Source organism: Lemur catta, chromosome 26 (genome assembly GCF_020740605.2).
Source record: "Lemur catta isolate mLemCat1 chromosome 26, mLemCat1.pri, whole genome shotgun sequence".
Taxonomy (NCBI): domain Eukaryota; kingdom Metazoa; phylum Chordata; class Mammalia; order Primates; family Lemuridae; genus Lemur; species Lemur catta.
In genome coordinates, this window is record NC_059153.1 from 8,637,959 (window position 1) to 8,709,444 (window position 71,486).

General features: G+C 47.2%; 1 protein-coding gene, 2 long non-coding RNA genes and 1 other non-coding gene across 4 annotated transcripts; all 4 read right to left on the reverse strand.

Annotated features, from left to right (window-relative positions):
* Positions 1-1,978: 1,978 nt before the first annotated feature.
* Positions 1,979-3,006, reverse strand: LOC123627705. Its single transcript, XR_006731443.1, has 3 exons — positions 2,674-3,006; positions 2,377-2,417; positions 1,979-2,181 (listed from the first exon to the last, which is right to left on the reverse strand). It is a non-coding gene; the product is annotated as an uncharacterized LOC123627705 (long non-coding RNA).
* On the reverse strand, positions 2,490-2,620 carry LOC123627798. The gene has a single exon (XR_006731504.1). It is a non-coding gene; the product is annotated as a small nucleolar RNA SNORA24 (small nucleolar RNA).
* Positions 3,007-21,326: 18,320 nt separating the features above from the next.
* LOC123627646 (bifunctional heparan sulfate N-deacetylase/N-sulfotransferase 3-like) lies at positions 21,327-34,982 on the reverse strand. Its single transcript, XM_045537320.1, has 6 exons — positions 34,977-34,982; positions 32,006-32,176; positions 29,898-30,007; positions 24,026-24,128; positions 22,274-22,384; positions 21,327-21,338 (listed from the first exon to the last, which is right to left on the reverse strand). Exons 1-6 carry the CDS (start codon positions 34,980-34,982, stop codon positions 21,327-21,329), a joined length of 513 nt encoding a protein of 170 aa, XP_045393276.1.
* Positions 34,983-35,189: 207 nt separating this feature from the next.
* LOC123627709 lies at positions 35,190-45,101 on the reverse strand. The gene is made up of 3 exons (XR_006731460.1): positions 45,019-45,101; positions 38,431-38,510; positions 35,190-35,212 (listed from the first exon to the last, which is right to left on the reverse strand). It is a non-coding gene; the product is annotated as an uncharacterized LOC123627709 (long non-coding RNA).
* Between the last annotated feature and the right edge of the window lie 26,385 nt (positions 45,102-71,486).

Here is a 71,486-nt window from a genome sequence, read left to right on the forward strand (position 1 = left end):
AGATTCTTCTTTATTGATTTTGCAATTAAGGCTGTTTTTACATTTACCTGGACTGAGAACGCCATATAATTCAATCAATATGGTGTATGAATTTATAGTAAGTGCCCACATTTGACATAAAAAAATACCCTTCACTACATTCAAAAGAGTGGCGTTATTTCCTTTTTATGCCGAGGTCTTTTCAAAAGACTTATAAGAAATCTTCACATATCATTATCTCTGTAGCCTTTGTCAGATAATGAAATCAAGGGCCAAAAAGGTTAAAAATTTCCAGAATAACAGGATCATTAAGCCACAAGGACATTTGTCACAGTACATTCCCAAATGAAGTGATCCAATTGATATTTGCAAACAAGTATCCTTGTTAAGTACCAAGCACTACAGAGACCATTAACTAGCCTGGACAACATAGCAAGTCCCACCCGCTCCCCCAAATTAAGTTCTAAGTACTGTATATAAGCTACTAGCAAAATCTGGAAGGATTTCTGGCAACCTGAAAACTGCTAGTTGGATATACAACCTAATTTAGTCAACATGTTAACATATCTAATCACTTTTAACCACTTTAGATTTAACTTAGTGGAGAATAAGAAATGTTAACTCTTCCTTAGCACCATGCTCCAGGGACTGTGATGGAAGAGCGCCACCTGCTGAAACTTTCCTGTAATTGACTCCTACCTGTAGGTTTTCCAAAAATAACCCGATACAATTAATCACGAAACACTAGTAACTAAAAACTCATTAGTATAAAGGCTTTCCTGGCCTATGTGTTTGGGAAAGTTTTAAAGTAACTGTTTCAATCCACTTAACGCATACACCAGTCATAGCACATGCCAGGCACCACATTAGGCGGCCATACACCTCACCGATAGTTTATAAAAGGCCAGTAAGATTTTATAGTAGCAGCAGCCCTAGTGTTCAAATAGGGAAACAGGCTTAGATCAAGGTGAGGCAGCTGGAGAAGGGTTGATTCCAAATTCCAGAAGAGTCCTAACGCTGGTAACAGATTATTTTTTCCTCACGGCTCTCCCACATAGTGGGAGGGGATGGCTGCTTACTGTTTTCCTCTGCAGGCCATTCTGGGTAGCAATGCAACATCTTTGCTCAAAGATAAAAGGCACGCTGGGGGTACCTTAACACTTCCAGACACGAGAATTATTGCTAATGTCACAAATCCTTCCCCAAACCCCAAATAGTATAAAAACTGGCGAAGAGGTCAGCACGACATTTAGGATGGTTATAAATAATCCTCTTAAATAGCTGCTGTAAGGACCTTTACCATTTTCCCTTCTGCATCAAATCATGCCTTTTTGTAAATCTCGATTTGTAAAAACTGGTGCAAAACTAAAGGTGCTTATAGTTCTGCTTTGCAGATTTGTGTCAGGCAGAACAGCGTTAAAATTTTTCTAAAAAGCTCATGATTTTTTGCTAAAACTTTTTAAGCAGCATTAACATTTAGGCGATAGAGCTACATATGGTGAGCACTTTCACAAGGGCTTGGGCAGAATGTGCAATATTGGTGTGAAAATTTATCTTTACTGAAACTTCCTCACAGGCTGCCCTTGTAATTTAGTCACAGTGCTGGTGCTAGCCAACCTTTAGGATTAAGAGGACTGAGGACCGGCAAACCTGAGGCAGTAAACGGGCAGCCTGCAGTTTGCTCGATCCCGAAATAGAATATACGGTTCATCTAACATGCTTTTATTATAGCCAATTTTCTTGTGTGACTTTTAAAAAATAAAATGTTCAGTGCACATCTGTGTAAATAAAGCGTGTAACTTTCCACCTTGTATAGTTGCCTTTATCTTTTGTGTGGTCTGGTGTCTGCTCCCTCCCTTGGGCTTAACCTGGTGATTATAAAAATGAGAAGTTTTCCCCAAATGCTGCCATAACCGAAGAACAGTACCAGGAGGTATTAATATTTTGTTCGCTATTTTTAACTACCTTTCCGCCTATTGATCAGTCAAGGAACACCGAATTTCCACATGAATTAAGCATTTTATTTCATTATCAAGGAATCCCCTCTAAAAAACTCAGGCCTTTATTTAAAGTTGGTGCCCTGGTAGTTTCCAGAACATCACCAGAAACAGCTGTTCCTCCAAGTACGACTGAGAAATTTTGGTATAATCCACGGCAGGACACGCGATAAGGCTTCACTCACCGTCACTACGGACTTGGCATCTGCAAGACAAAAAAAAAAAAAAAAAAAAACGGGCATTACAAACCTCGGGCCTGTACTCACCTCGCTGCTCTGTGATTTCAACAACAAAGTCGGTTGGTTTTCAAATGACAAAACGCGCCGACGTCAGCTTTCCAGTGTCTTAGCGCTAAGGGGTTTCAAGTTAACTCGGAATATGAAAAAGCAAATAAACGTACCTTGTCATCTTCCCATCACCCATCAGAACGAGCTCCGCTTCCTAGAAACGTTCAAACCACAGTTCAGAAAAGTCTGCCCAGTAACCGGCACCCCCCGGAGTTTCAACAGCCAAGAATGTCACTTGTGCAAGTCAGAATCTGATACCAATTAAATGGTGACAGCTTTGCCAATAAACAAGAATATGCTCTTCCATGGCTAGGAATGGAGACTGCCACAGTTGACAGGTCCCAAAGACACATGGAGATTCAGAGCCCGAAACTCAACAGCCAAGCGCAGCCCCGAAAGACGTCACTCACCTTCGGGGTCCAACCGGCGGTTCTTGGGGTGCGGACGCTAATTGACGGTGACACTCAAGACGGCCACACGACACCGACGGCGGAACTAACGACCTTCGCCGCGGGCAGCAGCTGCACGGAACCGTCCCCCGGGCCACGGCCCAGGCGCGCCGGGGTTTAGGGCCCGGGGCCGCACGCGGCCGTCCGGTGACCTAAGGGGCCCCTCAGGCCGGCCACGCTTGCCAGCCGGAAGGTTTTCAAAGCTGACCCTGCCCTACCGACCCAACAAGCTTCTCGAGTCCCCTGCATCTTCGGAAAGCCAGTCCGTTCCGGCCCAATTATCATTTTGGCGCGCAGCCTACATCCAACACAGCGCAGCGCTCCCCGGACGGAAAACGCCCAGTCTCTCTGCGCACGCCCCTTTATAGCAGTGATGACGCTCTTCCGGGGGAAGCGCCGCGAGGGGCGGGGCTTGCGTACACCACCCTTCGTCCCGCCCTCCGCGCAGCGCCGCGGCCCCGCCCTCCAGGTGGCCACGCCTCCCTGGGCCCCGCCCCCTTCTCTCCGTCCCGTCGTGCAGGTCCGGGCGGGTTCCGGGGGGGGGGGCTTCCCCGGGCGGGTCCGGGCGGCCGCGTGCGCACCTCCGCCGGAACGTTCCTGCGGACCCGGCTCGCCTGACACCCGGGAGCGTCCGCTCGCCGAACCAGCGTTGTTTCCGGTTTAACCCTGGACGGTTGTTTTAGTTTAGAAGTTCTCGTTGTTCCCGAGACACAGGGTTGCCGGTTCTCTGCCGCTTAACCTCTTGGTAGATTCATTTCTTATCAAAGTAGCTGAGGTTTTTGGTCTGCTTGCTAGCGAACTTTCCGTGACCTTCGTCTTCCGCCGGGCTTGCTGTCCCGGGGGCGCCGGTGCCGGCGGTCTTTCAGGCTCGGGTTCCGGCTGACCTCAGGGGCGTTTGCCCCGAATGCCGCAGCCTCCCCGGCTCGCGAGCGCGATATTGGAAAAAGGAACGGGCGTGGGGCCTGGCGGGCCTGCGGGAGCCCGGGCGTGTGTCCGTGCAGGTCCCCCGTGGCCGGGCCGCAGCCTCTGCCCGCGTCGGCCGCCGTGGGCTCCTGACGGCCGGACACCTGGGCCTCACGCACCTGCTGCGGTTAACGGATAGTAGAGCTACTGCCCTTGTAGACTTTCCAGCTTTTAGGAAGAGTTTTAGTCTTAGATGCGCGCTTGTTAAACAACACCAAATTCGTTTTCTGTTCTTTTTATTTTCTTCCGGTAAGAAACACACCTTTTACTTCGGCACCTTGCGGCCATTGCCGGCAGGGACACAGTGGAGATCCGCAGAAACTTCATGTGGTCGTTGCATACTTTTTGGGGGAGAGAATTTAATTAGAGTAAAAATTGCTATTATGGTTAGGATTGGGATGCACAGGCTTATGGGAGATACAGTTTCTTAAGAGGACTGGAGCCGTTTCTAAGGCTCACCGTATTTCACCCCATTGTACTACTTCTCACTTCTTCACTTATTTCATCTCGCTGATGAACTGAAAGAACTACTCAATCACAAGGCTTAACTACCAAAGCACAGTAGGGAGTTTTGCCAGATTATCTTTTATTTAGAATCTCTAAATGGTCATGTGTATTATTAGTTTGCTAGGGCTCTCATAACAAAATAACCACGGACTGGGTGGCTGAAACAGCAGAAACTTGCTTTGTTACAGTTCTGTAGGCTGGAAGTCTGAGATCAAGGTGTCATAGGTTGTCCTCAGGCCCCCTCCCTTGCATGCGTGTGGCTTTTCCTGTATCTTAGCGTCAGCTTCCTTTTGTACCTGTCTGTCTCAGCTGCCTCTTCTTAAAAGGGCACTGATCATATTGGATTAGGGCCCACCCTTATGACCTCATTTAACCCCAATTGCCTCTTTATTTTTTATTTTATTTATTTATTTTGAGACAGAGTCTCACTCTGTTGCCTGGGCTAGAGTGAGTGCCGTGGCCTCAGCCTAGCTCACAGCAACCTCAAACTCCTGGGCTCAAGCGATCCTCCTGCCTCAGCCTCCTGAGTAGCTGGGACTACAGGCATGTGCCACCATGCCCGGCTAATTTTTTCTATATATTTTTAGTTGTTCAGATAATTTCTTTCTATTTTTTAGTAGAGACGGGAGTCTCGCTCTTGCTCAGGCTGGTCTCGAACTCCTGACCTCCAGTGATCCTCCCACCTCAGCTTCCCAGAGTGCCCTAATTGCCTCTTTAAAGTCTCCTTCTCCAAATAATTGTAGGTACTGGGTGTTAGGACTTCAGCAGGAGCACAATTCAGCCCGTAACAGCATCTGTTTATGCTGAGCTGTATAGTCTTACTAAGGATTTGAAATAAATATTTCCACTGGCTCAGGGAGTTAGAACAGTGAACACTGTGAGTGAGAGTATCTGTGGGCACCCACACCTGTGCTTTTGACTAGAACTTTGTGCTTTGTCTGAAACTGGGCTTAAAAAATATGCCCTTTTCTACTCCATATTTTGTTTATGCTTTTTTTCTCCATCTTGAATGCCTTCTCACCCATTCTGAGCTGTCAAAATTCTATTCTGCTTTCAAAGCTTTGCTCGACTATCACTTGTTCTGTGAGAGTTTTCATTACTTCAACCGAATTTGATTTTTTCCTTTTTAATGTTTAGTACTTAACTCACATTTTTCATGTGGTATCTCTTTATTATAAACTCCTTGTGGTGAAGGACTATGTCTAACTCTTCTTTGAAGTGCCTAGCAGAATGACTTGCATTAAATGAGCACTCAATTGCATTTTTCAGTGCTTTGAGGTACTCAGTATATATTTCTGAAATTGAAAAGGTTTTATATTTATTTTAAAAAAGGATTTTTCTCCAAGAGGTGGAATTGAATCCCCCTTCCTGATCTCAGCACTAACCTTTTTGTGGCCTATGCATAGTAATTTGCGTTCAAAGGGTAGAGTAAGGAAAGGGGGAGGAAGCTTAACTTTGCAGTTGTGAAAAGTGGCAAACACTACCTGGTCCAGGTGGTCAATATTAACATCAGTGATAAGTCATGTTGATGGTGTGTACTCTGATACAATGTGATACGGGCACTTACACCCTCCTCTGTGTTATTCTTCCTCACAGCCCATACCCCTGCCGAACCACGAGAAAAAAAGACAAAATCAAATTGATAAGACATTCTACAAATTACCTGATCAGTATTCAAAACCATCTTGGTTACAGCAATATGGAGGCCGTTGGAGACCTTGTTAAGAACAGTTTCAGAGACAATGGCAGGAGAATTGGAGATGGTGGATTTGCAGCAATTCTTCTGAGGAGTTTCACTGTACAGGGGAAGAGACATGGGGCAGTATCTGGAAAGGGTTGGGGATAAAAGGTGGATTATTTTTTTAAGCACGGGAGAACTTAAAGCGTGTGTATTCTGATAGGAAAAATCCAGTAGAAATGGGGAAATTGATGATACAGCAGAGATTTGGCAAACTGCTTGGGGGATGAGAGGGCAGCGAGAGCAGAGTGGGGGTTAGTCTGAGACAGTATCAATAGTTCAGGCGGCTGATCTGTAGAACAGGAGTATATGGGTACAGGTGCTTATGGGTGAAGGAGTGTGGTGTGAACTTGGAATATTCTCTTCTGATTTTTTTTAGGGTAATAGAAAGCAAGGCCGTCAACAGAGTGAGAATGGGGGAGAGTGTTAGGAATTTGAGGAGAGAGGAAAAAAGATATAATTAGGAGTAAGCGTCAATGGGTTTGGAAAAGTAGTAGGGTTCCTGGGTCAGAGTAGTAGCTTGCGTGAATTCTTGTACTGGATTGAAGTTCAAATCTTCAGCACGGCTGTGTATTTTGTCCACGTTGAGCTCAGCTGCATGGGTGTGGAGCTGGCAGAGAGTTGGAGTGAACTCCATTGGGGTTTGCCGAGAGGGAAGCAAAATGAGGGAAGGGAAAAGGAATGCACGCCGGGCGTTGGTTCTGTTGATTTGTCATGGAATTGAAGCTGGACAAGGAGCGATCACAGTACCTGAGAAGAACGAGGGACATCGAAAATGTGGTAAGTAGGATCAATGCATTTTGAGGTGATGGTGGGTCAGCGGAGTTTTGGGACTGAGGTTCCAGAGTAAGTGTTTGACATCATAACACATGGCTAATGTATATGTTTATTGAGAAGTTTAGCAAGCAACATGCTGACACTTCTGTGGTTTAGCCTGAAAAGCTTTGGCTTTGCCCGGGTGCTCTGTGATCTCAAAGTGGCCTGACTTGGTCGTAGAAACTCACCTGTCAGTGAGATTCTGCACTTATGTTTCATTAAATACTTAACATGCAAGAGTTTGACTTTTTCTTTTTATCTTTCTCGGAAGGCTTGTGCTCCTTGGTTTAATCATTTACTAATGAGACTTTTTTTTTTTTTTTTTGGTTTACATGCCTTTATGCAAAGGAACATTATTGTTCATTTAACATTTAATGTGGCATATTACTGTTCTGGAGTGTTTGTGAACTAATATTTGTAAAATATATAATGTTTTGCTACTGTATATATTAAAATAATTTGAAAATTTAATGATCGCTTACTAAAATTCTCGTTTTTCTTTTCTTTACTTTTTTGTCCCCATAACATAGACTGTAGGTGTTTCATAATGGCAAACATTTACTCTGGTACCTGAGCTCCAAAATTCCTTTGATACACTAGCCACAAGGATTATAAATGTCTGTATTAGTGGGAAAATAAGCTTATGTTTATGTAAAACCTGATGGAACAAAACAAAATTTCATGAAGCATCAGTTTTTATGAGGCCACTAGATGGCTCTGTATCCTGTTATTTAAGTATGTGTTTAAATCCCTGGAAGGTTTTGAATTAAATAGGTTCGTTTATTATTGTGTCTGAATGTATTAATGTATATGTGGATAATAACATGAAAATGTAAGCATATCTAATGGTTCCACCAGTTTACCCTCTGGAGTCCAGTTTTGTGTGATAAATATCTATCGTGAATATTGAAAACCTTAGGTTATGCTAGCATGGAACAACTATCTCCAGATGCATATTCTAAGAATACAATTGAAATACACCAGAACTTTTTATATGTGAATTGGATGTATAGGTTTTTAACATATTAAATCAAGTAGAGATTTAATTCATTTCCTGTTGTCTGAAGTATTTAGGTTAATGCATTGTAAATGTGGAGTATATCAGAATAGACAGTGATTCTTTTGGAGAAATGAGATAATTCTGCCCAGTCTACTGGAGGGCAAGGATGTAGTCATATTTATCTTATTTATAGTAGTACTTTGTATATGGTACATGCTTGATTAAAAGTTTGTTGAATGAGAAAGCTGGGATGATAAAAGTGAAAAAGAATTCTGAGAAATTATACATAATGTATACAATAAAAATGAAAAAATGAATGAAGGGCAGTATATTAAAGCAAAAATGACAAATGTTTTTTGACCTTGGACTCATCTTACCTCTGTCTTTACCAAAAGTTTTAAATTGAGTCACCCTCCCCCCCCAATGTGGGACTATATTTCAAATTTTATAATGGAAATCATTTCACAGAGAAAATTTTATGGAAACCTTTGGAACTTACCCCTATTAGCCAGTATTTATAACTGAAATAGATCTTCACTTTCTGGAGTCTCAGTGTTAGAGGTTTATATGCTTTACGATACGGTAAGGACTGTGTTGATTAATTTCTATTTGATACCTCAAAGAATTGACAGGACTAATATTAACATATGCTTTCTTTTTAATCTTTATAAATTTTATTTTTAAGTGTTATGGGTACCTAATAATATATATTTATAGGGTACAGGTGATGTTTTGATATGGGCATACAGGGTGAATTAATCAGATCAGGGTGAGGGGGTGTTTATCACCTCAGGCATTTATCATTTCTTTGTGTTGGGAACATTCTAGTTGCACTCCTTTGGTTAAAGTATACCCAAACTTACTGTGATTATAGTCACTTTGTTGTGCTGTCACATATTATTCATTGTGTCTAACGAACTATAATTGTGCACCCATTAACCAAACCCACTTTATCCCTCCTCCCTGCTACCCCTCCCAGGCTCTGGTAACCATCCTTCTACTCTGTCTCCGTGAGATCAATTGTCTTTAATATTTTGCTCCCTCATATGAGTGAGAACGTGTGAAATTTGTCTTTCTGTGCTTGGCTTAGTTCACTTCACATAAATGTTCTCCAGTTCCCTCCATGTTGTTGCAAATGGCAGGGTTTCACTGTTTTTTTGTGGCTCTATATTAATAATATTCGATTGTTTATAAGTACCACAATGTCTTTATCCATTCATCTGTTGATGGGTGCTTATGTTGTTTCCAAATCTTGGCTATTGTGAATAGTGCTGCAATAAACATGGAGCGCAGATATCTTTTTGATATACAGAATTCTCCATCATTTGGATATATACCCAGCAGTGGGATTGCTGGCTCATATGGTAGTTCTATTTTCAGTTTTTTGAGGAACCTCCATACTGTTCTCCGCAGTGGTTGCACTAATTCGCATTTCCACCAACAGTGTACCAGGTTCCCCATCTCCACATCCTCACCAGCATTCATTATTGCCTGTCTTTTTGATAAAAGCCGTTTTACCTGGGGTGAGATGATACCTCATTGTAGTTTGGATTTGCATTTCTCTGCTAACATGCTCAGACATGTTGAGCATGTTTTCATGGACCTGTTTGCCATTTGTCTTCTTTTGAGAGATGTCTGTTCAGATCTTTTGCCCATTTTTTAATCAGATAATTTGATTTTTTTCCTATTAAGTTGTTAGAGCTGCTTATATATTCTAGCTGTTGATCCCTTGTCAGATGGGTAGTTTGCAAATATGTTCTCCCGTTCTGTGGGTTGTCTCTTCGCTTTGTTGATTGTTTCCTTTGCCGAAGCTTTTGAGCTTAATGTGATCCCATTTGTCCAGTTTCACTTTGGTTGCCTGTGCTTTAGGGGTAGAAGTCCTTGCCCAGACCAATGTCTTAAAGCATTTGCCCAATGTTTTCTTTAAGTAGTTTCATACTTTTATGTGTTCGATTTCAGTCTTTAATCCATTTTGATTTGATTTTTGTATATGGCGAGAGAGAAGGGTCTAGATTCATTCTTCAGCCCTCCCAGCACCATTTATTAAACAGACTGTCTTTTCTGCACTGTATGTTCTTGGCAACTTTGTAAAAAGATAAATGCACTATAGATGTGTGGATTTTATTTCTGGGTTCTCTATTCTGTTCCATTGGTTTATGTGTCTGTTTTTATGCCATAACAATGCTGTTTTGGTTACCACAGCTCTGCAGTACAATTTGAAATTAGGTAACATGATTCCTCCAGTTCTCTTTGCTAAGGATAGCTCTGGCCATTTTGGGTCTTTTGTGTTTCCATATCAATTTTAGGATTATTTTTTCTATTCCTGTGAAGAATGTCATTGGTATTTTGATGGAGATTGCACTGAGTCTGTAGGTAGCTTTGGGTAGTATGGACATTTTAACAACATTGATTCTTTCAGTCCATGAGCATGTACTATCTTTCCATTTTTTTTTGTTTCCTCTTCAATTACTTTCATAAACGTTTTATAGTTTTTCTTATAGAGATTTTACTTCTTTGGTTAAATTTATTCCTAGGTATTTTATTTTATTTGTAGCTATTGTAAATGGGATTCCTTCCTTGTTTTCTGTTTCAGATTATTTGCTGTTGGCATACAGAAATACCAGTGATTTCTGATTTCTATATATCGATTTTGTGTCCTGCAACTGTATGGAAATTGTTTATCTGTTCTAAAAGTTGGTTTTTTTCTTTTTTTTTTTTTTTTGCAGTCTTTAGTTTTCTGTAAATATAAGATCATTATCATCTGCAAACAATTTGACTTTTCCTTTCCAATTTGGATGCTTTTATTTATTTCTCTTGTCTGATTGCTCTAGCTAGAACTTCCAGTACTATGTTGAATAACAGTGGTGACAGTAGGCGTCCTTGTCCTGTTTGAGATCTTAGAGAAAAGGCTTTCAGTTTTTCCCCATTCAGTATGATACTAGCTGTGGGTCTGTCATATATGGCTTTTATCATGTTGAGGTAAGTTTGTTCTATACATAGTTTTTTGAGAGTTTTTATTATGAAGGGATGTTGAGTTTTACCAAATGCTTTTTCAGTATCAATTGAAATGATCATATGGTTTTTGTCCTTCATTCTGTTGATATGATGTGTCACATTGATTGATTTGTGTATGTTGAACCACCCTTGCATCCCTGGAATGAATCCCAGTTGATTGTGATTAATAATCTTTTTAATATGTTGTTGAATTCAGTTTGCTAGTATTTTGTTGAGAATTTTTGGATGTATGGTCATCAGAGATACTGGCCTATAATTTTTTGCTGTTCTGTCTTTGTCTGGTTTTGGTATCAAGGTAATACAGGCCTTTCAGAATGAGTTTGGAAGTATTTCCTCCTTGATGTTTTGGACTAGTTCAAGTAGAGTTGTTATTAGTTCTTTGAATCCTTGGTAGAATTCAGCAGTGAAGCCATCAGATCATGGGGTTTTCTTTGATGGGAGACTTTATTACTGCTTCTATCTCATTACTTGTTATTTGTTTATTCTGATTTTGGATTTCTTCCTGGTTCCATCTTGGTAGGTTGTATGTATCTAGGTATTTGTCCATTTCTTCTAGGTTTTCCAATATGTTGGCGTATATAATAGTTACCATAGTAGTCTCTAATGATCCTTTAGATTTCAGCAGTATTTGTTGTGATTTCTCTTTTTTCATTTTTGATTTTACTTGTCTTCTCTTTTTTTTTCTTAGTCTGGCTAAAGGTTTGTCAATTTTGTTAATCTTTTAAAAAAAACCAATTTTTCATTTTGTTGATCTTTTGTATTATTTTCTTGGTTTCAACTGAATTTATTTCTGCTCTGATCTTTATTATTTCCTTTTCTTATACTAATTTTGGATGTGATTTTCTCTTGTTTTTCTAGTTCTTCAAAATGCATTGTTAGGTTGTTTATTTGAAGCTTTTCTAGTTTTTTGATGTAAGCATTTATTGCTAAAAACCTGCTTCTTACTACTGCTTTTGCTGTATTTCATAGGTTTTTGATATGTTGTGTTTTCATTTTCATTTGTTTTGAGAAATTTTTTAATTTCCCTTTTAATCTCTTCATTGACCCACCGGTCATTAAGGAGCATATTGTTTAATTTCCATGTGTTTGTATAGTTTCCAGTGTTGTTGTTATTGATTTCTAGTTTTATTCCATTGTGGTCAGAGAAAATACTAGGTATGATTTAAGTTGTCTTGACTTGTTTGGTGGCCTAACATACGGTCTATCCTTGAGAATGATCCATGAGCCGAGGAGGAGAACATGTATTCTGGAGCTGTTGGATGAAACATTCCATAAATATCTATTAGGTCCATTTGGTCTATAGTGCAGGTTAAGTCCAGTGTTTCATTGTTATGATTGATACGTAAGGACTTATGGTTGCCATGATATTACTTGATTTCTGTTTCTTTGTAGTCATCTCTTTTTTTCTTCCTTCCTTCCTTCCTGTCTTCCTTTGTTAAGAGTGATTTTCTCTGGTAGTGTGTTGTAATTTCTTGCTTTTTATTTTTTTGTGTATATCTTGTAGGTTTTTTGATTTGAGATTACCATGAGGCTTGCAAAAAATATTTTATAACCAATTATTTTAAACATAGGATAACTCTGCTTACAAATAAACAAACAGATATATCAACAAGCAAAGATAAATCTAACAGAAATTCTACCCTTAACTCCATCCCCCACTGGCTTTTTAACTTTTTGTTGTTTCCATTCATATCTTTTTTTACACTATCTGTCTTTCAAAAAGTTAGTCTTATTTTTGATAGTTTTGTCTTTTAGTCTTCCTACTGAAGATATAAGTGGTTTATACACTGCAATTACAGCAATAGAGTGTTCTGTATTTGTGTACTTGCTGTTACCAGTGAGTTGTATAACTTCAGATGGTTTCTTATTGTTCATTAATGTTCTTTTCTTTCAGATTGAAGAACTCCTTTTAGCATTTTTTGTAGGACAGGTTTAGTGTTGACAAAATCCCTCAGATTTTGCTTGTCTGGAAAAGTCTTTATTTCTCCTTCATGTTTGAGGGATATTTTTACAGGATATAATATTCTAGGGTTAAGGGTTTATTTCTTCAGGACTTTGAGTATATCATTTCACTCTCCCCTGGCTTGCAAGGTTTTCCCTGAGAAGTCTGCGGCCAGACATGTTGGAGCTCCTTTATATATTCTTTTTTTTCTTTTTTCTTGCTGCCCTTAGGACCTTTTCTTTATCCATGACCTTTGGGAGTGTGATTATTAAATGCCTGGAGGTAGTCTTGTTTGGGTTAAGTCTGCTTGATGTCCTATGACCCTCTTGTACCTGAATATTGATATCTTTCTCTAGGTTTGGAAAGTTCTCCATTATTACTTCTTTGAATAAAATTTCTACGCCAGTCTCTTTCTCTACCTCCTCTTTAAGGTCAATAACTCTTAGATTTCCCCTTCTTAGACTGTTTTCTAGATCTTGTAGGCATGTTTCACTCTTATTTATTCTTTTTTCTTTTTCCTCTTCTGAATGTTTATTTTCAAATAGTTTGTCCTCAAGCTCACTAATTCTTTCTTCCGCTTGGTCAGTTCTACCATTGAGAGACTCTGATACATTTCTCAGTTTGTCAATTGAATTCTTAAGCTCTAGAATTTCTGCTTGATTTTTAAAATTTCAATCTCTTTGCTGAATTTCTCTGATAGGCTTCTGAATTCCTTCTGTGTGTTGTCTTGAAGTTCATTGAGCTTCATCAGGACAGCTATTTTGAATTCTTTGTCTGAAAGGTCACCTATCTCCCTCACTGCAGGACTGGTCATTGGTGCCTTACTCAGTTCATTTGGTGAGGTCATGTCTTCCTTGCTGTTGATGTTGCTGTCTAGGCATTGAAGAGTTAGGTATTTATTTTAATCTTCTCAGTCTAGGCTTGTTTGAATCTGTCCTGCTTGAGAAGATTTTCCAGATATCCAAAGGGAATTGAGTGTTGTGATCTAAGTCTTGAATCACTGCAGCCACATCAGCACTGGGGGGCCCACGCCCACAAATGCTGTGACTCCTGCAGACTCCTGGTGGTGCCACATCGGTGGACTTGGTGAGATACAGGAGAATTCCCTGGATGACCGGGCAGAGTCTCTCGCTCTCTGCAGGGCTGCTGGAGTTGGGGGAGGAGTGAGGTGGGCACTCACTCCCTGTGGCCACCAGTGCCAGGGTGCAGCTGAGGCCAGCCCAGTGTCACCCAAAGCCAGTGGTGACTGCTGCCGGGATGCCCCTGATGTTTGCTCAAAGCCCAAGGTGGGAAACTCTTCAGCCAAGAAGTGTTTACTAAATGGCCAGGAAAGTTCTAGCTGTTCTGAATGCCAAACAAACAAACAAAAAAATTGTCAGAGTGTGGTGAATTCTGCCAGCACTGGGTCCTTCCTTCTGGCCCAGGCTGGGTCTAGAAGGAAAGTTCAGGAACCAAGACCTGGACTCAGGGACTTCAGGACTCTGCTTGGTACTTTATGTCACTGCGGTTGAGCCGGTGCCCAGTTGCAAAACAAAGTCCTCTGAACCCTCCCCTTCCCTTCCTCCGTTGGAGGAGGACTCTCCCCGGGCCGAGCTGGCTGGAGTTGGGGAGGGCGGCGCAGGCCCTGGCGTGGCCCTGGCTGCTGGTGTCTTGCCGCGTCACGTGCAGCCCACGTCCCCTGCCTTGGAGCCAGCCCAGCCGCAAGAACTGCCCAGGGACTGTGGCCTCTGTCGCCTGCCACCTCACGCATTTAGCCCAGGCCCAGCTGCTTTGTTGGCGGCGGTGGGGCCGGCCGGAGCCCAGGGTTCAGGGTGTGGATTCCCCCCTGGCCGGGCAGGTCTAGATGCTGCTTCCGTGGGCACCGCCGGATTCTGCCCTGTGCTGGGTCCCCTATGCCAGAGCGGCCCTGAGCTTCAGTGCAAAGTCCCACAGTCACTTCTCTCTCCCTGCCCTGGGCACACAGAGCCCCTCCCTACTTGGCACGGTGACAGGACACTGCCCGGGGACGGGGAAGGGGTGGCCTGTGCAGGGCAGACTTGTCTCTCCTGCCCTCCTCAGTGCCTTTTCCTTGGTACAATGTTAAAACCAGGCAGTGTGACCCATCGCTCACCTGACTTTTAATTCTTGCTTGCTTGGATAGTTGTTGAACTTGGTGTTCCTGCAGAGGGAGGGTTGCTGGAGGTTTCTTTTAGGCATCTTGCTTCACTCTGCCCCTCCCCCCCATTCTTCTATTTTTTTATAGGATATTTGCAATGTGGAATCTCAAACCAAATCACTGAACTGTTTATACCCTGCTGTGTTAAGACCTACTGGTTTATCTTGCCCTAAGAATGGATCTTCTACCTTTATAACGATGCTACCATGTATAATGATCGGTGACTGCCTTGGTTACTTTGAAAATGGTTTACAGAGTGATACAGATCTCCAAAATGGTGACACGTTTCATTTTATAATATTAGGAAATAACATTTGTTAATATCGCCACCAATGTCATCAGAGAGGCCTTCAAACATGAGTCTGCCGTCAAGTTCAGGGCAGCTGGCACAAGTCACAAAATTCTCCTCTTCACTTGAAAGCTCAAATTTTATCATCGGCAACAAATACCGTCGATTGTTTTCTTTGAAGTGACAGGCTCACTTTGTTCCTTTTCAAGGAGACGTTTGCCGGCGGCTCAAGTCTGTGTAACCGTAGCTCTTTGTCAGTCACTCTTCCAGGTAAACACGATGCTCCACAAGTAAAGCGGCTGGTTTCACTCGCATCACAAACAGCTGCTTGAGTGCTTTTGCCCAGGACAACCGTCCTGCCCTGACACTTGGTCACGCAGAGTAGGAAAGAGATGCACACTCGAGGGTCCAAATGGAATAACAGGCCTTTTACAGCTCTGTCAGAGACGTTCCTATGTGACACTGACATTTTGAGAAATGGAGCGTGTGACGATGAGCACAGTGACTCTCAGCACGGCTCGATCGCGTGTTGCAGCACCCTGAGAAACCCGCACGGTGACAAAGGCATGTAGTGACATAGTTTTGTTATGAACATGGAAATACCTTTGACCTCGCGGACTCCCAGAAGGGGACTCTGGTCTGCCGGGGGTGCACAGACTGTGCTTGGAGAGCTGCCGTTCCGCAGTGCTCGGCGCTTCCCTGTCAGTCAGTCCCGTGATGTCCAGCGTCTGCTGCTCAGACCTCTTGCCTCTGTGCCCCTCCTTCTGGACACTGTCAGCGCTAAACATTTGCAGACTTAGTTTCTTGAATGATAAGTGGTGGTGGTTATACAGTGATGCATGCAAAAGTCCAAGTATATTTCCCTGGTCCCTCGCGCTAGTCCCCCTTACCAAAGGTGACTCACTTGTACCCTATCTAAGCCCTGCCAATGACCTCCATGAGTCCAGTCACCCCTTTCTCTTGATTGCTCGGTTTGTCCACTTCAAGCCGTGTCTGTTGGCTCCCACAGGGAGGACGAGACATTAACTCGTTTACATTATTGTTGCCCACTTACACTCTTGCTCATCTTCCTCATTTTAGGGCACATGTTTGTTTTCGGTTTTGCTTTTGGCTCCTTTGGTTGTGTTTGTGCATTTATATGATGTACCTAAATGTCCATTTCTGCTAAACTTGACACAGGCCAAGAACAGACAGGGGGGACTGTTCTCTACAGGTAAAGCCCAACGTGATTCACGGCTGCTCCCCTGGGGCAGAGTGGGTGAGAGGCAGGCGTGGTAATAGCTGCTGTGACTCCACCATCAGCCACAGGAGAGGTGGTGGCCTCTCTTCACCGTGATCACGTTTGACTTCCATTGACAGGTGGGAAACTGGGGGCCACCAGAGTCACCTGCCCAGTGTTAGTTAAGAACAGACGTTGGACTGCAGTCCCCTCTCTCCTCCTTGCTGTTCTCATCGTACCGAGGGCGTCCCTGTAGTTCACTGGGGATGTGAACAATATGGTTTTAGCAGGTTGGTCCTAGGTGGGAGGCAGAAGTTACCAGTTATATTTTCATAGCTTTTTATTGTTTTTAAAATTATAAATCTGTCAATTTGTTTCTATGTGAAGTGAATTTTATTTTTGGTAGTATATTCGTTTTGTGGGCTTTTAGAAGTCGTGTTTGCCTTGAAGGGCGTACAGTAAATTCTGAAATGATGCACGAAAGCCGGAGGAGTGCGTTGCATGTTAAGCTGGCATTTCTGTTAAAAGTGGTTGGAGCAGAAAAAAGTTGAGATTCAGAATATTCTGTACCAAATAGGGAAAAGGAGACTCCTCTGGTCCAGCTGCATAAATTGTGTGTCATGTTTAAGAGCCAGGCTGGTCTCCGTTTCAGCTAGGGATGTGAAATAGGGCCCTTCGGAGGCAGAAACGCGGACGCAGGCGTCTCTGACACCGCGTTTGTTCCCTCCTCACCAAGAAGCCGCTCGATGGAGACGGCTGTAGGGAAGATTTGTCACGGATGCCGCGGGCTTCGGGAATATCTCACATTTTCGTTCAGTTTTCTGCATGGTGAAGTCTGGGCAGATGCATACTTTCTAACGGTATCTGGGAGATTTTACGCTGGGAGTATTTGTGAAATTTGCTTTGAGTTCCTCGAGAGGGACTGATGAGTAAGCGTGACGCCTAATGTTGTGCGTCAGCTCTGGCTGGGCCGCAGGGTGCCCGGAGCGCGGTTGAGTCTTATTTCTGGGTGTGGCTGTGGGCGTGTCTTGATGACATCACGTGTGGGTGTGGGCGTGTCTTGATGACATCACGTGTGGGTGTGGCTGTGGGCGTGTCTTGACAGCACGTGTGGGCGTGTCTTGATGACATCACGTGTGGGCGTGGCTGTGGGCGTGTCTTGATGACATCACCTGTGAATCGGCAGCCTGAGCAGAGCGGGTGCCTTCCCCAGGGTCCGTGGGCGCCACCCAGCCATCAAGGGCCAGGACGCGGCTGACGGGCGGAGACGGTTGAACTGACCGCCCCGGCTGCGCGGCCGGACACGGAGCTCCCGTCCTCGGCGCCTGCGGTTCTCAGGCCAGAGCCTGCCCCGCTGGCTCTCAGGTCTTGGGACTGTCCAGCCTGCAGGGGCCGGATCGTCCTGGGCCCTCTCAGCCTCTGAGATCACGCGATTCAGCGCCTTATAATGAGTGTGCGTGTGTGTACACACATGCACACACACAAACATACATATACATATACACAGAGACACACAAACGCACATGTATACACACAGGAACACGTACAAACACACATACACATACATATATATACACACATACACACAGAGACACACACACAAACATATATACACACACAGAAACACACATACACATATACACACACAGGGACACACACACACACATACACACAGAGAGACACACAAACATACACACATACACACATATATATACACAGAGACACACACACAAATATATACACGCACACACACACATCCCCACACCCAGAGACACACATATGTGCACACACCCACAAACACATACACACACATATATACATACCCACACATATATAGATACACACACATATACATACATCCCCACACCCACAGAGACACACACACACACACACACACACACACACACACACCCCCCACTGAGACACACACATGTATGTGTATCTCCTCCTGGTTCTGTTTATCCGGAGAGTTCCACTGTGGAATACGAGGTAGTTGACGGGAATCCAACAAGTGAAAGTCTTTTCTTATTCACGCTCTTCACGATTTCTTTCTCTAAGAAACGCTCCAAAGGAGAGGATGAGCATGCTGCTAGTTCTAATTTTAGTGATTAATTTTTGTATTTATAACTTTTGGGAATAGACTGAGAAGTGATAGAAACACAAAGATTAGCATAGTTTCAGGATTAATAGAAGAAGGTACACAGGAAGGTTAAAAAATAAATTTAATATACTAACAAATAAGTGAATAAATTTTACTTTATAACATCTGTTACGAGCACTGAATATACAGAGAACTTTTATGGACAAGAAATTGGGGGCAATGGCAAGAACTAGTAGTAGCACTGGGCAGGGGAGCCCCCAAATTCTGCTCAGTACCCTGGGCCATAGGTGAGAGGTTCACTCAGAGTAGATTCTAGATTTTCTTGGGGATGGAACCAGTGTCACACCATGTGGGTTAGTCAGGGTTGATTAGAGAAAGAGAGTCCACAAGAGACACAGATGTGATTTGTGATGCGGGGTTTTGCCTCCGTGCCCACACAGCTGGGGAGGCCCAGGTCTGCCGTCTGCCAGCTGGGGACAGGGCGAGGTCACTGGTGTATTACAATTCAGTCTACGACCGAAGGCCCGAGAACCAGGAGAGCCGGGGGTGTGAAGCCCAGTGTGAAGGCAGAAGGTGAGAGGAGACGTCCCGGCTCGACCGGGGGCCGTGTCGGGGACCAGGCTGTGGGGGTTCAGCTGGGGCACCCCAACCGCGCGGGGGCGGGGGCGGGGCCGGGGGCTGCAACATAACAAAATCTGTCTAGAAAGGAAAGGATTGGCATAGAGGCAAGAACATTGTGGAGAATGAAGATAAATGTCCCACTTTACCCCATCGCCCCCCGTTTTGCAGAGATTGTTTGTTGTGCTAGATTTTTATAAAGGAGAGACTGATACCTTTTAAAACGCTAAAGAAAGCAGGGGTCCGTTTGTGTGGGGCAGAGCAGAGTCGGGGTTCTCGAGTCTGTTAAGTACAGTCGTGTGGTCTCTTGTGCCCTCATGCCAGGGTCCCACGGTGGGCTAGACGCTGGCTTTACATCTGTTAGAACTAAAACAACTACAAGCACAATCAAATGTAGGAGAAGGATCTGTGAATGGTTACTTTCTCTCTACCCCACCCCTTCGTTACGTGTGTGTGTGTGTGTATGCGTGTGCTTGTGTGTATAAAACTTACCACGTACAACTTACTGATTTCCTGCCTGGAAGCTTTCTGTCCATCTGTCCACTCTGAACCCTGTCAGCGTATCTCTGCTCTAGAACCACCTCACACTCACCCCCAGGCAAAACCACCAAATACTGACTTACCACCCCAAAAATCATCAATCCCAAACTCTTCATTTTCTTATCAGTTTATTGTCATCCATATGAGGTACCATGCTACCATTAGAATTATATCCAGGTTTTTTATTTTAAAAAACTCAGAGAAAAAAATGTTTCCAGTAATTTTCATTCAATGTGAATGACAAGAATATCATAGCTATAAACATTGAAATAACCATTTCATTTCTTCCTGAGGAAGTGTCACATTTTAAGCAATGAAACAGGGAATTCTATACAAAGCTAGTTTTCAATTGCATTGTCGCTCATTCTTTTCTCGTGTGTATTTGTTACTTGCAGAATCGTTGGTCACCGCTGGAGGCCACAGCGTGGACAGGAGGCGTGTCCCCTAGATGGTGATGCCAGCTTCAGGACATGCCGAGTGGTCAAATATCCTTTCACACATTCGCTGCTCTGAGCCTGTATTTGTGAATGATAGTTTGGTGTTTTCTCTTCCTGTTTTCCTCTATTTACACAGGCATCAAGCATGTTTCTGACATTTATCTTAAAGGGTGAGCTATTCAGTCACCTCAGTTTACCTGGACAGAACGATGCCATTAGCAGCTTGCCTTAGACGTTCAAATGGCCATCTTACCATTAAAGCATAAATGTCTCAGTTTTTACCTTTTTCAAATCAGCATAAATGTTATCACCAAATGAAAATATGGCACTGTATATATAACTGCTGGAGCCTATTCTGTGTTTGACCTCTTAACCCAGTTTTCTCAAATTGGCGGCGACGCAAGACTGTGATAACTTTCCTGGCATGTTTGGCACGTGTGGCCTCACAGAGGCAGCTGGGGAGCCTGCAGACTCAGTTTAGCAGGTGTGTCCAAGTGACTTTGCTTTTGCAGTCGGGGGGGGGGTCTTAAAAACTGGTTCTTTCTCCAATTTTTTTCTGCTAATAGTTTGTTTAAAACTTAGTGTATCCTTTGGGTACATAAAACTTTAAAAAAACATTTACTTAGTAATTGTAATATACGCTAAAGATTTTATAGAATAATAAGTGGAAGGATCTCACAGTTTGCTCACAAATAACTGATAGTTTTACACGTTGTAATAACAATGAAAGTATTTTTGCTAGAGATTTTCCTTGCATATCTTGTTTTTCTAATCATACCTGTGATAACATTTTATAAAGGCTTATAATTATAGCAGGGAATTTATTTAATTTTCAAATGTGTACCATGGAGTACATTTGAAAATTAAGTAAATGTTAACAGGAAAATAAGTATGACTTCCCTTTTCTTTTTTGAATACTTTATTAGTCATGTATATCACTTAAAATTTAAGTGTAAATATATTTCAAGAGCCATGCTTTGCTCATCTTTGTACTTTCTGCTTTAATTTAGTAGGTAATCCATATGTCTAAATGTTTTGTTATCTTCCACCAGAGTGATGTGTGAAATATTTAAAAATACGCTAGTGTTTCTCTGCCTTGTATCAAAAGTATCATTGTAAATACTGGATTACAAATCATATATTAATTTTTTGTTATAAATCTCTGCGTTACATAATTTTATTTTGAACTACCTGGAAAAATGTTGTTTTTCAATAATTTAAATGTAAATAGCCTAAACACATCATCTAGGGAAACTGTCCTTAGTTTTCATTTACTAGATTTTGCTCTGGGGGACATAAAAAAAAAACTATTCACATTTAAGTCAATCTGTTTCTGGAGATGACACATACTTTAGATTCTGTGCATGCATTTCTGTAGAACTGTGAGGACTACTGGAATAGATTTGCAGCAGGTGGACACAGAGTTCTCAGTGATGTTCTCCCTTTTAGAGAATTTAGTCAGTACACTTTACATGATTATTTACTCTTTTGGCATATTCGATGTGTTTCCATTTACCATCTGACAGTTTTACAATATATATTTCAGTATAACAGTTACATTATGACGGAGGAGTTAGTAATCTTTACATAAATGCACTAGACTATGACAAATCACTTTTTTTTTTTTTGCTATCGCACTTATCTTTTTGTTGATGCAGATAAAGCTCATATATAACTTTTCCACTCCCTGATCTAGCACAAATTATAATTTACAGTTATTTCTAAACACTTCAGTGGATTTGAATTTTGGCAAGCATTTTTCATGAGTGTTATGCTTTTGACATTTTATGCTACATTGTGAAGTTTATTTTGCTTCTTGTTTTGTAGGACTTCATAGAATCAAAGAATAAGAAAACATTGTACAGGCAAACAGCAGTCTAAAAATCTACAGAGACACAATCTTAGCTGATACGTAAAAGTGTAAGTATTACTACGAATGGGACAGTTCTGCATTTAATATACGTAAGTGCAAAGTAGTCTATGATACTCCCACGGGCTCAGGTATGGGTTAAGAGAAAGACCATAGGCCTCAAGGCTTGTAACACACTTTTTCTTTTTTTCTAATCATCCACATGCCAGCACATGGAAGGAAATTTGTTCTTTTTTCTCATGTGAAGAGGTATATTTTCAACAGCCTTTTGGTAGCTTCTGGAAGCTTTGGAAAAGGTGCATTTTACATGGCAGCTGAAGTCTCCAGAAGTTTCTGTCAGTGCTATCTCACCTTCTGCAGCTCCTGTCTGAGCCAGGATGGCAGCAGCTGCCCCAGTCTGTGCAGCAGCTTCGAGAGCTCCACGTTGTGCTCTAGGTCGTAGCTCGACAGAAATGCTCTGCTCTGCGCGGGGCGGGGGGGATAAAAGCACATTTCATTTTGAAGTAGGTTTCATAGACTCTGACTTAAATCAGTATCGAGTATACCATATCTGGGTTAAAGTTTACGGTGAGCATGTGCAATGTTTAGGTCACCCTGGGATGTTTTGGCGATGGTCCTGAGACAGGTGACGGCATGTTCTGTTCGAGGAGGCGGTGAACCACATGGGCACAGCCCTGCCTGCCCCACCCGGCCCCGCACAGTTTTATTTCCTCCTCTTTGGACTCTACTGTACGAACCAGCACTTCACTCCCTCAGGTAAACCCAAGATGTATCACCATGACCTTGTTAAGAGATCTAGAAGAATTGATATTCTGAAAAGTTGTGTTTTTCTTACCTTTCTCTACCACCAAATTTAGCATTATGTTTCAGTATGTCTGTGTTGGACCAGAGTAAAATGAAATGCTAAGAAAGAGATGCTTCAGTGTCTTTTAAACATTTCAGCTTTGATAAATACGTAGGGAAATAGCTTTGACATAAATGAAAATGATATATTCTATATTACTTTCTTAAAATACAATAGAAATTGCACTTTAGTTTCTTTTAATGGGTTGGGATTATTTTCATAGTGCGCTGAAGGTGTATTTTAATAATCAGCCAATGAAAACTGGAGTTCTGAGAATGCAACTTATCAAAACGACAGCGCCCTCCTCCAGGAATCTCAGCATCAGCCTATGGAGGACGGGCCGTCACCATCGGGCTGGCACAAAAAGTGGCCCTGAAAGTCTTGTTAGAGAAAAGTATGCAAATCAGTTCAGCTCACCTTAGGATTCTCAGACCAGTTAACATAATATATTAAACATTGTGGGGGGGGAAAAATCCCAAATAATTATTTTAATTTATGAGATCTAGAAAAATTATAAATCATAATCTACCTACATTCTTTTATCCAAACTATATACTAACTGGACTGAATATGAAATAAAAATATTAATAAATCTTTATATGAAATAAGCACTAAAGTCAAAATACAGGGTATGCAAACTGAGAAAATGCGGCATTACGTGATCACATCACTATTCTAAACAAAACCACCATGAGGGGCTAGATGCATACCACAAAGTGTGCATGTCCCCCTGCCCCAAAGCCTAAATTACCTTCTAGTATGTTAGACGTTTGGGAAATACATTAATGCTTTAATTGCATTAGCATATTAACAGTTCAGAGCCGAGCATACTATATTAGTAATTAATATCATTACCCAGGCCACACTTCCTACTACAGAGTGACGTAGGCAGTGAAACAAAATGGAAATCTTTTGGTCCTGTTTTCACTTTCCAATTGATATATTTCCTGTCTCGGTTTCAGTTAACATTTACGCTCAAATGTCTGTGCAGGTATCGTTCTTTTTGGGATGAGCTGTTATCTTTTTGTTTTTATTCAAAATGTCAAATTCTATTGTTTTACTTTGTTCTTGCATGATAGGTAATAATATATCATTGGAAAAATCAAAACAAGCCGTCTACATGTACTAAAATCAAAATGTCACTTTTAATTTTGACTTTAGCCTGAATTTTGACTTTAGTTTTCTAAGAAAGCAGCTATGACGTTCTTTTTTTTTTTTTATCATTTTGCTTAGTTTGTATTTTTAAGCTCTGTACTTACATCAGAATCCATTGGAGGGTATTTCCTTCCTTTGCTCTTTCCAAGGCATTTTGTTTTACCTTCTTCCAATAGCTGACACCAGAAACCTTTATGCGAATCAAACCTAGAAAAGTAAAAATACAAAAAAACCCACAAATCATTTTTCAAGCAATTCATAAGATATAATGACCAATACATAAACATTTTTATTTGGATATCAGTGATAACAATCTATAACCAGAGAAACTTTTTTGTTTTGTTTTTAAACTACATCCCTTGGCATAAAGTCTTTTGGCATACTTCTGAATTCTCAGTCCATCTGTTATATCTGTGAGTTTGCCAGATTTCTAATAGGAAAATTTCCAGTGGAAGTTCTCCTGTTAATAGAAGTAACAAAACTACCTCTTCATCTAGAAGGAAAAAATTCATAAGTTTCAAGCCCACTTTTTTTTTTTCTGTAGGATTTAAAATGAAAAGTCAATCTTCATCTATGTCTATGGATTTACATGGTACTCATATCTTACAACCTATAGGACAATGGGAGAGAAAGGGTTTTGGTGGGCCATGGAGTGGTTACTTTTAGGATTTTCTGTCTATAATCTATTTTTCTTCCAGAGCTACTTTCTTCTTTTGGCATGAGCTCTGTATTAAAGTAATAGCACCTATAAATGGCATTTTGATGCCATAACTATAATAAAATAATAGAAGCACATCAAATTTTATGTTTTAGTTTACCAGAATATTTCATGTAAGTTTCTCATTTGCATTTTCATTATAACCTCTGAAGGATATCATGTGTAGGATTCTTCCCATTTTATGGCACTTTGCATAGTGTTTGCCTGTTGTAAACATTAGCTGAATAAAAAAATGAAAAAGAAGAAAATGTTTGTCAAGGTTTATTTATCTTAGACTATATACTTTTTCAGTATTCAGGTCATAAGTCTAAGCTTCCTGACTCTAGAGTCAGGGCCTTTTCTTTTTTACTGGTCTCTAGGTCTATTTTGTATTATAAATAAAGCAGTTATTTCCATGCTTAGATATAAAAGTGAAAGTAATTGTCAGAAATGATAATTCTGGCTGGGCGCAGTGGCTCATGCCTGTAATCCTAGCACTTTGGGAGGCCAAAGAGGGAGGATTGCTTGAGGGCAAGAGTTGGACACCAGCCTGGGCAACAAAGTGAGACCCCAAAACCAAAAAACAACAAGAAATGACAATTCTTCCACATTGCTTTTGTTATTAAGTAACTCTGTTGCCACATCTCCTTCTCCATTAGAAAGAATTATCACTTAGGGTCATTACTTCTCAGATGCTGCTTCTCAACACAGGAGTGGAAAACCACATACCACATGTGGGAGCTAAGCCACACGGTGCGCAGGTGCACGGACTGATACAGTGGACACCGGAGACTTAGAAGGGGGGAGACCGCAAAGGGGGTGAGGGAAGAAAAACTACCTCTGAGGCGCAGTGAGCACTGTTCGGGGATGGGTTCACTAAAAAACCAGACAGCACTTCTATACAGTTCATCCGTGTCACCAGAACCCACTTGTACCGTTAAGTCTATCCACATCTATCAAATCTATCAGAAGACTAAATATTTGTAGAATATCAGCTCTCTCCAAACCTATCTATAGATTCAGTGTGATTCCAATCAAAACTCCAGTGGACTCTTTTGTTAGTAGAAATTCAAATGACTGGAAACTGCATGGAAATTTAAAGGACCTAGAGAAGGTCCTGACTTTGAAAACAAAGAGCAGAGCTGCAGATCTGACACTACTGATGTCAACATTTTCTGACTCCAGGCAATGCGGTGCCGGCATCAGTGGCCCAGCGGAGCGAAATAAGAGTGCAGACGTGGACCTGCCCATCTGTGGGCAACTGATTTTCAAAAAATAGGAGCCAAGGTAATTCAATGCGAAAAGATTAGTTTTTCATACAGATTGCACAAGAAAAATTGATATCTATCTGGGAAAAGTGAAAATTGACCCTTACACCTCACACTGTATATAAAAATTAACTTGAAATGGATTATTGACCTAAATTTAAGTGCTAAAACTAATAAAAATTTTGGGAGAAAACATAGGGAAAAACACATAGCAAATTTTTGTATTCAAACTATGCTACAAGGCTGTGGTTATTAAATCAGCTTGGTGTTGGCACAAAAACAGGGACACAGACAAATGGAACAGAACTGAGAATCAGATATAAAACCAAACTCCTATAGCCATCTAATCTTTGACAAGGCAGACAAAAACATACACTGGGGAAAAGATTCCTTACTCAATAAATGGTGCTGGGAAAACTGGATAGCCACATGTAGGAGACTGAAACAGGACCCACACCTTTCACCTCTCACAAAAATCAAATCACGGTGGATAACAGACTTAAACCTCAGGTGTGAAACTATTAGAATTCTAGAAGAAAATGTGGGAAACACTCTTACAGACATTGGCCTAGGCAAAGAATTTATGAAGACCCCAAAGGCAATCACAGCAACAACAAAAATAAATAAATGGGACCTGATCAAATTAAAAAGTTTCTGCACAGCCAAAGAAACTGTCATGAGAACAAACAGACAACTTACAGAATGGGAGAAAATATTCGCATGCTACACATTTGATAAAGGCCCCATAACTACAATCTATTTAGAACTCAGGAAAATCAGCAAGAAAAAATCAAACAACACTATCAAAAAGTGGGCAAAGGACTTGAACAGAATCTTTTCAAAAGAAGACAGAACAATGGCCAACAAACATATGAAAAAATGCTCAACATCTCTAATCATCAGGGAAATGCAAATCAAAACCACAATGAGATACCACTTAACTCCAGTGAGAATGGCCTTTATCAAAAAGTCCTAAAACAATAAATGTTGTCGTGGATACGGAGAGACAGAAACGCTCACACACTGCTGGTGGGACTGCAAACTAGTGCAACCCCTGTGGAAAGCAATATGGAGATACCTTAAACAGATTCAAGTAGACCTACCATTCGATCCAGCAATCCCATTACTGGGCATTTACCCAAAAGAACAAAAGATAGTCTATAAAAAGACATCTACACTAGAATGTTTACAGTAGCACAATTCACAATTGCAAAGATGTGGAAACAACCCAAGTGCCCATCAATACATGAGTGGATTAATAAAATGTGGTATATGTACACCATGGAGTTCTACTCAGCTATAAGAAACAATGGTGATCTAACACCTTTTGTATTTTCCTGGATAGAGTTGGAACCCATTCTATTAAGTGAAGTATCCCAAGAACGGAAAAATAAGCACCACATGTACTCATCATCAAATTGGTTTCACTGATCATCACCTAAGAGCACATACAGGAATAACATGGATCGGGTGTCGGGCAGATGTGGGGGGAGGGGATGGGTGTATACATACATAATGAGTGCTATGTGCACTGTCTAGGGGATGGACACACTTGAAGCTCTGACTCGGGGGTGGGGGGTGGGGGGCAAGGGCAATATACGTAACCTAAACTTTTGTACCCCCACAATATGCTGAAATAAGAATAAAAAAATAAAGTCCCCCCCAAAAAATAGACCTTATTTCATTCATTTATTCTACTGTGTGCAAAGCACTGAGTTTATGTGGTTAGCTGAGAATTCATACTGGTTTGCAGTTTAGTACATCCTTAGAGAACTTTAAATGAAAAAAAAAAATGTTTTTAAGCCCCAAAGAGATGGTCTTCACTATCACTGGCAGGAAAATAAGAAGTAATAACAAAGTATACAAAGGATCTCTTGCCCCCTGGTATACTCGGCATTTCTGAGGCCATACTTGTACCTCTCATCATTTCCAGCATTGGCCAAGCACCACGGAAAGTGTCATTACTCTAACAAGAGTGACTCAGTTGTGAGGTCAGGGTTCAGATAAATAACTGCAAGGGCGTGGGGTGAAGGAAGATCAAATTAGACCTAAGACCATGACACAGAACCTCCAAATACCCCACGACACGTGCACTGCCAGGTTCTGCAAGGTGTGTCAGGCCGACTGATGGCTGACAAAATGTGAAAGAAGCTGAGTGCCCGGCTGGCCCAGAAACCGCATGTATCTTACCTCCCTCCTTCACCCACTGAGCCCCCAGCCAGGGTCAGAGAATCACATAATGGGTAATTTTAGCGGATGCATGCCGGGTACAAAGTGACCCCCAGTCCTCTGTATGTGGCATGTTGCTGTGACACTCTCTGAAGTTGACGCCACCTTTTCTCAGCCCCTCAGCCGTGGGGACGAATGAGAGCTGGCTGCTGAGCGGGGTGTGGACGGGCCACACACGCTGCATGCAGGCCAAGGACCGTACCGTAAGAAGCAGATTCTGTCTTTATAGAAGACTGTACTTTTCTTTTTACTGAAATACAGTGCTTTGCTCTCTACACACGATAAAAGAGACCCAAAGAGAAGCCAGCTTGAAGGAGAAAGCTGTTTAGAAAATAAAAGCTTTCTCTTCTCAGGGATACTTAAAAAGATAGAAAACAGAAAGTGGACTTGAATTTCTAACTGCAGACTAAACTCGTTCCGCTTTCTCTAAGGTTAAGTTGAATGCTGAACACCCGAGGCTCGTGAGTCTGCGTTGGTGCTTGAACCAAGCTCTCGAGACCCGGCAGCACCGAGCACAGAAAACAGGCCCGGGAGGTTCATAACGAGAGCAAAGTGAACGGCTCTCAGCAAGGCAGCTCCAAACTGCAGAGTTCCACCTGCTCCCTTGTCCTCCAAACCAAAGTGTCCCTCTCACGTGCCTCTGCGTGTGATTTGCACAAGACATGAGCAGTATTTCATGTTTTCCTGCCAGTGTTTACTGTCAGGGATGCCGACAGGTAAAGGAAACCTGCCTCTCACTTTCTGAATGGAAATAGGATAAGGAGTACCCCCCCCCCCAAAAAAAAGGGAAAACCAGTTGATCTATGAACTGAGCTTTATACTAAAAACTACAATGGAAGAATTGCATGATACAGTCTTTTTCAGTTTCTTTAAGGCTCAGCCCACAAGCCTAAGATTAAAAAAATTTTTTTATAGTGAGAGTCAGGTCTATGGTCCATTCGACTCAGTGTCTTCCAGTTGTTCTAGAACCTTCACAAATCTGATACACACAACCTTCATAGATCCGAGTGCCGGGCAGAGTGTGCCAGAGGCCTTACTGGACAACACCACGTGGAGCCCGCAGTCAGAGCTGGGGTGCGGGAAGCGAGGCACATGGTGTGCGAGGCCTGGCAGCGAGAGCCTCTTTGAAACCCGGGGTCCCTCCAGCCTCTCCCTGCGGGTCCCAGCCCAGGGACTCAACTGCCTGAGAAAGTCAGAGGAGACCAGCAAAAGCCACACAAGCCAACCAACAACCCAAACCAGCAGTGTAAGTGCCGGGGCCTCTCAAGGCCAGGCGACAGGGTACACTCACAGCGGGTGAGGACGGACAGGCAAGAACCGCAAGTGTGGTTAAGAGCACGGACGTCTCCGACTCAGCTACCTAGTGGGCTATTTTTTGCTGTATGACACTTTCTGAAAATCGCACAAAGAGAGAAGAGTGAGCTCCTAGACTCCCGAGTTAATCACCTGTTCCTACTTCCTCTTTTAAGGTTAGTTGTTAAAGATTCACAACTGTTTTGTTTCTCAATTTCCTTTCAAGGGACATCTTTGCACAATTAATTTGGTGGGTTTTTTTTTTTTCCCATCGTACTTACATCTTTGCACAATTAGGAATCAACAGAGAATTTGGGTCATTTCTTTGGCATATTGTTGAAATGTTCCTTCCCAAGTGGTTAATGCCAAACTGAAAAATAATCAGTATATGAAGAAAAGCTACCCTAAAAATTGCATCACCAAACTACAATTTCTCTAAAACAAGTGCTGTCCTGAAATTTCAATAAAGTAATTAGAATATAAACTTACGTTAAAGCTTCCGAGTAGTTATAATGAGGAGAGACTCCTAGAAACTTCTGGACTTCATCCATCACTGTAGCAGGGTCAGTTCTTAGCTGTTGCCCATCAATAATCAGCAACTAAATTACCAAAGAAACAAACAAACAAAAAACAACCCAGTGCACGCTGAGAACGACCCGTTAACTGTATAGCGAACCATTTCTGTCCTCTGAGCTTATCCCGTAGGAGACGCCGTCCCGGGGGTTTGCAGGTGGCCTTAGGCGTGACAGGTCACCCTCACTCCCGACCGGGAACAAGACATAAATCATGCCAGTTACGCGCATTCACCTTTGGCTATCTGAGAAGTCCTGTAAACATCAGGAAACAGAAAAGGCAGCTGAGGGGAATCAAGAAAGCTTAGAAATGGGACAGGAAATCGCACATGGAAACCGAGTGTGAAAGCAGAGCAGTGACTCCGTCCTCCGGGCTGGGGAGCAGCGCCGCGGAGGAGGAGGAGGAGGAAGAGGAAGGCGCACTCAGCCCAGGTGTGACATGTCCCAGGATGCGCCCTGCAGGGCCCCACGCAGCGGCAGCACTGCGAGGTCTGAAGAAATACCTGGATAACCACGTGCGGGGGAAGGTGAGGCTCCCAGAGGACCCGAACAGGGACAGAATTGCTCAGGAGGCCACAGGGAGACTGTGCGTGCCACTAGGTGACGCTGGGCCCAGCAGGACGCTGTGACAGAGACCGCGACAGCCACCCCAGAGCCTTCAGGGCAGCCCCTGCCCGCACCGCTTCTCCAATGTTCCTCTTGCGTCCGGACCAGCCCTGGACCACGGGCCTTGTGTGGTCACAGACACGCTCCACAGCTGCCCAGCACCTGAAATGCGGCTAATGCAATCGAGGAACTGAATTTTTAATTTTATTTAATATAAATTTAAATAGCCATACATGGTGCCGGCTACAACACCGGACAGCATGGTTCTAGGCGCACAGGCTCCCGCGTCCCACGCCCCCAGGCTGCATAAGCGACCAGTGCAGGGCCAGCCTTGTGCTCTGGGCCAGTGCCAGGCACAGAGAGAGGCAAGAGGACTGAGACGAATGCAGCACACGGGGGTTCCAAAGGGGAATAATGCCGAGGCGGGAGGATCACTCGAGGTCGGGAGTTCAAGACCAGCCTGAGCAAGAGCGAGACCCCGTCTCTACTAAAAATAGAAAGAAATTAGCTGGACATCTAAAAATATATATAGAAAAAAATTAGCTGGGCATGGTGGCACATGCCTGTAGTCCCAGCTACTCAGGAGGCTGAGGCAGGAGGATCGCTTGAGCCCAGGAGTTTGAGGTTGCTGTGAGCGAGGCTGATGCCACGGCACTCTAGCCCGGGCGACAGAGCCAGACTCTGTCTCATAAAAGAAAAAAAAGAAGGCCGGGCGCAGTGGCTCACGCCTGTAATCCTAGCCCTCTGGGAGGCTGAGGCGGGTGGATCGCTCGAGGTCAGGAGTTCGAGACCAGCCTGAGCGAGACCCCGTCTCTACTAAAAATAGAAATAAAAATTATCTGGACAACTAAAAGTATATATGGAAAAAGTTAGCAGGGCATGGTGGTGCATGCCTGTAGTCCCAGCTACTCGGGAGGCTGAGGCAGGAGGATCGCTTGAGCCCAGGAGTTTGAGGTTGCTGTGAGCGAGGCTGATGCCACGGCACTCACTCTAGCCCGGGCAACACAGCGAGACTCTGTCTCAAAAAAACAAAAAAAAAAAAAAAAGAAAAAAGAAAAAAAGAAGGGGAATAATGGTACTTAAGCAAAACAGCGTTTGTGTGGTTTCGTTGAGAGCTTCTCTTTCAAGCTTTATTCATCTAAGAGTAAGAACCAGCGACCTAAGGCTTTTGAAGCTCTTTACAGTCAGGGAAGGTAGGCGTTAGAAAACAGAGCAGGGAGAATTATCCTCAAACACTCTTAGGAAAAAATTAAGCAGTTTTCTACCTCTGCCTGTTTTATTTTTCTCTGCCACAGTTTCGCTTTTTACAACGAAACAGTAAAAGCTAGTAAACGTTTTAACGAGTAAAACCTTTATCCTTGAGGCGAAGTCATCAGTGAATGGTTCTGTCACATCATGTAAGTCACCAGGGCTCCGTACCTGAAAGGGCGGGAAGTGGACGAGCCACCTCTCGATGTGGCTGGCGTACCGGCCCGGCACCAGGCAGCGCTGCTGCAGCGCCCGCAGCTCCCAGGGCGCCCAGGGCCCGGCCGAGATCGCCTCGTAGAAGTTGAACCGCAGAGCGGCGGGGTCCTCGTGCGATCGCTGATGCTAAGAGGGAAAGGCGGATAATTAAACAACCTGAGCCAAGAGCATAGATAATTACAAATCAATCTTCAGGACACGGCTCAAAACTAAAGCAAAGACTGCCTCATTGCTCAAGAGTTATTTATTTTAAAATTAACAAAGGATGAAAATGTTTGCTTGGAGCATCAGGATTTACAGTTATGACCCTGACCAGAGTAAACGTTTGAGAACTTATTTGGCAGGAGTTGAATTCTTGTGGATAGGATTCCTTAGCCAGCTTTACTGAGTGGTTTCCTTAGTGTGTGTCTTTTATTCTGGAAGGAAACTTTTTAATGTCCCCTCTGCAGCCCATCAGCAAACGGTTTATCCCGTGCAGCGGATAGCCGTGAGACACAAGCACGCTGCTAGTTCTGCCAAATAATTCTGCTGTCTCGTAACGCAGTTTTAGATTAGAAAAGCCCTCTCAGCTATTTTAAATGCAGAAACTACTAAAAACTCTGACGTGTACGTTATGTGAAATCCACAGCTTTTATCGTACGTCACCTAGCATCCGAAAGCCAAGACTGTTTTATTTAATGGTCCCCTTTGCGGTGAGTCCGTCATTTATTGTGCAGAAGATGCAGAAAGCAGCAGTCCAACTGGGAAAGGGCTTCCTAATGGCTCTGGCGCGGGCCCAGGGGCTCGAGGAAATCACCTTTTCCTTAAATTGACCAATAAATATTGAGGCTTAGCGGTGGGTTTGTGGATGTTTACTGCATCTGGTTGAATAGCAAATTTTCTACAATTGAGAGTCAAATTACTGTACTACAAACGCGACTAGACTTCGTTAAAGCCTGCGTTTTGCCACTGTGATCTGTGTGTAATATTTGTTAGCTTGCAGCCGGAAAACCTTCTTTTTCTGTAAATTCTCTATTTTTCAGGGGCTAAGTGGTTGCCAAGCTCCAATCTTCTTCTTCCTCTCTGAGTCAATTAAGGTTTATTTCTTTTTTCTCCAGATCCCTGGTGGACGAGGTAAAAGGTGCAAACGCAAATCGGTCAGTTTGCAGTTTGCTGTATATTTTGATTTAAAAGATGGTTCCAGGTTCTGCACGAACGACTAGTATGGAATTGTGGAATTCTCTGGATCTTGGCTTTGGAGGGTGTCTCTACATCCTGGTATGCAGGTTATCACCGGTTTGCCTCTCCAGGATTTCGTCTGCTTTGTATGACCTTCCCTGAGAATCTGCTCCTTCTCTTGTGAGCCTGGAAAAACTGCTCTTGTTAAATAACAAAAGGACTCAGTGCTGGGGGAGTTTATTCTCTGGCATCCTGTCAAGGACTGAGCTGTTTAACATCATCAGCAGTGAGACTGGAACATCCCACTCCTGCCTGGAGGTGTGAGCTACGTGAGCTCTTTAGCACGGAGAAGTAGCCTCGTATCCAACCCACTTGCAGATTTCAGACAATTTCAGGGCTTTTCCTACAACACAACATTCCTCATTTATCTTAAAGTTTCCAAGGAAACAGGACCCTTAGTCTGTTTTTCAGCCCTGACCTGCTGATGACTCCTTGACACACAGCCCTGCCTTGCCCCCATCAAAACAATTCTTCGTTTCAATTTTACCTAAACTTTCCCCCTTACAAATCCTTCCCTCCTCCAGGGAAATGCCCGGCGGTTCTGGTTTTGGGCCCCCCTGGGGCAGCCGGTTAGGAAGCTGCCTCTCCCCGGGGTCTTCATCAGACGGGCTTTCTCGCTGTGTCTGCCCACCACGCACCACTTTCTAATCATATGCTTATTTAGACACATTTCTCCAACTAGACTGAACGTAGTGTCAAGTGTAGCGTCCGCATTTATCGGCTTATTTGCAAATCACACTTACTATCTGGCACCTGGTAGTCATTTAAATTGTTTATGAACAGATGAACACATGAACAGTAGGAAAAGTGTTTTTTAAGTTACAAAACAGAAATGATAACTAAGGGTCCTGGAAGTAAAAACACTGACTCTGTTAATTTTGTTACATTTTTATGTATAATTTCGGCTGCTTTTTATTGAACTATTCCATTCGGTGATTAAAATATCACCGGGACAGGTTTTAACTTTTTTTTCTAGCTATCGTTTTTCATGATATATTAAAGTAAAATGTATTTGATATATAAATATTATTACTAGCATCTGTTAAATTATTTCAAAGTGATCGTAACAGCGCTAGCTTCTAGCCAACATCAGAAACACAATGGCAATGAGTAGATGAGGAGGCTTAGAACAGGTGCAGACAGGCTGGGCTTTCAGGGATGAAGAACTCTTATATCTGCTTTGCCACTGAGTTTTTTTTTTTTTTTAAATACAAAACAGTTGTTTAAACTCTGTTATAGCTGGGGCCAGCAATCTGTGGGCTGCCCTGTGTTTTTATGAATCCAGTTTCATTGGAACACAGCCATGTTCATTCACTGACATGTTATCTGTGGCTTCTTTCAAAATACAAAGGGAGAGTCACCATAGAGACCACATAACCTGCAGAGCCTGACTTTTTGCTGTCCGGCCCTTTGTGGAATACACATGGACTAGATGAAAAATAATCATTTTAAATTATTGTAACCTTTACTTTCAAAATGCAGATGTGTAGAAGCACAGATATATATGTGTACATAATATTTTGGTATATTTTAATTTCTTAATTGCATTAACAAATTTTATTAAATAAATTGATTAAAAATGAACAAAAACTTAATGGAGAAAGTTTCTCCATGAAAATAAAGAAAAATGTATCCAATTTTCTGTAAATATCAAACAAGTAGCAAATCTTCTCTTTTGTTAGAACCTGAGGAGGTGACTGTTGCTAACAGCCATCCTGCCCTGTCCAGACCCCCCTCTACCTGTTGGATTCTGCCTGTATCTTCCTCACCTGGTACCAGGAGTAGTCCTGGTCCGAGGGGTCGATAAGAATGGTGATGATCTTGTCTTTGGGGACCAGAGAGGCTGCTCTTTTAGGGGCTTCCTCGGAGTGGAAGTAGTTGGCACTCTTCTCAAACAGGAAGTCCGTGGTGGCATTTGACGGGACTGGGAAGAAATCCATATACCTAGAACAGGAATATTTTCCTCAAAATAAGACTCTAGTTTATACTCATATCCTGGTGACTGAAGATGTTAAAGTTGTCCCCCAAATATCATTTGTCTCCTAAACAAAAAAACCTTCTCCTTGGGGCATTTGTCCCTCTTTGTTAGCAAGGGGGAAATATCCAGAACACTAATAATGGAGTTTGAAGATGTTTTTCTAAATACATTTTCTTTTTGTTTTGTTTAATATCAAGAACAATACAGAGATAACAAAAATGCAGACAAAGAGTGATCAAACTGAAGCAATACTCAGCCTAACTATATAAAATGTATCTAAATGCAGAAATACTGTACAGAGAAAAATGTAAGTGCTGGAAAAGAAGATTTGATTAAAACAAATTATTAATCTACTATGTTCAGTTCAAAGACATCGTTAGAGGATAAACCGAACATGTTTACCGCAAGTAGAATAATTTCATTCCCACTAATGTGTTGTGGTGATGTTCTGTTTAACCACATAGTGTCAAAGTGCAGAACGTATCTGCTATAAATACTGCCTATTTGCTGAATTTTTTTTTCATCTAGAATCACTTATATCCCTCTTTAGAATAATTGTAAGAAAAGTCTAAAAAGCATACACATATTTCCAGGTATGAAATCCCAAGGTCAGGTCCTGCATCCTTAAGTGAAAATTCACATCACCAGGGGGGTAAAGGCAGTGACCCCTGTAGGCTCAAGGGCTGAAATGCAGGATTTTGTTTAATGTTCCACCTTTATAAAAGTTGTCAAACATAACTAACGTAGCACATAATAATAGATATTTCTGAAGCACTCAGGGATGCCTTTTGGAGGAAAAGGGCTTTTTTAAAGGCTATAAAAATATAACTCGTAGGGATGTTTACATTTTCTAATGATGGCCTCAGCCCCCACTGCCAATTCCTAAGCCACTGCGACTCTGGGCTACACAGACAAGGTGGTTCAATAATTACTGAACACAAGAGTCATTAGCAGTCATGCAATGACTTCTTTTTACAGTGTGCTGTTTTCTTTTCTTTTCTTTTTTTTTGAGTCAGAGTCTTGCTCTGTTGCCCAGGCTAGGATGAGTGCCATGGTGTCAGCCTAGCTCATAGCAACCTCAAACTCCTGGGCTCAAGTGATCCTCCCACCTCAGCCTCCTGAGTAGCTGGGACTACACGCATGCGCCACCATGCCCGGCTGATTTTTTCTATATATATTTTTAGTTGTCCATATAATTTTTTTCTATTTTTAGTAGAGACAGAGTCTCGCTCTTGCTCAGGCTGGTCTCGAACTCCTGAGCTCAAACGATCTGCCTGCCTTGGCCTCCCAGAGTGCTAGGATTACAGGCGTGAGCCACTTCGCCCGGCCTTGCTGTTTTCTTTTGAGTGAAAGATCACATGAGACAATCACAGACTTTCAACTGTCAGATCATGTCACCTCGCACGAGGAAGCTTCTGGCAGGATCCAATTGTCAACACATTGCAGAGTTTAGCTGGTGCAATGAAGTGATGTCTTGAGACTCAGAGCAGTAAAGAAATCCTTTTCTGTTTTCTGGGAATTGCCTTGTTGGTGATGGGTAATTCTGGCACCCTCTTAGAGGGAAAGAGCTATACAAAAGTTTTTGGAAAATTTGCTCTGCTACCTGCTCTAGTATGCGTTCTATTTATAGAAAGTGCCGAAATTTAGGGTCCTTGTTTAGAAGCTCACACTGGTTCCAGGGGTGCTCAGGTTATCCTGAGTGTCTGGTCACTAGCGACATCCTATTTGGTCCAGGCTTGTCTCAAGCTTGCTTGCTCTGAAAAAGGCTCCAAAAACCACACACACACAGAAAGGGCATAGGTTTTAGCCTCTAAAATCCACCCCATTTTCCTAAAAGTCTTTCATATCTGGAACAGTTAGGTTTTGAAGACCTCAAGCAGGTCTGGATCTTGGCCCTACAGTGTGTCGATCTGTCCTGGCCCCAGAGGCTCAGAGAAGGCAGGTCCAGTTCTGGTTTGCCTGTGTATCTGTATCACGGCTGCTGCTGGCTGGTAGGCACTTGAAAAATGTTTGATGAATAAACAAGTAAACAAAAGGAATTCAGGTTCGTATTTCCAGGGAGGGACCTAGAAGCCCCCCACATAGGCTCACATTTAGAGAAAATGAATTGCATACTCATTTGAGTCAGCGGTCAAAAAGTAGCTGAAATCACTGGCGGTTTCTTCATATTCCCAGCTGTTACTTAGCACCAGTTAATCAATATCAAACCCTGTACTGAAGAACTGGCAGTGAAATATATAACAATTAGAATATATGTAAATCCTAGTAGGTGCTCAATGTAAACTCGATTTATATTCAGTCCATCTCTTTTTCTTTCCATTTGGACTATTCACAAGCAACTTTTGAGGGAGCTGATACTTACAAAATTGAGATCATGCAATTTGACAACAAAGGTTAACATATGTGATTCCTTATGCTAAAATACATGCAAAATGTTTATGCTCTAGAGTTACTATAAGCATTCCACTTTTATACCACTCTCTGTCCAGTATTATACCTTAATAGCAAGACCTCTAGATACTTTTATGATTAACATGTTAGTTTGTACTGTCTATTTCTACATTATTATATTTTCTGTATATGTGACATTTTTACTTTTTAACTTTTCAGATGGTTGCTATATTTTTAATTTCAACTCAAAGGCAAAAAATTAAATTTTGTATATTGTTGATAGCTTTGATTATTCATGAAATATACACACATTTCTAGTTCTATTTACTTGGTTTTTATCCTGCATATCAAAGTAAAATACAAAATTATATATATTGGGCTATTGCATCACTTAATGGAAAGTGCACAAGAAGAGAAAGACATGAAAGTGTTTTCGTGTGAGTAGAGAAGAATGAACGTCCTGGGTACTATCCTATTTCTCTGATTTCGTATCTGTAATTACCAACAAAGATAATAAATGCCAACTGAAATTATACGTGGGCCTCTTGAGTCAAGAAGTCCCTTCGTAACCCGAGAAGAGTTTGTTATAAGTCATTTCTGAGCTCTTCCAGGTTATTCAGTCAATTTCCAAGGCACAGAGGGTAACTCACATTTGTGGCTACAAACTTATATGTTACTAAATATTAGTGCTACGTGTACACTGTGCACAGTACATAGACTTTGAGATTTATACTAATAACCCATCTTACCAATCAATCCCCCTGTGGTAGTTATTTCTATTAAAGAACTGTACCTCCTCAAAGGTTTTTGGGCTGGGGGAGTTACTAAGGATGGAAGGATGCATAACCAGGAACAAGTACAAAGCAGTGGTACCTGGAAAGGAAACAGAGGTTTAGAAATTAATGACACAGAAACAGTTTCCTGCCATTAGCACTTCACAGTCATTAATAAATTAACTATTACAGTGATCCCATCAGATTCATTATAAGTACTCCTTGAATTAAACTGAACAGATAACGAGCTTGAGCTTTCTAAAAGCAGCAGATTCTACAATGGGGGCGCGGTGAGAGGTAGGAGAGGCCCCCGGCGGGGATGGAGAGCCCTGGCCGTTGGTCTCAGCTCTGTGACCTTGGCTTTTAGCTTCTCTTCATCTCCGCTCTCCTTAATGAGAAATCACCTGCCTTGCTTATTTTGTAGGTTTTCTCTGAGGATGCAAAGACATAGTGTACCTGAAGGCATTTTGTCGTTAAGGAAGTCCTATATAAATGAAATGTATACATTCATATATATTCATATACTACGTTACCAAACGGAGAGTTGGGTTTTCTTATAAAGTTCTTCTTGAGGCCCAGGGAAGCCAGTTCAACTCAAGACAATTGAATCTTTCAACAAGTTTGCTTAAGTGTGAATGCGCTTACATGCATATAAAAGGTAGTCAAAAATTGTTTAAATTGCTAAATTTGAAAAAAAGTATGTCCTTAGTGACATACTTTATAAAATGTGCATTTTATTGGAAAGAGAATGGCATATCCCAGGGAGCCATATAGATCTGTGACTATTTGGGAGTAAGATTGTGATTTTTTTAAAAAGCGAGCAACGTCATAAACTATAAAATTAGTGTTTTGTAAACCTAATTTAGGAGGTAAAAGGTGCAGTTTAGTGAGACTGCTAAAGAAAAAGTAAGGCAGTTTGGGTTCAGTTTGTTAAAGATTTAATCATGCACTTGCAACTGTGACTGTGTTTATAAGATCATGATATGAAAATATTTCTATGTATTCAGTACTCCTAGAGAGAAATACACCCTCTGGTTTCTACCTCCCTGCTCTGATGTCATTTACACTATTATACAATCTGCGGGGCGGACCTGTTAATTGCATTCCAGATCAGTAGCTGGCACTAGTAATCACACGTGGCCTGATACTGTTTCTCTCACTTGGAGAAATTATTATTCTAATTTTTCTTATAATAATACTGTGTTGCCATTTGTACAAAGTTTTGAATTTTCTGATACCTCTGATAAGCTTTCTCTAGTATCATGATGAAATCTACTGTACCTATACAACAGAAAAATAGTTACAGTAACTCTGTCAACAGCAATATTGTCTAAAAGATGAAAGAGGCAGTGTTCCCAGATGACATCTGAGCTCAAGAACGAATACTCGGCTGGGCGCGGAGGCTCACGCCTGTAATCCTAGCACTCTGGGAGGCCGAGGCAGGAGGATTGCTCGAGGTCAGGAGTTCAAGACCAGCCTGAGCAAGAGCGAGACCCCGTCTCTACTAAAAATAGAAAGAAATTAGCTGGACAACTAAAAAATATATAGAAAAAATTAGCCGGGCATGGTGGCGCATGCCTGTAGTCCCAGCTACCCGGGAGGCTGAGGCAGGAGGATCGCTTGAGCCCAGGAGTTTGAGGTTGCTGTGAACTAGACTGATGCCATGGCACTCTATCCTGGGCAACAGAGTAAGACTCTGTCTCAAAAAAAAAAAAAAGAAAAGAAAAGAAAAAAAGAACGAACACTCTATCTACAATCATAGATTACTACAGAGAATGAAACGTAGGAATCTATGATATACAAAGTAAAAATGTTCTTCACAAGCTTGACTTGCATCAGTGGTCCTCAAACTTCAGCACACATCAGAGTCACCTGGAGGGCTTGTTAAAACACAGACAGCTGGGCTCTATCCCGGAATTTCTCATTTAGCAGGTCTATGGTCTGGCCTAAGAATCTGCATTTCTAACAAGTTCTCTGGTAATGCTTAAACTGCTGGTCTGATCACCATCCTTTGGGAATCACTGTCTTAGAAGAAGTATGAAACAATGTGCTCTAGTACTTGAAATCTACAGTACACTGGAACGAGCATGTTCTTTGGAGTCAGGTAAATTCTAGGATCAAGAGTCTTATTGCTGATACCAGCTGTGTGGATTTGAACAAAAATTATTTAACCTCTTTAGTCTTAGTTTTTGCATCTGTTTAGTGGGGAAGAAAATACTTAGCTATCAGGGTTTTATGAGGGTCAAGTGAGATAATCCATGTGAAAGTACCTAATTAGTGCCATATTGGAATATTTGAAAGATACTTCAAAAAATAATAACTTCATTAAGATATAATTTATAATTATAATAAATATATTAAGTATATAATTGAGATATAATTCAAAAATGCAAAAGGCACTTTTTTTAAACTGAAAAGATGAAATCTGTGGGAATAAGAAGCATAATTATTACAATGTGAAAAAAGAAAACAGATTAATTCCTTTTTTAGATCAACTGAAAACATTCTTTTCTGAATTTTAAGAATTGTACTAAATTATATTGTTTGCTTTTAACAGCCCCCTCTTTTTTTGAGACAGGGTCTCACTCTGTCACCCAGGCTAGCATGCAGTGGCATCATCCTAGCTAACAGCAACCTCAAACTCCTGGGCCCAAGCGATCCTCCTGCTTCAGCCTCCTGAGTAGCTGGGACCACATGAATGCGCCACAATGCCCGGCTAATTTATCTATTTTTTTGTAGAAGTGGGGTCTTGCTCTGTTGCTCAGGCTGGTTAATAGGCTTCCATGACCAGAATTAATTAGACAAAAATAAAATATGGATGTAATATAATTGCATAGTCAGTAAAAGACATAATATAAGTTATCAGTGGTCAAAAAATTGTTAAGTTGTGGTCTCTGAATTCTGTCTAAACCATCCTGTATGTATATTTTTTTCAGTGGTAATTCAACTACATAATCATAGACACACATTTAAGTAACCATCCAATAAAGCTTCAGTTTTTATATTTTTGTTAGTCTCAACATGCAGAAATATTTGAATATCCAGACAACTAGAAGTCTCTGCAAAACTATCCAGAAAAATACTTTGGACAAAACTGTAGTTAAAATGAAGCTATTTAATTCTCATATAACTGATATGAGAAGATACTTTTGTCTAATTAAAAAAATCAATTTCACAATATATTGATATACACGACAGCGTGGATGAATCTCAAAAGTATTATGCGCTAAGTGAAAGAAGTCAAACACAAAAGATTACATACTATGTCCTTCCATTTACATGAAATTCCAGAAAAGGCGGAATCACAGTGGCAGAAAGTGGTGGGCTATGGCCAGGCCTGGGGTGGGGTGGGGGACGACTGCGAAGGGCTGTGGAGAAACGTTTTTAGGGTAACAGCTGTTCTGTGTCTTGAATGTATCAATAGTCGTGGTTATACAACTATGTACAATATCCAAAATTCGTTAAATTATACATTTAAAATGGGTGAATTCTATTGTATTTCAATGTACCTCAATAAAACTAGGAAAAAATCAATTTCTATAAAAATTCTCTTCCAAAGGTAAACGCCATATCCAAATTGTAATCAATATTCGGAAACCCAGTTGAGTTTAAGATGACAAGTACTAATTCTGCCACCTAGTCATCATATGAAAATGCCTGTCTATCCAGTCCAACACGAGAGGAAGTCTATCCTTCAGGGCTTTCTGAAGCAAACTGACATGCCAAGCTGTCACCTGTGACCCGGAAGGACACGGTTCTGTGATGACGGTGAGAGTTCACTGAGGACACTTCGGTTTAAAGGTTTTCCTAGTTGCCTTTTGACCGGAGACAGATGAGGACGAGTGAAATAAATAAGGGCAAGAAAAGTATTTGTCATATTTATTATTGTTTTCAGATTGATATCTGCAGATGGGACTCAGGAAAAAATGAATAGACTAAACTCCCTATGTACATTGTATAGAATTCTACTCAGTTATTTCTAGAGAGACGAAGAAACGGAATGTATTTATTCCCCATAGCAAATAATATGATTGAAACGGCTGTTCTCTGTGAAGCCAGAATCCAAGAGCTGCTAATAATTTATCATGCAGGTAACAGCATAAATGTCTGGCATTTTAAAGCTTCCACTGGGCTTCATTTTAATACCAATTCTTACAGAAACAGAAGTTTTTGAGAGAAAAATTGCACACCAATTTAAAAAAAGTGAAAAAGATTCCTCCTGGGTATGAATAAATACCTTCCTTGGCACAAAGTTTTGTTTATGTCTAGGAATTCTGCTTGTCAAACATCTTTTAGACTTTAAAAAAAATAGTCATCTCTGTAAGAAACAGTTTACAGATACACTCTATCAGGAAGATGGTGACCTAAGAGAACTACTTTTATGGAAAATGTGTTCCAAACCTAAGAAACAGCCCCCTGGGCTGCCCCAGGCCAAGCAAGCAGCCGTGTGCCCACATCCCAGGCCTCAGAAGCAGCCTTGTGGCAACCCCTGGTAGACACACCCCCAGGCCAGCCGGGCAGCTGTGCCCACATCCTGGGTCTGAGAAACAGCCCTGCAGGCTGCTCCTGGCAGGTATGTCCCCAGGTGGGCTGAGCAACTGTGTGTTCACGCCCCTGGGTAGAGTAAAGCCCTGTGGCCCCAAGCCTAGCAAGCCAGCCCCATGATGGCGGACCCATCATGTGCACACATGCACCCCTAACCTGAGAAACAGGCCACCACGCCCACCCCTGGCAAAGTCACACCACTACCACCATAAACTTTCTTAGCCGAGGCCACTGAGACACTTGCAAACATCACTGATGTGGATTACAGCTGAAGAAACTACACAGAAACTACTGCACCCACTTAGAACCAAAGTCAATGCACCCCACCAAACCAAAACCTAAAAACCCATTCATAAGAAAAAGTCCTTCCCTATGAAACCTACTCCATAAAATTGGAAGAGGTGACTTCTCCAGCAGGTGCATAGAGATCAACATAGGAACACGTAAAATGTGAAAAAGCAAGGAAATATTACACCACCAAAGGAAAACAATAATTCCCCAATAACAGATCCTAATCAAAAGGAAATACATGAAATGGCAGAAAAAGAATTCCAAGTAATATTTTTAAGGAAACTCAGTGAGATGCAAAAGAATACAGATAAACAACTCAATAAAATCAGGGTAACAATTCATCATATAAATGAGAAATTCAACAGAGATAGATATATTAAAAAAAAAAAAAAAAAGGAAATCCTAGACCCAAAGAATTCAATGAATGAAATAAAAAATACAACTGAGAACTTAAACAACAGACTAAACAGACAATCCAATTGCAAAATGGGCCAGTGATCTGAACAGATATTTCTCAAAAAAAGACATACAAATGGCCAACAAATATATGAAAAAAATGCTCATCATCACTAATCATCAGGGAAATGCAAATCAAAACCACAATGAGGTATCATCTCATCCCAGTTGGGATGGCTATCAACAAAAAGACAAAAAGTAACAAATTCTGGTGAGGATATGGAGAAATGGGAACATGTTTACATGGGTGGGAATGTAAACTAGTACAGCCACTGGGGAGAACAGTATGGAGGTTCCCCAGAAAATTACGAATAGAACTACCATATGATCCAGAAATCCCACTACCAGGCATTTATCCAAAAGAAAGGAAATCAGTAGTATATCAAAGAGACATCTGCACCGCCATGTTTACTGTAGCACTATTTACGATAGTCAAGATGTGGAATCCACCGGGTGTCTAACAACAGATGAATGGGTAAAGAAACTGTGGTACATATACACAGTGCAATACTATTCAGCCAGAAAAAGAATGAAATCCTGTCATTCATGGCAGCATGGATGGAACCAGAGCTCGTTATATTAAGTGAAAGATGCTGGGCACAGAAAGCTAAAGACCACATGTTCTCATTCCTATGTGGAAGGTAAAAAAATAAGTTGATCTCACTGAAGTAAAAAGTAGAACAGAAGATACTAGAGGCTGAGAAGGGCAAGGGGGGAAAACGGGATAGGGAGGGATTTGTTAAAGGATACAAGATTACAGCTAGCTGGGAGGAACACGTTCTAGCGCTCTAGACCGCTGTAGGACGACTACAGTCAACCATGATATACAGCTGGAAATCACTAGAGGATGTTGAATCTTTCCAACACAAAGAACTGATAAATGTTTAGATGATGAATGTGCTAATTACTGTGATCTGACTGCTATACATTATATGTATTGAAACATCACTATGAAACCCATAAATATGTTCAATTATGTGTCAATTAAAAAAATAAAATTTTAAAGATTCAATTAAAAAATACACAGATGAAATTCATGTAGGGCAAAAAAGACCTTTGGAAACAAAATAACACGCTACCGAACTGGCTGCTGGATAGTCAAACTGTGTGACATCTATTTAATTCTTTTCACTTTAAAAAACAGTTTGACAAACATTTAAGTACATTATTGAGCTAACTAAAGATTATGTCCGAGAAAAGCATGTTATTCATTCATCAGCGTTTATAGGAAGTTTATTAACTCACTGTGACAAGAACTCGTCTGTTTATCAAGATTTTTACACTGTTTAGTTAATCATAACACAAAAAGTTCTCACCAGTTTTCTGAGGTCCTATTACCAGGAATTTTGGTAAGCGATCACAGGTTTTTTCTTTAGACCAAATGTCTCTGTGGCGTTTGTCATCACAAGGATTCTAAGCGGGAGAAGAATACAGAGATAGAGTTGCGTGTGTGTGTGTCCACCGTGTGCCAGCTTTTCCAACTTCTGCCCTTAACTGACATCCTAGGACACAACGGGGGGAAAAATGACGCTGATTTTTTTAAGAATGAAAGCCCGAAAGTGGCATCACAAAGCTGTGAATAACTCCTCTCCATGTAGAAGTTGAGTCTGCTGAGCAGGTGGAGGAGGGGAGATATTTCCACTCTGGGTAAACAGCCTCATAGCGCTGAGAGTTTTATACATAGATTTTGCTGTTTCATACATATATTTTTGCTATTGGCAGTTTCTATGTCTTAATTTTTTCCTTTTCTTTTTCTTTAATATTGAGCTTGTGGGGCCGAGACTCTGCTTCCTGCTAACCTAAAAGAAGATACATCCCCAGTATTCAATAAATAACTGAAATATAAGGTGTCATATTTTTATTCTAAGTAACCTTGAGCTTTCCTGCTGTGCTCCAAAGGGAAAGACATCTGGCCATAATAAAACCAAAGAGACAGCATGTTCCTTTCAGCTGCCTTCAGAGGTCCCTAAATGCGTATCTAAAAATGTAACTTTACAAGAGTATGATGCTAAAAAGTGCTAAATTTTAGCAAAAGGGTAACAATAAAGGTGAATTACTACTTTAGGGATTCTGCTTTTGGTCTATAACACTTCACACCAACTCCCACCGTGCAAGACGTACCGAGAACACCCTTTGTTTTAACTGCAAAGTAAGTATTACACGGAAAAGGGGGAAGGATTACAGTATTCTTTAATATGATTTCAGGAATGGGCAGGCAGACAGGAATGTTTTCTATTTCTATTCAATTACTGCTGTGGAAACGTGAAGTTAAATAACCCTGCTTATTTTAATAAGCAGCAGATGTTGCGATGAAAGTGAGGATATTCTTTTTGGCTGCTGTTCTGAAAAAAAATCATTACAGACTTGTCACCTGAAATAATAATGATTTCATTTTAAAAATAAGGTGTTCAATTAGCAGGAAAGTTCCATATCTTTTCAGGGGCTAACATGGTGATGTTTCGCAGTGGTGGAGATGAAAAGAGGTTTATTATGACAACCGAAAAGTGACGCAGTCACAGGTCACCAACCACCGGCCTTAATCTGCTAGACGTGCAGCCACTTTCTTCTCGGAGCTGCCGATCCGAGCTCAGGAGGTAACGAGCACACAGTTCAAAGCCTGGGCGAGCTGACTGTCGAGTTCAGAGCTGACCACAGCCTCGGTCTGTGAGATTTACTGGGCTCTGCTGCTCAAGACTGTGACTGTTTCAGCAGCAGTGGGGGCTGGAACTCTGGCACCATTTGGCACAGGGATTAGCAGCACAGCCTCTGGAGCCGGACGGGCCTAGAACCGACTCTACCTTGTGACACACTAGCCGTGTGACCTTGCATAACTGACTCAGCCTTTCTGTGCCTCAGTTTCCTCATCTCTAAAATGCAAATAATAACTGTACCTACCACACAGGGAAGTTGTGAGGAGTAAATCAGATAACACATGTCCAGTGCCCAGTCTTGACACATAGTCAGCACCATGTAACCGTTTGCTAAAATTACTAGTTTCCACAGATCAGGGAGCTGACAGCTGAAATTCAAAGTAGTTTCCTGCAATTCTATGCCACGAGTCTATGCTTTGAAATGTGAGTTACTCCTGTGAGTTACTCCTAGAACAGTTTGAGCGTGTCCTATTAGTGTGGCGTTCATTCTCTCTTAGGAAGCTCAGGGATTTTCCTATGAAACACTCACCCCCATGTCCAAGTAGTCCCCATTAATACTTTTGAAGCTGCCCACGTCCTGTGGCTGCTGGTGTACCCCATGTTTCAGAAGGCAGAAGTCACTTCTGAACCCTTCTCAGAGCCATTAGGGACATGGGGATGTGTTCCAGGCCACCCAGCCGGCCACCTGCCCCCTCGCCACCTTCTACTCTTGAGCTGTTGCCACCTGAAATCGATCTCTCACTCCCGATTGAGAGTTACAGTCACTGCATCCCTCACTGAGCTTTCAAAACGCAAACACTTCTGATGGGCGAGAACAGAGAATCTGGCTCACCGTGTAGCGATAATGCGAGACTACAATCCAGGAAGCAGCACTGCCTCAAATGCACTAACGTTTCAAACATGTACAGCTGTTTCTCAGATGCCTTTCCTTTTCACATCTGGATTATGTCACAGAACTATCAAAGAGGTGTCTGTATTTGATTATTTACACCAGTCACTGGACCCACCTTACCTGCCAGAGAGGGCCTTTCTGATCAGGAAACAGCTCAAAGCACTTGTGGGCCAGCTGCATCGGGGGCAGAGTCTGCAGTCGCAGGTTGGTCCAGCTCTGCACGAAGTTGGCCAGATTCACAAACGTGTATAAGCCCAGCCGGTCGTTCCCGTAGTTGGACAAGTGGGTCATGAAAATGCTGATCTGAAAAAGGCAAACGAAGTTCGGTGTAAACACCAGTCACCTTAACACTAGAGGGCAGTGTAACCACAGCAACGCTAGTTTTTTCCTTTAGTCTTTGCACAGGGTTTCAATTCGTGGCATGTTTTTGGATTTTGGATGTCTCCAAGACTCTCATTATATTGATGCATACTGATTTTTTTGTCAGCAAGACTTGAGCATTTTTTCTTAAACTGAACATATTTCATAACAAAAAAATGAGTTCAACATCTAACAGCTGCCATATACCCATGCTGGTACTTGAATGACATATCCTAGATGTCAACCTCTAATGGCCTCATGATGTGTGGACTACTGATCATCTGAAGCAGGATTCCAGGAGGTTGAGATTTTGTAATTTCAGTCTACTTAATTCGGTTTAGACTGTAGAACTTCAAATTAAGGGGTATAAGAAATCAATGAATTGTTATTAGCATCAACTGAATGTCCTCTAATTTGCATTTCTTAGAGGCTATAATGACAAAAGGCTGATGCCTGCGTTTTACTAAAATAACTATTAACTATTTTCCATCAATAACACTCTCAAACCCTTTTTTATATTCTTTGGTCCATTACTCCCAGTATAAAACACTTCTTTAAGGAAAACGTTCAATGCTGGGCTAGATAAAATTGACTCTTCCAGGGGGAGCAGCTGACCTAGACTGAATCCATGTATTGAAAAAAAAAATCACAGCAAATGTGGGGAACTTTTCATAAAATAAATTTGAGTTCTGTAGATTTGATTCAACTGGTCTGGGACGTAGATGTAGAACGGGTATTTTTAATGCTATTGCTTTAAGAGAATGCAAATAACATTGTTGATTAGCTGTAGACAAACGGAAAGAATTCTGCATGAGATCATGAGATTTTCAATGTCAAAGAGAACCATTGTCACATTTATGCTGCTATAAAGATCACAAAAATAACCCATGTGAAAATAGCACTTTCCCAAAATATCTAATGTCGTGTGAGTGAATAGTTAATAATGGTTATTGTTATTGTCACGATAATGAATATAGCAGGTCATTTATTAGGAAACTGAAAGACACAGTCAAGAAGATTCATTGAGGTGAAGTGGCAGAGATGAGAGAAAAAGTTATATTAAGATTTGATATGACAAATAAGAAAAAATGTAATTACAACTATGAATAAGAAGAAACAGTAATATCCTATATGCTAAAGCAAATCGTTCAGGCTTTCACATGAAAAGCTTCACCTGTGATCAAGAATATTCCATTGTGTCTCTATTCACTCTGCCTGGTCATATATTAAATTTCAGAACTTTTGGAAGCAAAATACTTTGAGGGTGATTTTAAGTAGCTATGTGTACCCGCAGACTGATGTGGCCATGGAATTGTTTTGGGTCTTTCTGAAAAGTGAGACTTTTAACATTTGGTAGTAGCTTTAATTCTGTGACTTTTTAAATCGCCTCTTTTTCTTTCAGAATTTATAAAATGTTAGGCAACTGAGAAGCTTATGAATATCATTTTTAAATTTGAAAGTTCTTTTAAGTGAGGGCACTCGTTTCCTAGCAGGTGCTCAGCTGGGCGGGTCAGTGGATTGGGTTCGGGCTGTGTATTCCTGGCAGGAACATTGCAGAGTGATGTTGTGTCCATCGGTGTGTCTCACCAGGAGGCCGCAACGTCCTCTGTCCTCTTGCTGATAGACGCTGTGATGTCGGGATCAGATGGCGCCTGCCAGCTTGCTCCACTGCAGAGTTCCTCCTTTTCCTTAGCGTTGGTGTTTCATGCAGCAATGCTTTGGAAACATGTATGTATCCTACTTCTTATCACACTTTCACTTTCTAGCTTTAGCACACAATGAGAATTCTCACCTGAATCAATTGTTATCATGACTGCTAAGTTGTTCTAACTTCAGCCTTTCTTCCATATTCATTAATGGCACTCATTCTTCTGTAAAGAAACCCTCTCTCTTCTCCTCTATCTTCCATCATCTGTCTCTATCTGTCTATCTATCTATCATCTCTCTCTGTATATATTTCTGTCTGACTCATAGTTTATTATTTTATTCAAGGAGTTATAATCTGTTACCATTATTTATTCCAGTGTTTAAATTGTCTCAGGGTTGACCAGTGGGAGCTCTTTAAACCAGCTTCCTGTGTGCTATTTACACGTTTCCATGGTTATTTGAGCCTATCTTTACTTTCTGATGTCACAAGCTCCAGATTTATGTTTCACTTCCCTGCATCCAACCCTGGAGCCAGTGGCTGGAACCCGTGAGTTTCGAGAGCAACACCTGAGTGCTGTGTGTCTCGCTGCTGCTGGGCTGCCACCGCACCTAGGACACGGGTGCTCGCCTGGGCAACTTTGCCTCCCAGGGGACTTTTGGTAATATCTGGGGACATCCTTGGTTGTCACAACTTGGGAGGCAGGTGCTACTGGCATTTCACGGTAGAGGTCAGGGATGCTGATAGCCATCCTGCAGTGCACAGGACATCTCCCAACAGGGAGTTATCAGGCCCCAATGTCAACAGTGCAGAGTACGAGGAACCTTGTTCTGGGCTTCTCAGTTGGACAGAGCCACAAATACACACATGAATACACACCGACATTGTGCTATTTTTATATTATCCATCTGTACTTTAAAAACCATGAGTTAATGTTGACACCAATCCCAACATAATGAGATTCATTCAATTCATTCCCTTCATACAGCTGAGACTCCATTCTTTGACAGTTACAAACTGCATCCCCTTATCCTCACAGTCAGCCCTCTGTATCCCTGGGCTTCTCCTCTGTAGGTTCAACCGACTTCAAATCAGAAGTACTGAAGAAAAAATTTTCTGTTCCACTTAAGAGACTTCTCATAAAAACACGTTTTTTCTTTTTCTGTACTAAACATGGGCAGACTTTTTTCTTGTCATTATGTCCTAAACAATGAAGTATAACAACGATACACGTAGCATTTACATTGTAAATGTAAATCAGCAGCTCCTGGTCTCCGCGGAGCATCTCATTGTCTTTCTCCAGGGTCTCTGCGTTAGCACCGCAATTCTTCTGAGGATGCCAGGAGCTCAGAGCACGTCAGCTTTTTCCTGGGGTGGCATCACATTAGCGTTACTCACATTTTAGTGGTTGAAACCCACTCCATGGCACCCTCTTTTTATGAGACTCCCAGGAGGACAGAAGGGAGTGTTTACCAGCCATGCTCTGTGCCCCTGTGTGTGCTTCCTTTGTTCCTTACAAGGGCACACTGTCTGCTTCCTCCCTGCTGTGGTCCCAGCCCCTAGCACAGAGCTCACTGAAGAAATGGTTGACTGACTGAATGAACGAATCCTCCAACAATTCCAGAGAAATGTACTCTCCACATTTTGCAGGTGAGGAACCTGCAACAAAAGTGTCAGGGCGGAATTTCAATGCAGGCCCTTTAGGCCCCCTGAACTGTGAGCTTATTAAGCAATGTCCCTTCCTTAAGGGTGGAGATCACTGTGCCTATTATGGCAGGAATTATTTTCTCAGCAAAAGTATAGCTCCCTATTCGGGGACACACGAAGGAAAAAATGCTGATGTGTAAGAGTCCTTGGCAAACTGCTTGGCACAGAGAAGCACCCAAGAAAGGTTAACAGTGATGGTGGTGAAGGTTCTGCTGGCTGGGTCCCAGGGCTCTGCCTCTGGGACATCCTGTGCTTCAGGCCACTTTCCCCAGGGCCACTTTTAATCTCTCCCCAGTTGCATGGTGATGTTTCTTTCCAAGGCTTTGTTATTTTTCAAAAGATCCAAAGGTGATCTCAACTCCAACCACTGGCAATGGCAGTTCTGACACTGTCTTAGAGTCATTGTAACCTCACAGGTGCTGGCAGCAAGATGTCCACATGGAAACGTGCCACCCACACTGGGAAGGTCTCTGACACACCCACAAGGGCACATTCATCCCCTATGTGTGTGAGTGTCCTCCACATTCCAGGGATTGGCGAGGCACAGACACATTGTGCAGGATGAGACGAATATAGTATTGCTTTCCAGGGGTTTATAGCCAAAGCATATCCTACCTAGAAAGAGTGATCAGGAAACATCACTTTGAGAAGGTGACATCTAAGCTAAAGTCAGAAGGAAGGGAAGGACTCAGCTGCAGAAACCCGAGGAGGGTGTTGTTTTTGGCAAAGAACAGTGGAGAGGATCTTAACCCATGGAAGGTGCTGGAGTGTCAGGGAGCAGCGGGCCAGAGAGGAAGGAGGCTGGGCCTGCTGGGGGAGCAGACATCAGTCCACGCACCCTCACAGGGTGTTTGTATTGATCCCAGGTGCAATCAGAAGGCTTTGAACGGTTTGAGAGGGATGGGACATGACACCCTCTATATTATTAAAAGACTGGCATGGCCACGGTGAGGAAACATGTTTTAAGTCAGCGAGAATGGGCGGATGCAGAACAGTCAGGAGGGTACTCGGGGCGGTCAGGAAACAGAGGACGGGGTCTGGGCCACTGTGCTGGGGGAGCAGTGGGGCACGAGGGTGGGCTCAGGACGGTGGGAGTGGCTGTAGGCCAGGGCCCACTGAGGGCTGGGGTGAGGCCCAGAGGGAGGAAAGAGCAAAACTTCAAAATTTCAGCCTAGGCCTGAGCAAGTGGTAGGACAACTACTGAGCCAGAGAAGTGAGGATGAGCAGATTGTCAGGACTCAGCCTTGGGGAGGTACCGAGTGCTGTTCTCAGGGAGTCCTGGGAAGTCAGGGGTATAGGAGCAGGATCTCAAATGCCAACCCAGGGATCCAACCTAGAGGGGTCAGATTGTTTGTTTGTTTGTTTGTTTGTATTTTTTATTTTTTTTTTATTTCAGCTTACCATGGGGGTACAAAAGTTCAGGTTATATATATTGCCCATGTCTTGCCCATCACCCCGAGTCAGAGCTTCAAGCGTGTCCATTCCCCAGACAGTGCACATCGCACTCATCATGTAGGTATACACCCATCCCTCCCCCCACCCCCCCTCCTCAGTCCGAAACCCAATTGGTGTTATTCTGACATGTGCACTTAGGTGATGATCAGGGAAACCAATTTGCTGGTGAGTACATGTGGTGCTTATTTTTCCATTCTTGAGATACTTCACTTAATAGAACGAGTTCCAACTCTCTCCAGGAGAACAAAAGGGATTCTATTTTCAAAAGAAGATATAAAATGGCTAACAAATACATGAAAAAATGCTCAACATCTCTAATCATCAGGGAAATGCAAATCAAAACCACAGTGAGATATCACTTAACTCCAGTGAGAATGGCCTTTATCAAAAAGTCCCAAAACAACACATGTTGGCGTGGATGCAGAGAGACAGGAACACTCATACACTGCTGGTGTGAATGCAAACTAGTGCAACCCCTGTGGAAAGCATTATGGAGATACCTTAAACAGATTCAAGTAGACCTACCATTCGATCCAGCAATACCATTAATGGGCATCTACCCAAAAGAACAAAAGTCATTCTATAAAAAAGACACCTGTACCCGAATGTTTATAGCAGCACAATTCACAATTGCAAAGATGTGGAAACAACCCCAATGTCCATCAATTCATGAGTGAATGAGTAAAACGTGGTATATGTACACCATGGAGTATTACTCAGCCATAAGAAATAATGGTGTTTGTTTGTTTTTAGAGACAGGGTCCCCCTCGGTGGCCCAGGCTGGAGTACAGCGGTGCGATCATAGCTCACTGCAGCCTGGAACTCCTGTGTTCTAGTGATCCTCCTGCCTCAGGCGCTGGAAGTGCTGGGATTGTAGGCGTTACCCCTGTGTCTGGCCTGTTAGAGGGAAGGGTGGGGCACCCTTCACTTTGGGCTTTCTGTTATGAAACATTCATGCAGAAAAAATAACCCAGCAATTCTTAATCTAAAAGAGGACTGATTACAGGAAGCCACCATCTGCAGCCAGTGCCATGGAGGATGCATGTGGGGGGAGGGGACGACAGGGCTCTGTCAGAGTTGGGGGGTAAGGTGAGCCCCTGGGCCCTGAGAGAGGGAGGCTGAGGGGAAGTCAGGAGGGAAGCAGCCCCCACCCCACAATAATGGGGAGGACGATGTGCTGAAATATCACATGTGAGAATGAAAGCGCCACTAAAAGAATCCTCGAAGGTGCCAGACAGACCACAAGCTAAAGGGCAGTTCCTGGGCCCCAACCACCTGCCCTGTAAATCCTGCTCATCTTTGCAGCCTCTGTCAGGTTCCACCTGTGTCTGCCACTTGACCACGGTGACCAGCAGAGGACAGCCGTCACCCACAGATGACCAGCCCTCCCCAGGCACCTTCTGTTTCTGCCTTGCTGTGTGGGCAGCAGGTTCTGAAGGTGGCCCCTGGGGTTGGCACAGGGTCTGCCTTGAAGGAAGGAGCTTTGCAACTACACACTCCCCGAGCGCTGCACCGGCTTCTGCAGAGCCCCCCTCCCTGGCTCTCTCCTCGCTGCTCTGGGCCACCTGGGCATGCAGGGCCTCACTGCTCAGAGCAGACACCAGGAGAGGGCAGCAGCCTCCATTATTGCAGCTTCCCCGCCACCTCCCCAACCCTTTAGCAGAAATGCATGAAACCGGCCCTCCCCAGGAAGGAGGGGCACCTAGAACTGACCATCTGGGATGACAAAGACCTTCCAAGGCAAGTGACAGTGAATGTGTGGAAACCCCTCTGGACAAGTCAGATTTCTGTCCTCTCTCCTCTCTTCCCCCTCTAACCCATTCCTCTCTGTTCTCTCTCTTGTTCCCCTCTCCCCTTTCTCACGCTACCTCTCTCCTTGTTCATGTTCATCTCTGGGGGTCAGAGGCACGAATGTCAGGGAATGCCTGCTCTTGTTCCAGTGGTGGACAAGAACACGTGATTCATTTGTGATGGTCAGTTTCCCATTTAAGGTGAAGTGACTGAGGAAAAGACTCGCCCGAGTCCTGATACGATGAATCTGTAGACAGAGAAACCTCTTGACTGGCACCTGCCCAGGCATCTTACCCTCTTCTCCCGTGCGCTTCAGCCCTCCATGCTAACCACCATGTCACCACCACCGGTACCTGCCAGCATCATCACCACCACCACCGTGGCCTTTTGACTTGAAGCAGGCGAGGTCCTTCTCTGATCCTCACTGTCCACCTCTGAAATCACAGCCCACTCATCAAGAGCTCAGAAGGGAACTGAGCTGCTGCTTCCCAAGTGGACAGGGTTCGGAGATTCTTGACTTATAGGAGAGTTACCCTAACAAAAAGCCATTGGCCCCCAGGACATCTGCCGTAGCTCACCAGTGTTCTCTCTCTGTGTGGCGTGGGAGCCAGATCGCATTACTGCCGCCATGAAAGCCAGCATGCAGGAGAGATCCAGAGGAAAGTTGAAGACGCAGTCAGCCAGCTGCCCACAGCCCCCGCTGCCCTCCGTGGGGACGGTGGAGAGCTCTGAGCACCAGGCCAGGTCTGAGTTCCAGAAACGAGTCTGAAGACGTCCCTGGCTTTGGGGTTCTGACAGGCAGCTGGCTGGGTCTTTGTGTTCTCTGGAGGCCTCGCTCCTCGGGTGGCCCCCCAGATCTGCCCCCAGGTGCTCACACTGGCCAGGCTGACTGGGCTCCCGGCCTCACTTGCCCCTCTGCTGACTGAGTTCTAATTGCCAATTCTTGTCTAGAATTAAAGACAATTATATAAAATCCCAGGAATTCTTTTTACCAAATAGAAAGAAATGGATACACTTGGGCACCAGGAAGGGGGTGAACCCCAGGACAGCCACACCCAGGGTGCATCCAGGCCCCTCAGGCCCCAGCCCTGGGACCTCCACATTCTCTGGTCTCAGCTGGGAACACCAGGACCTGCACAGGAGGTTCAATGGCAGCCACAGGAGGTTCAAAGGCAGCCGGGATGCTTCAACACAGACCTTCAGTAGAGACAGAGGGAGGCAGCAGCCGGGAATCCCGAGTGCCGAGGATCTGGGGACAAAGAAATGAGCAATTTTAAAGTGAAGAACGGGAGGGTTGGTAGGTACACGGAGCCTTTCCTGGGAGTGGGCAGGAGCCTGGGCTTAGAGAATGCCAGGTCGGGAGATCCCAGTCTGCCGTTTACAGGCTGCGTGGTGTCAGCAGTCTCCTTAACCTCTCTGAGCCTCATCTTTACACAAGGGTAGTAATACTCGCCGGCTCGGGGTGCTGTGGGGATCAGATGGGGCGGTCTGTGAAACGGGCCTTGCACGGAGCCCAGCACGTACTGAGTGTTCAGTAACAAGTTGTCTTCAACTTCTCCACCTTAGAGGGACCTGTCTTTGTTACCCAAGGTGTGTTAGTCCAGTCCGAGCATCCAGTTTCCAGAATATTCCCTCGAATCTGCCCCAACACTAACACATGCACTACAGCAGACGGCAAAGCACTGCCACCTGAGTGTCATACCAACCGCAGCCCAGCAGCCACGGAGAGCTTGTCCTCGCGAGGTGGACATAGAGACGGAGGCTCAGGAAGCCCACTGCTCACCTGAGACCACACACCTGGTTGGCAGCAAAGCCAGGACTAGAGCCCAGGTGTCAAGGCACTGCAGGGCTTTGCCATCCTCTGAGCCAGGGCAGGACTCGTCCCTCCTCGCCCTGTGCCCCGGCGTGGGGCTGTGAGGGGCCGGCAGGGACCCTCTGCCCTCAGCCAGCTGTTGGGCTCCAGGCAGGCCACAGCCCTCGGGGACAGTGGTGTGCGTGGGGAGCTGTGTGTGCCCCAATGTCCCACCAGAGGGTGGGCACCAGGCCTCTGCTCCCTGCCCACGTTAGGACTCACCGCCCCCACGCCCGTCTCCCTGCCCAGAAAGGTCCCCTGCTGTCTGTGATCCCCACACTGCTCACTGTCAGTGACGGCTCTGAAGGCCACTGGTAGGTGAAGACCTCGTCCTCCAGGGAAGCAGTGCAGCCACCAGCGTCTCCTCCTCCCACTGGCCACAGCCCGCGACAGCTCTGGGCCCCATGTACTCGCCGTGGTGCGGTGGCTTTCGAGGCCCCACCCGGCTCTGACACGCTGGGTCTGTGCACCTGCGGTCGCAGCGGAATTGCTGGTTACTGCTCAGCATTTGCCTGCAGGGGGGGGTCCCACGTCTCAGTTCTATAGTTGACTGCTCAAGGCCAGTTCCTGTGATTCTTAAGCGAGCACGCAGTTAGGCCTGCGAAAGACAGAGTGATTAGTCGGCTGTAAGATGGAGTGCCTGTCACTGCTGCAGAGAGGCCTGGGAAGGAGAAAGAGGCACCAGGGACAACACCTCAGAGCTTCCACTTCACCCAGTTCTAGGACCCAGGGACAGGGCTAGTCCTGGGTAAATGGTCCCAGGAAACAGGTTTCTGTGATGGGTTCTTTCAGCCACTTTTCCCTGAAGTTCTAGGGCCACCAGCCCCTTGGGTCCTTCCTCAGAGCTGTGCAGAGCCTGCTCCCCACCCAACACTGACGCCTCCTAGGCACACCAAGGCCAAGGCCAGGGCCAGGGCCAGCCCCCACCCCACGGCTAGTTCTGGAGGCCGGGACCAAGGCTCAGGGGAGACAGTCCTGGGTAGGGAGGGTCCGTGTCCTCTGCAGGTCCCGGGAGTGGGAGAGTGAGGGGCCAGGCTGTCGCACCCCTGCTGTCAGACACCAGCTGCCCTACCAGGAGCCCAGGGCTCCCTGCTGGAGAGCGAAGCCACAGCAGCAGTTTTCCTGGACACAGCAGGGGCCCGGGACAGGAGCAGGCCTGCGGGGGCGAGTGGATGCAGGCCTGGGGTGAGGCAGGACATGAAGTTGTCTTCTCCCAGGGTGCGGTGGCATAAGACTGGCACTTCTTGGTGCTTGCCGTGTGCTCAGCGCTGTGCAGAGGCCTGGCACGCTGGGCAGTGAAGTGTTCCCTCCTGACTGTGAGCCTGGGGGTGGCACTGCTGTGATCCCCGTTTTATGGAGTGGAAGATGGGGGCTTGTGTAGTTAGCGCTGTGCTGCTGGGTGGGGCCGTGGGAAAGCCCCACAGGTGGCAGCAGGAAGCACAGAGGCGCGGGGCCAGCAGTGTGGCCACCAGCCCCTGGGCGGGGACAGGGCCTGGCTGCTCTAGAGGGTCAGGCGTGCCCAGGCCTGGGGGCCTGGGGAGTGTTTGCCGCTTCTCTTCTGGCTGCTTCCCTTCAGGGCGAGGACTACTCTCTCCCCAGTTCTTGGCCTGTGTCTGCGGTGCCCTGCGGGACACTTCTGCCCCAGCCGAGCTACCCGCCCAATCCCATGCCAGCCGGACACATTCGAATCCCACCCAGGCCAGGCCCAAGCCACAGCCTGCACCCCGTCTGTGCCCAGCAGGCACAGCGTGCACCCTGGCGGGGCTGACGCAGCCACACGCAGCCTGTGCACCAGGGTGAGTGCCTGCCATTCCTCCAGAGTCCCCCGACAACCTCCCTCAGGGGGTCAGACCCTGGTGAAGGTGAGCCTTCTCCAAGCCTCTAACCACCTTGGGATTTGGGGAGGGCTTGATCTCAGCCAGCCTGGGGCTGCAGGACTTGCCCCTGGGGCACTGAGGCCCAGCACTGTGTCAGGTCCCCATGCCCAGGAGGCATTTGGGGAGCTGTCATCCTGGCTTTGTCCATGGGGAAGTGAGCTCAGAGAGGCCGGGTTACCATGCAGAGCCACACAGCAGGCCGTGGGCCCGGTGGGATGGCGCCAGGACTCTCCAGGATGCTGGGCTCTCCTGGTGGGCACCAGGCAGCGACTCCCTGGCTGTCGTAGGTATGTGCGCCCTGCAGGCTCCTTCAGTCCCCAGGACGCCTTCCACACCTGCCCTCCCGGGACCTTCAGCACCCGCAGTGACCTCTCCGAGCCGTCGCAGTGTGAGACCTGCCCCAAGGGCCTGTCCTGTCCTGGGGGTGAGTGATGAGGGGACTGGTGGCCTCTCTGCCTGCAGAAGAGCCAGCTCCATCCCAGGGCAGGGAGGCAGGAAAACAGACCCTGGCTCACAGCCCCTTTGTTCTCCACAAAGGACACCACGCCCCTCCCATGGGAGCCCAAGAGATGGGACCATAAAGACCACTGTGAGTCCCCACCCTGCTGCTCGGGGGGATGGCCTTGGGGGCTGCTAACCCAGGTGCCCCCACCCCAGAGCTGGGCCACAGCCACATCCCCACCACCTGCCAGGGCTGTGGCTGGAGAGGGCAGCAGCCTCCAGGCCTAGTTTAGGGCTGTGTTTGCAGGAACTGGGGGCCCGGATAGGCCCCCCATCCCCTGCTCAGCCGGCCATTATTGCACCCGGGGCACCAAGGAGCCGACCCAGTTCCAGTGTCCCCCAGGCACCTGGAGTAACCAGACGGGATTGACCTCGAGCAAGGAGTGTGCGCCCTGCCCCAGGGCCTGGTTCTGTGTTGGTGGAGCCCGGGAGCCCTCAGGGACGTGCAGGGCTGGGCATTACCGCCCACAAGGTAAGTGGGGCCAGGCTCTGGCCGGGCGAGGTCGCAGGCGAGTGCCAGGAGGGAGAGCCCTGAGGGGATGGGTCAGCCCCTGGCATCCTGACTGGGGGTTCCTCGGAGTCTCAGCCCAGACAAAGTGCAGCCTCCTACAGGCTGGGTCCTGCCACCTGCCCCGTCCCCAGTGGCCTCTACTAGGGAACTGTCTCCAGGGAGTGGGTGAGGAGCTGATGTGCCGGATGACACGGGTCTGACACCCCCTTCCTTCCTCAGATCCCCTTTCCTCTCTGAAACAGGGACGAAGTGGGGGACCCAGTTCCCCTGCCCCCCAGGCACCTACAGCTCCCGGGCAGGAAACAGCCGGCTGGAGGACCGTTCGCCCTGCCCGCCAGGGGCCCTCTGCCCCAGAGGGGCCCCCGAGCCTGAGCTCTGCCCACGGTGAGGAGGCCGAGCGTGCGGCTGCTACAGAAGCCAAGTCACCGTGTGTTCACTGTGCACCTGCTGGAGCCCCGCACTGGGCACCGAGGGGTCTATGGGGGGGAGCACCCAGCCTGGCCTCAGGACCTGAGCCTTGCTGAGACAGGACACACGCGGCGCAGCAGGAGGAGCTGGGCCAGGGCTCCAGGTGCACAGCCAGGGTGTCGGGGGAGGGGGACCCACTGTGGGCTGGAGGCGGTGGGGAAGGTGTCCCATAACCCAAACTGAGACTGAGGCGAGAGTCTCGATCAGTCGCTTGAGGGCGCTCCCAAGAAAAACCCCAGTCCCAGAAATGTCCATGCAGGCCTGTCTGTGCTCTCTGAAGAGGTTGCAGGAGGCTCAGGATTCAGACATTGCTTTAAAGGGGAGAAGGCGTGTAGGGAGAAGGGGGTAGGCAGCGAGGCAAATGCTTGCACCTCTCTGAGACTTCCATTAGTGCCCAGTAAGTCTACCTTTCACCTAAGAAGAAGAGACCGTTGGCAGAGAAGAGAGGAAAGGAAGAAGGGATTATGCAGACATCTCAGAATGGGTGGAGGAATAATTGGTCTCACCCTGTCCTCTTCGGCACCTGGGAAGCTAAACCTGTAACCGACGTTACTGGTGTGGAATCAGACTGCAGTTCTAGGAGGTAGGCTTAGCCAGCTGACCCGAAGTGACAACTGGCATGTCCTTGTTTATGGGCGGCCAACAAAGAATTTCCTTACCAATGACCTGTGGGGGCAGTCCTTGCAGATGCCTGCGGGCTTTTCCCTGTCCCCGGGGGTCCGGCTGATGCATGAAGTCAGAGCTGTTCAGTAGGAAGCAGGCCTTGCAGAGCTCAGCCCCCCGGCTTGACCTTCCTTTTGCGTAACGAGTTTGGGGGTTCCTGAGATTTTTATTTTCTTTTAGACAGGGCATGAACAAAGTTCATGAACAACATTAAAGGACAAGTAACATATTATATGAAAAGCCCTTACAAATCAGCTGGAATGAAAGACAGAGGGTGAGAGAGAGAGAGAGATCCCACCAGTAGAAAAACAGAAGCAAAGCAGAGGAACAGACGACTTTACAAAGCAGCGCAGTTAGCCTGATGCTTGAGCCTGTCCCTGCACTCCCAGCTTCGGCCACCCCCTCCGCCTGCCCCAGGGACTGTTGCCAGCCCACCACACTGGGACTCTGCCCTCACACCCTGAGGAGGCTGGGGACAGTGGAGGGCTCCAGCCTTGGAGGGATGGTGACCCTGTGCGTCAGGGCTCCTACCTTGGGAGGCTGTGCGTGCCCACCCTCAGTTCTCTCCTCCTCCTCTAGGGGAACCTACCGCCAAGGTCCAGGTGGGAGGCTGGCTGTGGCCTGTGTGCCTTGCCCTCCCCCCCCCCCCCCCCCCGTCACCACTGTCCTGAGAGGGGCACCACGACACTGCAGCCATGCCGTGCTGGCAGCTTCTCCGTGAGTGCTCCCAGGACAGACTCTATCTTCAGAGGGCTCAGAGGTGGGAGGGATCCTAGGACCAGCCACTGGGGAGCCTGCCCCAGGGGAGACACCACCCCACCTGGGGTGACTCCCCAGAGCTCAGCTCAGGCAGGGAGGGAGCAGGAGATTGGGGGAGAATCCTCTGCTCCAGGGGGTGCCGAGTGGCCGGGCAGGCCCCCAGCCGCTTCCTGCCTGGCAGGGCACCAGGGCAGCGGGACAGGCCTGGGGTCTTGCCTCGGGGCTGCCTGGAGCCCGTGCACGGGCTGCAACCGAGCCACACACTCCTCTTCAAGGGAAGGGAGGGAGGGCGTCAGTGCGACAGGGGGACCTGAGGGGACACTTTCTCACACCCACCCGACCCCTAGACGGGATTCTGGTGCAGAGGTGCCATCACTGTCAGCCTGGCTTGGGCCCTCAACTCCCTTGCCAAGGGGCAGCCAGGAACAGCCAGGAGGGGCCGTGGGAGGGTCAGGAGGCCCCCTCAGGGGCTTGTGTGCAGTTTCTACACCGACTGTCACCGCCACGATCAGTCGCCTCTGCAGGGACTGCAGGTCTTGAAGGCATCAAACCTTCCCTTCACCCTGCAGGAAAGCAAAGAGCGGGGCCTGGGGGCATGTGCAGGACACTGTTCTCTTTCCAGACCCAGAGGAGCAATGGGCCCTCCACCCCACTGTCCCCACCCGCACTCAGGTGTCGTGCCTAATTCTAAGGACAACACTGCCTTTCCACTTGGGGGAGAAGCGGCGTCGCACAAAGGCCTCCTTGCTCTGTCATTGCCATCTCCGTAAGGCCCTGTCCATGGAGGGGGCTTGGTGACTGTTCAAGGAGGTGACATGAAGCTCATGGACGTGATGAGTGGCCCTGGGGAGTTGTGCAGAACAAGTCACAGTATGTGCGGTTCCTTCAGTATCACCCGAGTTTCCACACAGGCAGGCTGGGGGAATCGCTGCTGCCCAAAGAGCCCAAATGGGGTGTTTAGCCACGACCTGTCCTTCCTTCTCGTGAGGAACCATCGCTGCCCCTTACAATTGTCTGGATCTGCCACCCACAGCGCCCTCCCCTGGGTCAGCTCAGGGACTCCCCCGCCACCAGGCATAGCTGTCCCCTCCAGAGTGAGGAGGGGTCTGCAGATGGCAACGTTGGGACACAAAGGCAGCAGAGCTCCAGCTCCACACTCTGCCCCTGTGCCCCACGTCCTCCCTGAGAGCCAGGGACTTGACGTAGACACCGCACGAGGCCTGGTGGGCAGGAGGGGAGCAGGGCCGGCGGCACGGAGCCCACAGAGCAGCCCACTGTGCAGCCACCGTGACCACCCAGGCCAGGGCCACCCCTGGGCCCCAGCCTCTCCTGGCCCCCAGGGAGGCCTCCCCGGGGACCAGAGCAGCCTCCAGCCTGGGCCCCCTTCCTCCGGTTGCCACAGTCCTGTGGCCAGGCCGGGTGCTCAGAGGGCAGCCCGCGCCTGCCAGCATCTGCCCTCCTCATGGAGGAGGCGCACACGGAGCCTGGCCTGGCCAGCAGCGGCCCCCTCAACTCCACGCATTTCCAGAGTCCCTGCCGTGCACCAGGCCCACATGTTAGAGGTGTGAAAAAACCTGGACCTTACTGCCCAACCCCTTTGCAGGGTCCAGGTCATCTGTGGTGCCAGGAATGCCCAGGAGGAAAACTCTGCAACCAGACAAAGCTGGCTGGCCCCACGACATGTCCACCCGGGCACCACTGCCCAGCCCGGGGCCTGCTGTCCATCCCCTGCCCTGCGGTGAGGCCCTCCCCAGGGACCCTCCAGCTGGTGTCTCTCGGCTTCTGCATGGGAAGGCCCAGGAGCCATCAGCCCGTACTGGTGGTTGGGAAGGACAACTTCTTTCACCATGACAGAGCCACACCCCAGCCCCTGCCTCTGCCCCCAACTCAGGTAAGGGCTGGACTGGTCACATTCCTGCTCCTGCGGCTGGTTCCTGCTAGGGTGCTAGACCTGAAGGTCCCAGGGACAGATCACCAGGCCTGTGGGAGGAGGGAGGGTCAGGGAGCTGGAGGGGGAGGTACAGAGGTAGCTCTCAGCAGGACAACTTCCCCCAAATACCCACCAGACACAGTGCCCCGCCCCAAGGCACACACACCTCCTGAGGTGGCCCGGGCTCCTTTGTTCCCTCTTCCCTCCTGCAGTTGAAATCTGCTGTGAAGGAGTCACGGATACAACATTCCTTATGGGCGGGCATTTTGCAGTCAAATGCTTTTTGGTCTATTGAAAAGTCAATGCCACCCCTAGTGTGTGTGTCCTGGGGAATGCGTCCTTGGAGAGGACTGATCCATCTCCTTCTCCTCCTCCCTGTCTGTCCACGGGGAGGCTGGAGGGCCCTGCCCTGCTCCCTCCCTGGCAGAGCAGCCTCCATTCTAGCCTCCAGCACCTTGCCCCTGGTGACATCCCTTCCCTCTCTCTGCTCAGGGCACTTTCTGGAAGGCCCCGGGGCCTGCCCGCGTGGAGGACTGCCAGCTGGGCCACCCTGGAGCCTACTGTGGCAAAGCTGGCCTGGCCAAGCCCCAGGGGCTGTGCCTCCCTGGGCATCACTGTGGGCCTGGCTCCAACACCTGGTCCCCGGTGAGTGCAGTCCCCCCCAGCCCTCCCTGAGGGTGGTGGCACCTGCCTCAGATGCCTGCTGCCTGGGGAGGGACAGAGTAGCCCGGGGAAGATGGGATGAAACCAGTGCAGAGACAGAGTGGGTAGAGCTGTTGTCAGTGAACACAACCAGTGAAAACCTGCTGTAACGAGGAAAGGAAGGACCCAGTGTCCAGGGTCCAGGATCCACTGGAAAAGGGACCGAATACAAATATGTCATTAGCTAGGAAAAAGCACAGCGAGATGCCATTAAGAGCACGCGAAGCAATGCCGCTTGGCTGCCAGATGCACCGCCCGTCAGAAGCAAATGCGGGTGCTGGAGCCCGGGGCGGCGAGGCTGTGGGAGCCTCCCTGCCTCCGCTGCAGCCTGGGCCCAGGTGCTGGGGGGGGGGTTTCTTGAGACTCAGCAGGAGCCTCAGACCCTTTGATGGAGTAATTCCCGTGTGGGAAAGAACCTGAAAGGGGAAAAAGGTCACTTGCAAAACAACGTTCAAAACAGCACATATTTTAATATCAAAAACAACAACAAAACGAGAAGAGGAGGGAAGCCGGTGGAGAGGAACCCCTTGCTCTCAGCTCGTAGCCTGGACAGGCCCCTCTTCCTCCACAAGGGACTCCCCTTTGGTGACCTCTGCCCCCTGGGCCATTTCTGCCCTGCTGGCACCAAGGACCCCAGGCAGTGGCCCTGCCCGGCTGGCACCTGGAATGCAGAGAGAGGGGCACGGGACGTGAGCTGCTGCCTGACCCACCCACCTGGGTTTTTCTGTGCCATCTTAGGCCAGGCTGCCCCCAGTGGCCTGTGTGCACCAGGTAAGGTCACCTACATACCCCTGAGCACCAAGCAGTGTGTCCGGGGCCTGCCACCTGGGCACTGGGCCTGGGAGAGGCACACTGGAGGGAGCCCAGGGCTGTATGCCTGGTCAGCATGGCCAGGCTTGGGTGAATGAGGAGGGAGGTGGGCTGGAGGCTGACCGGAGTGGGGCTCCTAAATGTGGTGGGGACGGGGTCTCAGCAGCCCCTATCACAAGCCACTGGCATCCTCCAAGCCCCTGAGGCCTGGGTGGTGGGGGAGGAAAAGGGAGGTGGGGGGCTGGAGTGTCCTGGAGGATGAGGATGAAGGCACTGCCTGCTCAGCCCAGGAAGGCCTGCCCCCTCTCCGGACAGCGCTGCCTGTCCGTGACTGGGATGAGACTGGGACCAGCCTCTGAGGAAGGGGCTGGGGGTCCCCCAAGAGCCTCTGGGCTCCATGCACAGCATGCCCTCCATGGGCTCAGTGGGGGCCGGATAGACCAGAAGTGGGCGCTGTCCTCTACCTCCCTGTGACCACACGGGGGACATGGATTGAAAGATGTGGATTTAAAGGACACTAAGTTATGAGCTCATCTGGGACACCCGAGAGCCTGATCCCATCACAGCCATGGGAAGGCAGGAGGCAGCCTTGTGCTTCCTCTGCTTCCAGGATTTCACTGCCCGGGAGGGGCGCGGGCCCCGAGACCCCTCCGCAGGCTCTGGGGAGACTTGGGGGGTTCCCTGGTGGCCACGCCCCAGCTGGACGGGGAGCACAGCACCGGCACAGGTACTTGGCCAGCTCAGAAAGCAGAGCAGAGTTGCTATGGAAACCCACGAGTGTAGACGGGGGCAGCTTCGGATGATGGGAGCCGCTTTTTCCAGGCCAAGAGACCCCCCAGGGGAGGACCTGGCCCCCAGGTCTTTACTGCCCTCTGGGCACTGACCACCTCCCCATGGCCTGCCCTCCGGGCACGTCCAGTCCCTGGCAGGGCCAGAGCCAGGCCTGTGGCTACGTGCCATGTCCTGCAGGTGAGGGGAAGAGGCCAGTGTGGTCCCTTCTGCGGAGAAAGGCCACGGCTGTTCCCTGGGGCCTGAGGAACAGGTGCTCCCTGGAAACGTCTTCTGCTCGCCCAAGGCCTGGGGGCCTGTGAGCTACAGCTGAGGACAAGGCCTTTGGATGGGCAAGAACCCCCTTCCTAACTGTGGGAAACCACTTACCTCGGGAGCACTGGGAGTTTCCCCCGCAGAACCGAGAGAGAAATTAAACGAGGCCGAGCTCGGGAAGGGCAGGAAAGAAACACTTGCCCCGACAGAGGCCGACAAGGAGAGGAAGCCGCTCAGGGGACGGGGCTGGGCGTGGATCGGGTGGGGGCCCCTCCTGCGGGGCAGGTGAGCAGGGGTCGAGGGCATCACAGGGAGATGTAGGAGGCACCTCTGCGGGGTCTCTGAAACACGGGAAATGCTGTCTGTGCCACCTGGCCAGGGCTTCCACACTGCCCAGAAGATCAGGGCAGCACCAGAACTTTCTGCCCGGGGAGGCTAAGTGCTGAGCTAAGCAAGGAGGAGCAGGACGGGGTCATGGTCCCGGGATGCTCGGCTGGAGGAGCCTGAGGGCGCAGGATTTCCCACATGCCCTTCCTCCAGCCATGAGACTCGGCCTGGGCCTGTGTCCCCGAGGCCTGTTAGTTGCAAACCTGGCCTTCAGCCCCGGCCTGGTCCCCATGTGACCTAGGTGCCACCTGGTGCTGGCCTCTGTGTCTGGGGCTGGCACAGAGCCCACACGTAGGGCTCTGAGGACTGTGTTGTGTGACTAATGCCCACTGGGTGGTTCCTGCCAGGTGGCACTCTGACTTCACAGGCAGGAGCTCCAGGATAGGGTCTGGGGACCCTCAGAGTGGGCAGGCTGACACCACCACCCCCAGCCCTGGCCCCAGCCCCACACTCTCTAACCCCAGGCAGCTCATGATGTGAGGCCACTTGTCACCCTCCTATGCCACCTCAGTGTCAGCAGAGTTGTGGAGATGATGTTCCTGCATGTCGTAAGGCCACCAATACTTGAACGTGCCTTCCTCTTCTTTCTGCACCCTCGGCTGCTCGTGTGGGGCGTGTGATGTGTGGGCTGCCACACATTCTCTACACTCCCACATACTTCAGACACGTCCTGGCGTTGGGGACAGTCACAGAAACAAGACCACACATTGCTCTTTCTTTATTCTTCCCATAGAAATTCAAGGGGCCCTTCTCCTTAGAGTTCATTATGATTAGCCCCATCTCATTCCCATAAGGCAAGACATAACAAACGTGCCAATGAAAACAGCAAGCTTAGCCAAGATAAGAGCAGGTTTCTAGAACAAATGTCTACAGGCCTAGCACGTGGCCACTCCACACTGCTCCCTCCCCAAGTGAGATCTGGAGCCCCCAGCTCTGCTCTTTGGCACCAGGGTGGGGCTGAAGGCACCGGGCCACCTTTCCCCGGGATAGGCAAGTCCTGGCACCCCCCTACTTTCTCCTCATCTTTGGGCTCCTAAGTAGGGTCCAGCCCAGATAGATAATTAAGAAGGGGACAAATCTCAGGGGTCACATCTCAGGACCCACCACTGGCCTGTTGAGGTGAGGGCTGGGCTGGGACCCTGGGCTTGAGAGCTGCCTTGGCCGTGGCAGGTGCTGTGACTCCAGCCTGCAAGCGCTGCCCCCTTATTCTGGGGAATGTGGGGCTGCAGAGGTGTGTGAGACGGGGTGGCCAATCCCCCACTGGGGACCAGAGAAGGGCTGCCCTGTGGTCTCACCTGCTTCTGACCTTGGGCAGGAGCCAAGGTCACGCACCTGGACGGAGACATCCATGTGACCGCAGGGGGCCCTGCCCTCCAGGTCACTTCTTTCCAGTGGGCACAGGAGTGCCCCTCCCCTGCCCTGTGGGCACCTTCTCAGATGGGTGAGTGCTGCTGCCCGGGTCAGGGCTAAGCCCAGAGCTGGCTTCCCCTGGTCCTCCTCCCCACCGACCGCCTGACCAGCATCCTCCCCCAGCCCTGGGCAGCAGGGGCTCAGACAGCAGGGCGTCCACCCGGCCTGGGAGGGGGGTGAGGGGGTGGCCACGTGGGCCCTGGGGGCTTGAGAGCACGTCATGCCCGAGGAAGCAAAGGCATGAAGAATCTGTGCATCTGCCTGTGTGTCATTTGAGACTGGACACATCTGCCTGTCTTTAGAACCCTCCCAGCCCCCAAGAGAGGCCACCCCAGAGTGCCAGGTCAGCTGTGGAGCTGATGGCTGAAGGGCTGTAGGATGTTGTGATTGTCGCGGTCAGATGCCAGAGGGCTGCTGTCCTGGACAGTCTGAGCTTGAACTGGGGATTAACATGGAAAAGAGCAACTGTAACCAGGGGCTGTGTCAGAGGGGAGAGGGAGAGGGAGAGGGGGAGAAAGAGAGATGGAGAGAGAGAGAAGGGGACAGGAGAGATGAAAAGGCAAGCCCCCAGTCTGTCCCTGCCAGGACAAGGCTGCACCCCCTTACTCCTGTCCCCAGACCCCCACCTTCCCCTGCCCACACTGCTCCCTGGCGTGTCTCCCAGGTTCTTTGTGTCTCCACAGGATGTTTCTCTCCGTGGCCTCTGAGTGCCTGTCCTGCCCCCCCCGGCCACTTCTGCGGGGTCTCTGGCCTGGCTGCCCCCTCCGGCCCCTGCTCCCCCGGCTACTTCTGTCTGGGGGGCGTCTCCTCCCCGACCCTGACAGATAGAGAGCCCCTCGGGAGGGGAGTGGGTCTCCCACTGGCCAATGCCCTGGGGCAGGGGGCACTGATGTCTGCGCAGTGACTGGGTGCTGGGTGGTTTGAGGACAGAGGAGACGTGTGTCACAGGGCTGGGAATGACATCCGGTCAGGGTGTGTGGGGGCCTGGCTGCCATGCTTGGACCGCCGGATCAAGGCCTCTTGCCCGAGGACACCCCTGCAGCCTCCAAACACCCCTCAGGCCCACCCAGAGCGACTGAATCGGCTGCAGATTTGCCGGGATGTGGGCACGGTGGTGGGGGGAGGCTTCCAATCAGGGGGTGCCAAAGTGATGCCCTGTGGGCCACCCACAGGACGAGCTGAGCACGGACTCCAGAGCCATGGGGGTAGAGACAGCACCTCGCGGGGAGGTGGGGTCCGAGGCTGAGGCTCCCAGGCCAGACCCTCCAAACGCCAGGTGAGGCACAGGTGTGGCGGAGGGCATCCAGGATGTCTGTCCCGCCCTAGTGGCTGCTGACCATCTCCTCGAGGACGCTCCTTGCGTGGCCATGTCCAGGGCAGCTTCCTCAGGAACACATGACAGGGCAGGCAGGGCAGCCACCTGGGCCAGGGCTCTGGGGTCCTTCCTCTCTAAGGACGCTTCCATCGCTCGGAAAACATCCGGGGGAAAGTCCCACTCCTGGCTAGAAGCCAGACAGCCAGGGCCGCGTCCCCAGCTCCGGCTTCTGAGCCGAGACAGTGGGCCCAAGACAGAGCCTCAGTCCCAGCGTAGTACGACTCAATGTGAAGGCAACTCCTGCTCTGTCTCACCGAAGAGGCACAATCACAGGGCATGTTCTAGAAAGTGCACCAGGAGAGACATCAGAGAAGCCAGCTCCGAGCTGGGGCAGAGCGTGAGGTGACTCTGGCATGTCCAGTAACGTATCAGGATTTCAGCCTCAGTAAAACCCACGGTCACCCTGGCGCGCCTGCCAAAGAGGATTTTCAGAGGCTGAAATAATACAATATGTGTGTAAAACACGTGCTTTTTGATCTGTAAAGTGCCACCGAAATGTTAGTTAGAGACATCATTTCTCTCTAAAAACCCCGAAACTTCTGACCCAACTCAAGTCCACATCTGGTCTCGGTGACAAAGCACTGGTCAGGCCCAGAATATGCACATTCCAAGGCACCCTCTGCTGTGACTGGGGCCCGCACTCCAGCAGGGCTGCTTGGAGACTCCGGGTCAACTCTTGGGCACCTGGTGGCCAGACTGCCAGGGGAATGCTGTGGGGTTGGGGACACATGGCCCCATTTCCCCAAGACAAGCTCTTTCCCTCTCAGCCCTGCAGGGCCAGAGCACCCCTGCTGCTGGGCCGCCTCTGCCTGAGGAGCAGCCTGAGCCCCCCGGGGTCTGCACGTCACACGCACAGGGACAGCAGACGTGCGCTCCCCCATGTTCACGCTCGCTCACACTCAGTCTCACGCACGCACGCACTGTCACGCACACTCTCGCACCCGTGTTTGCTCACACTCACGCCCACGGCCCCGCGGCCCTGACACACGGACCCCCCCTGGGCCCCCCAGCCCTGGCCTGGATTCCGGGCCGGCGACCCCCTCCCGCCCTCTGCCGGTGACCTCCGCACCCTCGGGCAGCCCTGACTTCTCAGCCAGAGAGGACGGGAGGCTGCGGGGTGCGGGCCGGCCGTGGGGCCGGGACACTCCGCGCTGCCCCTGGTCTCGCCGGCAGGTCACCGTTGCCCAGCAGGGACGTCCTCTGCTCGCCTGCCCGGAGGGAACCCCGAGCCAGCGGGAAGGCGCCGTCCCCCCCAGGGCCCGCCGGCCCTGCCCCGCGGGGAGGTGCCGCCCTGGGGAGGGCAGCGGCCAGCCTGAGCGGAGGGACCGACGCCCCGGCCCCCTGCACGGCCTCCTCACTGTGCAGAGAACAAGGAGGCCACCAGGGCTCCTGGGGGGGGGAGCCTGGTCCTGCCAGGACAGCCGCAGTGAGAGATGCCACCGGGCTCAGGGCAGGCTCTCGGAGTCACACAGAACACAAAACCACGTCACTCCCTGCTCCCGGCTCTAGGGCGTCCTGCAGCCCTCAGGCCCCCTGGGGTGTCCACAACGTCCAGCTGCCCCACGGCGCTGCCACAGGCCTGGGTCTGGCCCCACGACCCCGTCCTGCCACTTCCTGCCCCTGCGTCCCTCCCTCCCCAAGAGGCCTCAGTCCTGGCCGAGAGCAGGGCTTCTGAGCCAGCTCCGGCCTCCTGCCCCCCTTTGTGCTTCGTGCGAGGCCGGACTAGTCTCTTGACCTCTTGGGCCTCAGTCTCCTCCCTGTGAAATGGGCTGATCACGGCGCCCACCCTCACATTTGCGGTGCAGAGTGAGGTCGTTGCCGCCAGGCGCTCATCCTGGTAGAGTAGGTGCCTGTTGTCACTCCTCACTCCGCTGGGTCCCTCCCAACACCGGATGCTAGAGCAGTGCGGAGGCCGCCAGCCCTGGGCGACAGACACCACAGCTGCTCAGTAATTCCTGTTTCCCTGACTTTTCCCTTCTTCCTGCTTTAGTTCCCACGATTCTCCACAGTGAGGGGCAGCAGCAGCAGGTGGCAGGGACCGGGGCGGGGGCAAGACGTGGGCCTCCCATGGTCAGGCAGGTTCAGACGCAAGCTGGCGGGGCTTTTGTTGCTGCCCCAACATTCCGCTTCCCTCCGCACCCAAGGCCCCTGCTCGGCTGGTTACTACTGCGAGGGGGGTGCTGCCAGCCCCACACCCCGGAGAAACTTCGCCTTCCCCCTCCACGGACCCTGCCCCCGAGGCCACTAATGTCCACAGGGGACTGCATACCCGGTGCCCTGTCCCATGGGGAAGACAAGGAACAGCCCGGGTGAGAGTCTGCCCTGCACCCCGCCCTGCACCCCTCCCCACAGCCCCGCCCCTGCGCTGCCCTTCAAGTGGCCTCTTCCAGCTGTGTTCAGAGCTCTGTCCCACACTGGCCCTGCAGACTCAAACACCATGATGAGGAGCCCCGGTTGGTCGGGTTCCCTGGTGACACATGGCACCGAGCTGTGGATGGCAGGCCTCCAGGACAGGGCCGCTGCTCCACCTGCAGGCTGTGTCCTGGACACGTCCGCAGGGCCCTTCCAGCTCTGTTCCAGCTCCAGGGTGCGGCAGTGAGCCCACAGTGAAGACGTGCTTGTCCCCAGGGGGGCTATTCCCAGGTGGGGACATGCAGAGCTTGTGCACTGCCACCCTCCATTTCCAGGTGGCACCTCTGAGAGGAGCTGTGGGCCCTGCCCAGCTGGCTCCTTCTGTCCCAGCCTGGGCCTCGGCTCACCCACTGGGCCCTGCCCAGCTGGCTCCTTCTGCCCCAGCCTGGGCCTCGGCTCACCCACTGGGCCCTGCATGGCAGACTCCAACTGCCCCTCGGACCCCAGGGCCGCCAGCCCCACGGCTCTCCCCTGCCCTCAGGTACCTCCCGGGCGCTTTGGGAGCGAGCTCAGTCCCTGGGGCTCCGGGAGGCTGGGGGTCCAGCTTGGGGCTGGCGCTCGACATCTGGCTATGGGTATCAG

Bases quoted from the DNA above. Each gene is read 5' to 3' on its own strand.
- LOC123627646 (XM_045537320.1), bottom strand. The intron at 30,008-32,005 runs GTACGGAGCCCT...TTGGTAATTTAG, and splicing joins TCCACTTCCCGCCCTTTCAG to TTGCTGATTATTGATGGGCA. The intron at 22,385-24,025 runs GTAAGTACAGAG...CGCCCCGCGCAG, and splicing joins ACCCTCCAATGGATTCTGAT to AGCAGAGCATTTCTGTCGAG.